This window comes from Arctopsyche grandis, chromosome 1 (genome assembly GCF_051622035.1).
Source record: "Arctopsyche grandis isolate Sample6627 chromosome 1, ASM5162203v2, whole genome shotgun sequence".
NCBI lineage: Eukaryota > Metazoa > Arthropoda > Insecta > Trichoptera > Hydropsychidae > Arctopsyche > Arctopsyche grandis.
The window spans coordinates 20,196,311-20,259,589 of record NC_135355.1 but is presented as its reverse complement, the minus strand read 5'-3'; the positions used below and the strand labels follow the sequence as shown (position 1 = coordinate 20,259,589).

Here is a 63,279-nt window from a genome sequence, read left to right as displayed (position 1 = left end):
GGCAAAAGTATGTCGTTCAGCGGTCTCTGGATATGGTAGAGTGTCGCTGGCTCGGCATTCAGCTATGTTCAGAAGGTCTCTGGATGCGGCAGTGTGTTGCTGGCTCGTTGTTCGGCTATGTTCGGAAGGTCTCTGGATACGGCAGTGTGTTGCTGGCTCGTCCGGCTGGTTGATCTTCCAAGTCCGCGTAGTGTAGTGGTGGCTGGTCAGGAGCTGTATGTTGACTGGTCTGCTGCTGTGTGTCGACGCTTGCTGCTGTGGGTCGACTGGCGTTGTTTGGGTTGTACCTCCTTTTATAGTTTACTAGCTGTATTACCCGGCTTCGCTCAGTGTTTATAATATAAACCGCTTAAACATGACTAAGCTAATTTAATTAAAAAAAAAAAAAAATTAAAAAAAAATTTAAAAATTTAAAAAAAAAAATAAAAAAAAAATAAAAAAAAAATAAAAAAAAAAATAAAAAAAAATAAAAAAAAAATCAAAAAAAAAATAAAAAAAAAATAAAAAAAAAATCAAAAAAAAATTTTTAAAAAATCAAAATTTTTTTTTGCCTTCTAGGGCTTCGCCCTCGGCGCCCCCCTGAGCCTTTGCCTTCTAGGGCTTCGCCCCTCCACGCCCCATGAGCAATTGCCGTTTAGGGCTTCGCCCCCATGATCAGTTGCCTTTTAGGGCTTCGCCCCTCCGCGCCCCCATGATTAAAAGCCGTCTAGGGCTTCGCCCCCCTAAGTTAATGCCTTTTAGGGCTTCGCCCCCCGCGCCCCAAAGATTAATTGCCGTTTAGGGCTTCGCCCCCCTTAGTTAATGCCTTTTAGGGCTTCGCCCCTCCGCACCCCCATGATTAAATGCCGTCTAGGGCTTCGCCCCCCTTAGTTAATGCCTTTTAGGGCTTCGCCCCCCGCGCCCCCAAGATTAATTGCCGTTTAGGGCTTCGCCCCCCTTAGTTAATGCCTTTTAGGGCTTCGCCCCTCCGCGCCCCCATGATTAAATGCCGTCTAAGGCTTCGCCCCCATGATCAGTTGCCTTTTAGGGCTTCGCCCCCCGCGCCCCCAAGATTAATTGCCGTTTAGGGCTTCGCCCCCCTTAGTTAATGCCTTTTAGGGCTTCGCCCCTCCGCGCCCCCATGATTAAATGCCGTCTAAGGCTTCGCCCCCATGATCAGTTGCCTTTTAGGGCTTCGCCCCTCCGCGCCCCCATGATTAATTGCCGTCTAGGGCTTCGCCCCCCTTAGTTAATGCCTATTAGGGCTTGCGCCCCATGAGGCTGGGCCCCCCGGGGCCCCACGGGGCTGCGCCCCTTGTGGCGCCCCCTTTTGAGCCTCATGGGGCTGCGCCCCATGAGGCTGGGCCCCCCGGGCCCCCTTCGGGGCCCCACGGGGCTGCGCCCCTTGTGGCGCCCCCTTTTGAGCCCCATGGGGCTGCGCCCCATGAGGCTGGGCCCCCCGCGCCCCCTTCGGGGCTTCACGGGGCTGCGCCCCTTGTGGCACCCCCTTTTGAGCCCCATGGGGCTGCGCCCCATGAGGCTAGGCCCCCCGGGCCCCCACGGGGCTGCGCCCCTTGTGGCGCCCCCTTTTGAGCCCCATGGGGCTGCGCCCCATGAGGCTGGGCCCCCCGGGCCCCCTTCGGGGCCCCACGGGGCTGCGCCCCTTGTGGCGCCCCCTTTTGAGCCTCATGGGGCTGCGCCCCATGAGGCTGGGCCCCCCGGGCCCCCTTCGGGGCCCCACGGGGCTGCGCCCCTTGTGGCGCCCCCTTTTGAGCCCCATGGGGCTGCGCCCCTTGTGGCACCCCCTTTTGAGCCCCATGGGGCTGCGCCCCATGAGGCTGGGCCCCACGGGGCTGCGCCCCTTGTGGCACCCCCTTTTGAGCCCCATGGGGCTGCGCCCCATGAGGCTGGGCCCCACGGGGCTGCGCCCCTTGTGGCGCCCCCTTTTGATCCCCATGGGGCTGCGCCCCATGAGGCTGGGGCCCCACGGGGCTGCGCCCCTTGTGGCGCCCCTGGCGGGGCCCCATTAAACTACTCGCCTTGCGCCCCCGCGGGGGTGAATCCATTGAATCGAAAAAAACAAATCGGCGCCCATGGATCGAAAAAAAAAAAATCGAATCACGTGTTCGATGACGTCACCGATCTACGGACGACGACGACGAAAACGAAGGATACATACATATATAAAAAGTCTCTTTCCAAATTATAGATTAGACTCTTTCCAAATTATAGATTAGATAGTGTAAGTACTCGACAATACGACGTAAGCAATATTGCGCCGTATCGTCATCGCTTGTAATGTATAAGTAAGCCGATTTTGCCTTGCACTCGGCCAAAGTGATGTAAGCGTGACGTGACCGCGACGTGTAGGTAGATATGAATAGAAATGTAATAAAATGACATATTTTAAACGGAGTCGTGCAGTGCTGAAGCCGTGCAGTGCTGTTAAGTATGAACAGACCTTAAAGGTCTGTTCATACCTATCCAGCACGACCCGTATCCTGCAGGTATCCTGCAAGTGCGGATAGTATTCTTGGTTTGGTGATTACTAGTCAAATGTGAACCGGTCGCTCTAGATCGGTCACACGTGATCACCCGTCACACTAAAACTGGTCACGAGAAAACTGGTCACACCCGAAAATTGGTCACGAAAAAACTGGTTAACCGATTTTAGGGTGTGACCAGTTTTCTTGTGACCAGTTTTAGTGTGACGGGTGATCACGTGTGACCGATCTAGAGCGACCGGTTGTCCTGTGACCGGTTCACATTTGACTAGTAATCACCGAACCATTTTTTTTGTATGTTTGAAACTATCTAAAAAATATATCCCACGTACAGCAAACCGCATCCCTCGCTGTGTGCTCGCGCCCTAAGAGTCGTAAACAATGTGTGCCGCGAATATCCAAAGGTTACGATGCTCTGGTGTACAGTAGGGTCTACGTGACGAGACAGAATGTTAAATGACAGAAAACGCAAATATCGGAAGACAAAGATCGAAAGATCAACAAAAAAAAAGTGTATGGTAAACGGTACATACTCACTTAATTTGCGCGAGCAGGATACAACAGGAACAAGAGGAATATGCCTTTCCTCCCGTATTCTGCGCGCGCACATTAATAATGGAGGAAAAGCCTGTTCCTCTTGTTCCTGTTTTATCCTGCTCGCGCAAATTAAGTGAGTATGTACCGTTTACCATGCACCATTTTTTTTTTTTGATCTTTCGACTTAAGATCTTTCGATTTTCGATCTTTGCCTTCCGATATTTGCGTTTTCTGTCATTTAACATTCCGGTACAGTATACATTATTATTAACGGTTGTTTATTATTATCGTAATTTCAGCGATTGGATTTATCACTTAAATATAAATGGCTACATTTATTCAATGGGGGCGGTTTACTGCAGCCTCTTAGAAATGTTATGTTGCCCCTAGGGCGGAGGGGCTCACACGGACTCCAGTTGAGAGGCACTGTTTAACATGCGCACTGGAGCGCGTGTATTGCCTTTAGAGTAGACCTGTCATATTCGGTTGCAAAAGCGCACGTGTTGCGCCAGAATTGTATGTGAATAGTGCACGATTTAGTAATCCCCCGTTGGCAAGGGCGTCGACCGAAACATGAAAGGCAAGTGCAAGTGGCAAGTGGCAATTGGCCCTCGAGCTGTGTGCTCATAATTCGGTATGTTTCCCACACTGTTCATTTGGCGCCAATCGCTGCTGCCATCGTCGCTGTCGCTGTCGCTGTCGTTCTCGCAGCTCCTAGCCGGCGGTCTTGCTTCGCTCGCACTGAGAGTCATTTCATATCCGATATCCAAGCCTCGTTTGGTCTTTGGTCTTCGTCAATCCTGAACCGGTTAACAGGTTTCTATTGCAAATTACTCCACTCAACAGAGAACCCTAGCTAACCTCTCCTCCTATTGGTTATTTGTGGGTGTCACTTTTCCCGCCAAATCTTACCAGAAAATGCCAACGCCCCAATTTACTTCAATCGAACCTAGAATAGAATAGAAATCAGTAATCCTATTATAATATACATTCAATGCCTTTATTGTGTATATTGAATGAGTGCCCTACTTTCCAACGGAGCTTCAGTTTAAGGTGACCGTTCTTACTAATTTTACCAGTACAATACTAGATTTTTTGGTACTTGTCCTGGTAAGTCGTGACATGAAACCAGTTCACTTTTTATCTAATAGATGGATAGAAATATTGCCAAATTAGTCAAAAACTATCTCTGTTAACCAAGAACAAATAAACCTGCCGAACAAATTTTTTCTTTGATAAACAAGTAAAGCGAAACTTAATGTTGATACTTTAAAATGTTTGCTAATCACCAAGTATAATATAATACATTTTCCCCCAAAAATGTATATACACAAGTAAACCTTTTTATTTTTTATATATAAACTAGCTGAACCCTGCATGCGTTGCAATGCCACAATAACGCATGCAATTCCCGTTCACATTTTTCGGAACAACGCAGCAAACACCCTGGTCGTGACGCGAAAACATTTGAAATTATAGCGAATGACACTCATTCCCGTTTGTTCCCGAATTTTTTTTCACAGTAATCTTCCCGGACATGCATACAACAAATCCTGAAAGTTCCGTCGTAATCGGCTGAGTGGTTTAGGAGCCCATTCGAGACACACAGACATTCATTTTTATATATATAGATGTGTCCATGATAATCTAATGTTCGTTATTATTATTTTTAAATATTCTGTTGAAAATGTTCTGGTCTTGAATTTGGAAAAATTTGTCGGCTTTAGTTTCGAGTGGAAATTGTTAATTTTGAGCTATTTCTGTTCAATTCAGCGTTATTTCTTATTGTATCGTATGCTTGCAGGACTTTCGTTAAAAACAATGGCACATTCTCTCATATCAGCAACAAGAAGTAGACCATTCACAGTCTTGGTCGAAGGTAATATTGGAAGCGGTAAAACGACGTATTTAGAACATTTTCGGCAATTTGAGGACATCACTTTGTTGACAGAACCCGTCGAAGCTTGGAGAAATCTCTCTGGATGGAATTTATTAGTATGCATAACTTTTAACTTAACATATAATGCTTAAAAAAGCAGAATGTGTTTGTACAAGTGAAATCGGCGATAGTACAACTCATTTTAAAAGCTTTTGATTTCGTATTAGCTTTAAATTTGCTTAAAAATAAAACCATAAAACTTTACCGATAAGAAATTTTAGGTGCACCTAACCATACGTTAAAACAAGTGGAATTTATGTATGTAGCATTAATTGCTTCAGCAATACTAATATTTACCAAAGCTATTTTTATTTGTTATAATGTTTAATTTTGGTTCAGCCAAATTACTTTTCCCGATTCAGTTTAAAACGGCTGCGGAGTCGTCTCCAATCTAAACTCTCACCTCAATTTTAAACATCAAACATTTTTTCAATGTGTAAGACCATTTCCGGTATAAGGTTACGGTCAATATTAGTGTCAGGGGTTTTCTGATGTTTACGACTCCAACTTTGCTATCAATATCAAAACTCCACAGTGACTTCGCAGTCCTAGTTTAAAACCAGTTCTTGTGTCTGAATTCTAAAAACTATCAATTTGAAGTACCACTGCAACAAAAATTTTTGTATTCAAATTTAATTTACTGTTTTAGGATTTAATGTATAAGAATCCCGAAAAATGGGCAATGCCATTTCAATCCTACGTTTCACTCACCATGCTTCTAATGCACACCAAAGAAATACCAACAAAAATTAAATTAATGGAAAGGTCCATATTCAGCGCAAGATATTGCTTTGTAGAAAATATGATCCAAAATAAAACCATGCATCCTGCTATGTCTTCAGTTTTGGACCAATGGTTTAACTATATTTTAACAGCCACAGACATACCAGTTGATCTTATAGGTAACTTTAAATATTCTTATTTTTAATAGTATTAATTAAATGTTAATTTTGTCATTTACAAATTTTCTTATTATTTAGTGTATTTAAAAACAACTCCTTCAATTGTTCACGAGAGAATAAGAAAGAGAGCTAGATCTGAAGAGCAGTGTGTTCCTCTTGCATATATCGAACAGTTGCATGAATTGCACGAAGATTGGCTGGTTCGTGGCAAAAGCTTCAGACGTCCTGCTCCAGTCAGTACTATAATTATTTTCACAATGTAATATTTATGTTTACTTTGTATATACATATTATGAATCAAAATTATTGAAATGTTTCCAGGTCTTAATATTAGATGCCGACCTGGATCTTACGCATATCAGTGAAGAATATAAAAGGTCTGAACATAAAATATTGCAAAATGCTGTAGAAGTTGTTATTAATTCGCCTACAAAGAGCCCAAAGCGATCTAACTCTGCTACGATTTCTACTCCAACTAAATCTGCCAAAGTAAAATTTAATTTGTAAGAATTTGAGTATAATTTTAAGTTATAATGTGTGTTAATAAATATATATTTTATACATGATAAATGAATGTAATATATCCATAATATATAGTAGACATTAATGCGTAACTAGATACATATTTTCTATGATTTAATTGTCAAAAATATCGAAAACAAATTTTTGTTACAATTCAAGATGATGTTAATCATGTGTTGTTGTTTGTACTAAAATTAAGAACACAGTGCAGTTTTTTTACAAACACAAACATAAAAATTGTCCTAGAATGAATTTCAGATTATTTGATTTATGGCTCAACATAAATCGATATGTATGTACATAGATCCTTTAAAAATGTCCAGGTTCAAGGAATTGTTTTCAACAATTTTACCTATGTACGTAGTAACGGTAGATGAAGTTTTGTGATCATGCGAAAATTTAACCTTTATATTTTTAGTTTAGTCACTGGCAAAACAAAATCACAAATTCATTTCAGGTCATTTTTAGTGTATATTTGTAAAAAGCTGCAGAACATTTTAAGACTAAATTCTTATCAATAATTTTTAGACTTGCATTTATACTTTATGCTAATCTACAATTAAATATATTAAGTGCATTATTCATATATATGAGACTAGATTTATTTTTTAAATTTAACATGAATTTTTATACTACTATGGGATCGAAGATGTTGATAATCTTCACTAAGTTTATGTAAATAATATAATATTTTTGTATGAAAGAATAATGACAAATAAAAGTATTTGCTGAGCATGGTTTTATAATTTCACTTGCATGGGTCTACCTCACGGCACCGAAAGTCAAAAGATCGAAAAAGCAAATATTGGAAGGCAAAGATCAAAAAAAAGGTTGCATGGTAAGCGGTACTATGAATATACATATAATATATATCAGTGGCATGCGGTGAAATTATCTCTTTTGTCATACAGCCTTGTTTAATGTGCGCGCGCAGATACGGGAGGAAAAGCCTGAAAATGGTCCTTAGGATCGTTTTGGTATATTTTATTTAAAAAAAATCAATACCACAGAGACTTGACAGGTTGCCCCAAAGCGTCAATGTGATTATAATACAAATAATAAAAATTATAAAAAAAAACATAAAAAATAATAAAAAAAAAACAAAAAAATAATAAAAATCAAGTAAAAAATATGTACACAAAATAAAAACAAAGAAATAAGATTGAAAAATTTATATCGTGCTATTTAGGATGTGTTCCACCAACTCAACATAACTGGCATCGAATATGTCCAAGTAATGTGCTAGTAAGTTAAGGAGTCGAACAGCTCTCGAGAGGGGGGAGTTCATGAGCACGTTTGATTTAGCCCTAATTGGCAAAAATATATCATGTTTTCTTAAAACTCTATGATTTTCCGGGGCCCAGAATTTTAGTTTCTCCAGGATAGCGGGATTGTGAATCTCCTCTAAGTAATTTTACGAAATGTTTCCCAAGAAATAAATCTCTTCTCTTTGCCAGGGAGTTGAAACCCAAAGATCCTGTGGCAACCCCAAAGGCTGGCCGTAAACGGAGGTGTTTTCGCCCCGAGGGCGGTCAGCGCGTCACGGGAAGCTATCTCTTCCCTTCGGACCTCGCAACCGACAACACCTCTCTCGTCTCCCACACTCGCTGTACCTGAACCAATAAACATTGTTTCCCGAAGCCGAACACCGCGTTTCAATCAATCGCCTGCTCTCCATAATCCCAAGACAAAGGCACTAGGGAACAGATATGGATAAAATCCAAATGTCTTCAGATATAAAAATCTAAGGAATTTCCTTTGGACTCGTTCCAACATTAGAGAGTAACGAAGTTGATAGGGAGACCATATAATGGAGCCAAACTCGAGCACACTGCGAACTAATGTACAATATAAGAGACGAATTGCAGTGAGCCCTAGTTCGGACGAATTACGGATTACGAATCCAAGGATTTTTGTTGCCCTATCACAGATATTCTCAATGTGAATGTTGAAACTCCAACTATTTTCGAAGACTATTCCCAGATCAGATATAAATAATTCTCTCTGAAGAAGAGAATCATGAAATTTATACGGATATTTAATAGGAGAACGAGAACGAGAGTAAGAAATGATCCGACACTTTAGGATATTGAAGGGAAGTTTATTAACATTAGCCCATTCATAAATAGAATTCAAATCCTCTTGTAAATAAAGAGCGTCAGGTAAATCAATTATTCTCTTATAGATTTTCAAGTCATCCGCATATAATAAAAATTTAGAATGGTGAATAGAAGATTGAATGTCGTTGATAAATATTAGGAATAATAAAGGGCCAAGATTTGATCCTTGGGGAATCCCAGTAGTGGCAACATACTCATAAGAAAAGCAACTCCCAAATTTAACGAATTGACGTCGATCCTGTAAATAAGAAATAAAAAGACTAACAAGATTATTAGTAAATCCAATAAAACTTAATTTACTAACTAAAATTTTATGATCAACTTTATCAAGCGCCTTCTCAAAATCAGTATATATTACATCCATTTGATAATTACAATCCAAAGTGCTGGTTATGTCACTAGAGAAACATAGCAAATTGGTAATAGCTGATCTGGCCGGACGAAAGCCATGCTGCTGATATATAATATCACTGTCAAGAAAGGATAAACACTACTACACATTTCAACGAAACTTATTTTTAGAACCTCTATTAAGGTCTGTTCATACCTAGTCAGCGCGTACCGACTTCAGCAGGTATCCGGCCGTACGAAAAGTATTCTTTGGTACATTTTGTATGGGTATATTCATATCAACCGTCACGTTTACGCTATGGCAGGCTTACAGCAGTACCCGACATTTCCTGTTCATACCTTACAGCAACATCCGTCAACGTATCGTATCCGTTTTTTTGGCCATCGTGGAAATATACACGCGAATTACGTGCCATGAGTCTGCCGCTTTACTGTTTTGGACCAATTATCGATAGTGACAGTTGACAGCTGTTCAATATTTCGACATGGTTTTGGCGCAAATATTTTAAAAAATTTTAATTTTTTTACGGAAATATTTAAAAAAAATTTGTCCATCATCCACAAGCTCCTTATACAGTGTCCAAAACTCTCCTTCCGTTTTTCTATTTTTTAACATGGGATGCACATCAAAACGCCTCCGTGCTTTTTTATTGCCTTCTTGAGCTTCTTCTTCCAACAACAACGCGGTTATACATAATTTTTTGTTCGATAAACGCCGAAACATTTTTGCTGACTTGTATTCTGACGCGTAGCTACGAATGCACGTGTATGCATTCATATTGCAAGTACTCGACAATACGACGTAAGCAATATTGTGCCGTATCGTCATGGTCTGTAATGTATAAGTAAGCCGATTTTGCCTTGCACTCGGCCAAAGTGTTGTGAACGTGACGTGCTGCGACGTGTAGGTAGATATGAATAGAAATGTAAAAAATTACATATTTGAAACGGATTCGTGCAGTGCTGAAGCCGTGCAGTGCTGTTAAGTATGAACAGACCTTTACTCGTTCTTTCTCCATTTTTAAACGGTACAGGTATGTAAATCTGATATATTTTCAATTTTATAGCAAAGAAAATAATTTCACACAAAGTAATGTAGGCGGGGTACATGTGTGTTGACCGTATCCCGGCCTAACGAAACACTGTTGTGCTAGTTTTATAAAGTTTTATTGTTTGCCTATGGTTGTACAAAGGTATGGTATTTGTGGGCAAAAGTATGTCGTTCAGCGGTCTCTGGATATGGTAGAGTGTCGCTGGCTCGGCATTCAGCTATGTTCAGAAGGTCTCTGGATGCGGCAGTGTGTTGCTGGCTCGTTGTTCGGCTATGTTCGGAAGGTCTCTGGATACGGCAGTGTGTTGCTGGCTCGTCCGGCTGGTTGATCTTCCAAGTCCGCGTAGTGTAGTGGTGGCTGGTCAGGAGCTGTATGTTGACTGGTCTGCTGCTGTGTGTCGACGCTTGCTGCTGTGGGTCGACTGGCGTTGTTTGGGTTGTACCTCCTTTTATAGTGTTTCTGGAATCACCTGATCGATGGTGGTGGTTTGTTGATGCGTAAGAGAGGAATTTGCTTTTGTCGAGGCGTAGAATTTTCTGGAACGATTGGCGCCGTTCCGCTCGATGTATTTTAATGGTGGCGGCGTGTTTCGACCGTTTTGGTTCCACTCGACTGGTAGGGGCGTTCCGCTTGAGTTTAATATAATGACTGCAGGTGTGTGTCGTCTGGGTTTCGTTCCGCTCGAGTATGAAGGGTGGATCATTCTCGAAGGATTTTGGCATCGTTCCGCTTGAGTTGGATTTGGTGCCGTTCCGCCTGAGTTTAATATAATGACTGCAGGTGTATGTCGTCTGGGTTTCGTTCCGCTCGAGTATGAAGGGTGGATCATTCTCGAAGGATTTTGGCATCGTTCCGCTTGAGTTGGATTTGGCGCCGTTCCGCCTGAGTTTAATATAATGACTGCAGGTGTATGTCGTCTGGGTTTCGTTCCGCTCGATGTAGTTTGTTGTTGCGGAATATTCTCGAATGTTTCGATGACGATGACGATGACGAGATTCCTACAGTAATTGAAAATAATTAATTAAACGGTTCGGTGATTACTAGTCAAATGTGAACCGGTCACAGGACAACCGGTCGCTCTTGATCGGTCACACATGATCACCTGTCACACCCTAAAATCGGACAACCAGTTTTCTCGTGACCGATTTTAGGGTGTGACCAGTTTTAGTGTGACGGGTGATCACGTGTGACCGATCTAGAGCGACCGGTTGTCCTGTGACTGGTTCCTTTACTATATAATTAATTAAAATTATAATGTGGCGGCTCGCTTATACGACATGGTCGAGTTTGGTTGCCTTCCTGCGAGTGGGGACCAACCCGGCTGGGTTCGGAGAGCCACTACTCACTCTGTCTTCAGCTGTCATATAATAAACACGTGCATTAACATGCCAGTCGTCTCATTCGTTCATCCCCATAATAAATTAATTATACAGTAAAGGAAAATACTATATAATTAATTTAAATTATTTGATAATTTTCTATTCATTTAGAGATGTCAACAGTAGTGTTTCAATTATTTAAGTTTGGGTTTTTTAAATTTAAATTTTTGTGTATTGAATAGAAAATATTTTTTTTGCTGAGTGGTAATACTAAATATGAAGGTGAAAATGACTTTATTATGGCAATACTGGGCTGTCAAATCAATTTTGACAGAAATAGTTTGGACTGGTCATGTAATTTTAGTGCAATCATATATTTAATTATATAATTATTTTCATAATGTTGAGTTTGAAAATATTACGGGGCGGTTTTTCTAAAATAAAAAAGAATGACTTATTGGAAAATTGTTTTTGCAATGCCAAAATACTTCATTATTCACAAAGTCAAACAGATTTTCCAACACAAGCCCGCGTGGTTATAGCGGGAGCCGGAATTGTCTCCAATTCAGTAGCATATCATTTAACAAAGCATGGGTTGAAAGATATTGTAGTTCTTGAACAAAACAAGATCGGTAGTGGCACATCAGATTTCGACGCCGGTGTTATAGGCGTGTTTAAACCTATAATTATGAGGAATATAATTCTTTACAGTATAGAACTATACAAACATTTGGATTCTTTGGGTTTCGACATTGAATTAAAGCAACCAGGTTGCATATATCTAGCACAAACAAGAGATAGAATAATTGCATTAAAAAGAAGAATGGCATATAATATACCGAACGGCCAACGGTGCGAATATATCACTCCCAGTGAAGTTAAGAACATCCATCCATATCTCCGTACAAATGATTTGGAAGGTGCAGTGTGGGTGCCGGATGATGCTGTTGCCAGTCCTAGAGCGATATGTTTTGCTCTGTGTCAACTTGCAAAAAACGAGGGCGTACAATACATCGAAAATTGTTCAATTAAAGAAGTGTGCACCAAAAATGATCAAGTCTATGGAGTGAAATCTGAAAAAGGATTCATCAATTGTGAGATATTTGTGAATTGCACTGGAATGTGGGCTCGAGATTTAGGTCTTCGTTGTAATCCTCAAGTATTGTACTATTATATTAAACGTATAATTTTAACATGCTCATATCTTAAATTTGCTTAAATGTACGCATATCTAACATCTTTCTTAGATTAGGTTTGTCTTAGTCAATATCTAATTAATTCTGTTCTTATAAGCATGCATAAGTATTTCATTATGTATTAAGTCCCTTGCTTACGCGATTAATTCATTCTGAAAGTTTTTGTGTAAGTGAAACTTTCATATAACAAATAACGACGTTTTAGAAATATTCTTTGAAACATTTACGTTTTTGCTGTAGTAGTAATTTGAATTTATAATCCCAAACATTCTCACCAAATAAGAGCATCGGCCTATCCTTTGAAACTATAAAACTTTGCATAGATATGTATGGAATTTGGATTTTTTTTCAATGTGACCCAGTTGCGTCCACATTGAAAATCTGTTTTGGAAAGTACATTTGTAATTATAGTTTTCTTTCTGCTAGACTATTGTTGTAATTCACCATGTTTACGCTTTAATTTTTTAAAAATAGAGTGATCAAATAGGGCACCATTTTTAAAGCTGCATACGTACGAATCCGGGTAAGTCAGGGACTTGGTATATTATGGTTCTTCTTCACAATGTTGTATTGTAAAATTATAATAAAGAAAACATAGTCTACATTGAAAAACTATAATAAATAAAATTACATGTTTATAGGTGAGGATACCTGCTTACCCCGCTGAACATTTTTGTGCATCTACCGATCAAATAGTTGATGAAAATCTACCTTATGTAAAAGATTACGATAGTCATACTTATGCTATTGAATGGAAACAAAGATTAAGAATTGGCTGGTTTGAAAAAGAAGCAAAACCTGCCTTTGGAAATGTGCGCGTACCTAGAGATTGGAAGAAACATTTGCAAGACGATTTTAAACATCTAAGTTGGTATTGAAGTTTACAAGTTTTTAAAGGGAAACTATTTAGATACATTTACCATTTAACAAGAACTTAATTACAGGACCACTATGGGAAAAAGCTGTACACCGAATACCAATGTTAAAAGATGCTTTATATACAAATGTTACTAACACTGCAGATAATTTCACTCCCGATGGCCGTTGGATTCTCGGAGAATCACCCGAGGTGAAAAATTATTTTGTCGCTTGCGGCATGAATGGAAATTCACTTCAAGGAAGTGGAGGAATTGGAAAAACCATAGCAGAATGGATAATAGACGGTAGACCTACTACTGATCTCATCCCTTTCAATATTGCCAGATTTTTAGATCTACATAATAACAGACAGTACTTACATCAGAGAACCAAAGAAATTGTTGGAAGGTAATATTAATGAGGTATCAATTAAAATAGGAAAATTTACAAGAAAAAAAATTAATTTTTATATGGTTTTTATTCCAGACATTATTCTATATTGTATCCCCATCAATGTGAATATAGATATGCTAGAAAGTTACGCTGTTCCCCTCTTTACAGTGTTTTAGAGAAAAGAGGAGCCGTATTTGGAATTAAAATGGGTTACGAAAGAGCGTTATATTTTGATACTGCCAATATCAGTAAGCATTATATTACTCACTTTATATGTACATATGTATTATTTTTTTATATCAATCTTGATTATTTAATTTAATTAAGATGATAAAAAACCACGTCAAATGCCCACGGGAAGTTTCTTCAAACCAAAATTTTTCAAATTCATGCTTAAAGAATACCACGCTTGTCGTTCTGGCGTTGGAATCATTGACATGTCCTCATTTTCCAAAATCAAAATTACGGTAAGTTCAAAATTATACATATATTGCTGATTGTTTTTACGATGCCGTTATATAAAACTATGTCATATTTAGTCCGTCAACGATGAAGCAACTGAATATTTGCAATATTTGTGTTCAAACGATATCGACATACCTGTCGGAGGTTTAGTACATACAGGAATGCAAAATGAAATTGGTGGTTATGAAAACGATTGTATGTTAGTCAGATTAGACACAAATTCCTATTTCATGGTATCTCCAACTAGTCAACAAACCAGGATATACGATTGGATGTCAAGAAATATCCCCAAAGATCGCTCTATTATGTTGAAAGATGTCACATCAATGTATACCGTCATAAACGTAGTTGGCCCAAAATCGCACAACTTAATATCGGAATTGTCCAGATCTGACGTGAAAATTTCTCATTTCACTTACACATCATTGAACATCGGATATGCGTCGGATATTATGGTCATGGGTTTCACGCACACTGGAGAACCAGGATATTGCTTGTATGTGCCTTCAGAATATGCATTACACGTTTATGATAGATTAATGACGGTGAGTTGAGCTTACATACATGTTGGAAAAATTAAACTACGCCATATGTAGATTTCATTACATAAAATAATGCTACAGGTTGGTAGGGACTATGGAGCACGTGACGTTGGAACACTGACTCAAAGATTTATGAGAATCGAAAGATTTATACCTTTCTGGGCTGAAGAATTATCTAGCGAGGTGACACCGTACGAATCTGGTAACGGGTTTAGAGTTAAACTGAATGTAAGTCCTAATGATGCATATTGTACAAGATTTATGCAGTGTTACTGAAGTGTTTTTTAATTTTCAGAAAGGTAATTTTATAGGCAGAAGTGCGCTTCAAATACAAAAAGCAAGAGGTGTAACTAAAAAGTTAGTTATGTTTCGTTTATTCGATTTCGATGCAAATGGTGAAATTTGGCCATGGGGTGGTGAACCCATCTACAGAAATAACGAATATGTTGGATCGGTGACTTCCACGGGGTTAATTTTATTTTTTCGTCTATTTATTGTATTTATTTTCTTTCATTTCATTTTCAATTGGATCTTTGATTTTAGTTTCGGATTTACAACCAACAGTATAGTGTGTCTTGGTTTCATCAAAAAACGACACAATGGAATTAATCATATTGTAACTGAAGAATTCATAGTGGATAGCAACGCAAACTACGAGATTGATATTGCAGGAAAGAGATTTCCAATCTTGCCCTTCATACATCCACCCTATTTCCCGAGTCAACAGGATGGGATGACTAATGACTCACTTTCTTCTATTAGCATTACGAAAAAAATCGTTGATAAAATATAAAAATGTATGTCATAGTGAAAGTGTATTGCCAGTGAAGTTATAATTTTATTGACGTTTTAATGAAATCCTATCCGAAAACATTTTATCTGTTGAATCTACATACATACACATGTTGTAGCAAACATCTACTTACCTATGTATTATATATGTACTGGATCATCTGTTTGTGAAACAGTATCATTTTGTTAATAAAATTATATTTATACTAGTCAAAATATAACTTTACTAGGCAATACACATTTTGTTATGCTTGAACCGGATAGACTGAGTTGCTCTGTTCATAAAACTTCTCACCTTTATGTGTAGCAGTCCCAAATCTTTGAGATAGATGAGAATGTATCTTTTGTATTGAATTTACTTATCAATGTTCTTGACTAAACACATGAAATTTTTGAAACCTTCGTAAACTAGGGTTTTGTTATTTATAATTATTTCTGAACATATGCTATTCATATTGTGCCAGACAATAAAGATCTGAATTGTTTTTGTTGCTTGATGAAATATATTTTTATATGATTTTTGTTGTTGTGCCAATGAAATGTACATGTTACTATAAAATATACAAATGTTTTTTTATTATTATCTTAAGTCCCAACTTAACCATTCACTTCAACATATGGAAGCAACTATGTTTAAAGCCATAAATGCATTAGCATTTTTTTATGCCTCATTAGTCGGTCTCAAAATGATCTCTACGATACTATTTGCAGTCAATAAGAACTATAGACTATGGTCCGAAAATTCTGCATTTTTCGGAATCTTAATATTCCAGGGTACTTCCCTGTTCGTAATGCAACCAAACTACAGAATAATTGAAAAATTTCATTTACATGCGTGTTGAAAATCAACATGCTGAAACACCTTGTCTGTCAAGAGGGTTAATTCTAAAATTTAATAAGACAAATGCCTGAAGACTGACAAGTTATGATGTATGCACATATTGTTGAACATAAGAAAATAAATTTGTGTAAAATAATAAAGTTGGCACAATTAGTTCAGACATAAATGGCATATGTATTTTATTTCCCACATAATCGTTTAATATCCCAGTAATTTGCCATCAGAATGATCGTTCAGTGGAACACATCCATTTTAAATGTTTAACTTAATGAAATGTTCTACTTTGTATTTATTTAATTTAACAAAATAATGCATGATTTCTTGTTATTGTAAGATTCTGAATAGGAAAATGATAAATTAAAAGAAAAATATTCTTCAGGTTTCATATTTTTATATATCAATCATTATATATACGTTTTAACAAATCACTTCTTCTTTTTATCTTTAGGTGCTTTTGGTGCCTTTGTCGCTTTGTTAAGATCATCGGCGTTCTCAGCAGCTTCTTTTAGTTTCTTGGCCCGAATTCCAACAGTTTCAGCTTCGATACGAGACTATAAAATAAATTTAAATTAAGAAAATAAATGGCAAACTCGTATATATTTGTAAACAATCACAGGAAAAACTTAGTCAAATTCAATTATAACGAACTATTTCCAGAATCGAGGAAAATTACTTAAAAAAAACATTGATATCCAGTCTCATTAAATGAAACAAACTAATCTAATGGATCTAAAAGTTTATTATAACAAAATTTGACTGTATTTGGCTTCACACTTACCCGTTTGATGAATGCGTAAGCTTGGAATTTCTTTTCCTGTTCGGAAATTTCCCTAATCTTCTGGCGAGACTGAGGTTGAGTTACAGGCATGACGGTGCCCTTCAACTGGGTGGCGAGTTTGCACTCATCTTTAGTGGCTTCACCCCTGCGTACCTTCTTGCTACCCCTAGGGAATAGAATCTGTCTGCCACGGTATTCCTTGAGCCGTTGAACATTAACCTGTCGCGATTCCACAGATTTGTTACGACGGCGAGGATCAACCGCGATGCCGATGGCTCTGGCGAACGCGGGATACATGCTAGCCGACTGGAGTGAGAGAAAAATCAATTAGAATAATTTAGCAACATTTTCATTCGTTTCATTCATGATATTAACCTTAATTTCATCCAGAGTGAAACCTCGTCCGGCGCGCACTTTTTTGTGGTATTTGACAGAAGGGCACCTGACGATGGGCCTCAAAGGTCCAGCAGCTGGCCGAGGGAACACTGCGCGCGCTTTCTTGATTCTGTTCTGCTTCCGTCTATGTTTACGGGCAGGTTGGTTGAACCATGTTTTCACAAAGCGTTGCCAATCTTTGTGGAAATGCCCGTTAGGGATCATATTGTTTCCCTTCCCCATCTTGAACTAAAAATGACAAAAATCGACTTGGCATGACACATGTGCAATCAAATAATATTGTATTTATGTTTTTCAAGAAATTTCAAAAGGAATATTGGAATCGGGGTCGAATGGGATGACTCAGTACAGGAACAGGGATTTGAAGAATCGCCTCGACGACCGAAGACAGGAATCATACGAATGGTAGAATGGTAGTGTGTATCTGGAATTGTTATGAAGGAAGAGGCGAGGCGAGGCGAGGCGAGGAAGAGGTTGGGAAACGTGTGTTCGACGAGACGGGGGGGCGGGGGGCGGCGGGGCGGCGAGGCGACGGGGGCGCCGGGGGCGCCGGGGGCGGATTCTCACTTGGTGGCGCGGAGACCGGCGACTCGAAGGCAGATGTCAACGGATTCACGGAGACACGGCAGCGCCGGCAGACTCTCGCCACCGAAAGGCGGCTGCACTGGTCGCCACTACCAACCCACCCACCCGCCACACGACTACCTACAAAACAATACCAAATTGTAAATATTCATTTTAAATTGTATCACCCAGGGCTACGTTTAAATTTCAGTTCATCGTTAGACTGACCTACAAAAATTCGTCTTTCTGTTCAATTATTTTATTCAATACTAGTGGCCTGCGTGCACACACTTGTGCACTGGGTAAAAGCTTGCAATTCGAATCAACGGAAGCCGTCATTTGATCGGCCGACACAAACAAAAGAGTTATTATATACGATACCCACTGCCTGAATCGACGGAGCTTCGCGAATACTCAAAGCCCCCTCTTATGCTCACACTATGCCGCGTCTCTTTCCACGATATACGATTCCAAGGAGAAAAAAGAGACGGAGCAGGGTTAACGGACAGCACTTCACACACACGCATTGGACGATTATTAATAATCTTATGTACAAACGTAGGCAGGCTCGGCGAGAGGGGGGTACCAGCCGATGATAGTAACCAGAGCCCGGGTCATACTTTGAAAATTAAATTATGGCGAATGTTTATTACAAAAAAGTTAATAAACACGGAAAAATTTAAACAACTTCCACTTATAGAAAACAAAAAATAAAATTTCTTACGTATGTGCAATAAAAAAATTAAAAAAAAAAAACAGGGTCTGTAATTACTAGAGACCGGACCCATTTTGCTCCGTTCATTGTTATATTGTTCGCCGTGCATGGTTAATTTTTATGGTGAACATTTTTTTTTTTAATGAACAATGAACGGTGCAAAGTGGGTCCGGTCTCTAGTAATTACGATACTACATCAGGGCTCGGATTTACTCTTGGTGGCCAGTGGTGTCACCCCAATTTAGGAACAACCGGTTTAATAAAATAGTTTCTATTCCATAAAAATACATTGTTAGCATCTTACAAAGTTTCTTCTAGAATTGCGGTTATCCTGTTAGCGATTCACATTTAGGATGTTAGGATCACCAAGCTGATAATACAGTTGGAAGGAGAAACATTAAAAAAACTATTTGTTTTATTTTATGAAATAAAGATTTATTTAAAGAAATAAAGTGATTCGTTGATTACTGGTCACAAAATACTCGTCACAAAGTGATTAAAATCTCTATAACGGAACATCTGGCAGCCGAAAAGTCCATCCTATGATATGCACGAGAACTTGAGTGCCAAATATTGTGTACTAGTGTTGGGCCCGTTGATTTCAACGGCTGGTTTCGAAAAGGAATTGAAACTCGAATAAAAATAAAGTTAAAGATATTGAATCGACTGGTTTCGGAAAGAAATTGATGCACGTATTAAAAATTACAAATTACGTTTTGTGCATCGCCGACCCCCTGACACCTTTACCCCCAGCGCCCCAAATGTCTCCGGCACCCCAGAGCCTTTCCCCCTAGCGCCCCCGATGCCTCCGACACCCCGGTGATGAAACGAAAAAAATGAAGAAAAATTGTATGTGACGGACGATCAACCATCAACCAGTATGGGGAACCAATTTTTTTTTTCATATTTTTAATTTTTTCAGTTTTTTAATTTTTTTCATATTTTTCGGGGCTGGGGGCGAAGGCCTCGGGGTGTCGGAGGCGATGGGAGTAAAGGCGTCGGGGCGTCGGCGATGCACAAAACGTAATTCGTAATCACTTCGTAATTTGTAATTCGTGCAACAATTTCTTTCCGAAATCAGTCGATTCAATATCTTTAACTTTATTTTGATTCGAGTTTCAATTCCTTTTCGAAACCATCCGTTGAAATCAAATATATTTATCGACAGTTGGTTTTTATATATACATAGTACAGTATTCATGATTTTCATGGCAAAAATTGTCTTTGTGACCACGGCAATGTGACGAATAGTCCAATTACCTGGGGGGGGGCACCAAGATTAGATTTCTTCAAAAGGGAGGCCTGATAGCAATAAGTATGGAAATCACCGTAGTAACGAGATCTGGAGTGTCAGATATTTCGTATTCGCAATTTTCGTGGCAACGATTGTCGTTAACACTGTGGCGGCTCGCTTATACGACATGGTCGAGTTTGGTTGCCTTCCTGCGAGTGGGGACCAACCCGGCTGGGTTCGGAGAGCTACTACTCACTCTGTCTTCAGCTGTCATACAATAAACACGTGCATTAACATGCCAGTCGTCTCATTCGTTCATCCTCCATAACACTAGCGATATCTATGAAATTTTTCATATCCATTTTGCAACCTGTGGTTGCAATGTGAGAACTGAATATGGAAAATTTCGTACATATCGGTGTAGATTCGCTAGTGTTAAGAGGACTGAACAGCAGCGCCTTGTCCATATAAACGTACTTTACTTCTCCCTTCCCCAATTATGGCACTAGAGAAATTATTTTTTAATATTCTATGAATATTTACCATTGGGGTGCATCTATCGTTTTATTTTTTTGATTAATTATTTTTTATAGGAGCTAGGAGCCTAACCAAACATCTATAAAATCGCCTCTTTTTTACACCCACGAAACGAGTCCAGCGTGCTTATTTAACGGTCGATTTAAAGTCGATCAGTTTTGGAAAAGAAAATAGGAAAATACGAAACCTCGATTTTGTCAATTTAAAATACGTTTTATCTGGTCGAAGCGCAACTGTCGCATTCACTCAATATATATATTGATATATATATTATCGCATTCACTCAATATATATATCGAAGAAAGGAACGGTAACAAAATTAAGGTTTCGGGTGTACAGCCCTCTTAACGGTGCCATTGAGCAAAGAGCAAAGAGCCGATGGTCGTCAACGAGGGTGTTTCGGGCGACGGTGTGATGATAGCGCAGTAGAGCGCTGCCGTACCGACTGCGGGTGGCGGTGCCCCTGGCGACGGCGCGTGCTGACCGCCGGTGTCACTTTCGGCCGTAGATATCACCTCGTCACTGTCACCAGCAGCACCAGTCATGCGGGAGTCGCCGGCCGAGGCGGCCGAGTCGGTCGACCCGGCGGAGGGTGTCAGCGGTGTCGGAAGTGTCGGAAGTGGCGAGCCGGTCGCCGCGCCCATCAAGCCGCCCAAGAAGCGCAACAAAAAGCGCAAGAAGGGGGCGACAGCGGGCATGTTGGATGCGGCCACGTTCGCGGCCAACGGCCCCGCCGCCGCCGCCGTCGCCGAACACCTCAACATCAGCAAACTGCTCAACTTCGACCTGCGCTTGGCCATGGAGATGATGACGATGCAGCAGAATCGCAGCGGCGGCGGTAGTGGTGGTGGTGGTGGCGGTGGTGGTGGTGGCGGGGGTGGGGGTGGGGGTGGGGGGGCGGGCAAGAGGGAGAGCGCGTCGGCAGCGAAAAAGTACCAGTTCTGGTCGACGCAGCCGGTGCCGCGCATGGACGAGCTGGTGTCGGTGAGCGAGGCGATCGAGCCGGAGAAGAGCGTGGCGGAGATCCGCAGCGAGCCGTACAGCCTGCCCGAGGGCTTCCACTGGGAGACGCTGGAGCTGGAGCGGAGCGAAGTGCTGCGCGAGGTGTACACGCTGCTGAACGAGAACTACGTGGAGGACGACGACTGCATGTTCCGGTTCGACTACCAGCCGGCGTTCCTGGAGTGGGCGCTGCGGCCGCCGGGCTGGCGACGCGCGTGGCTCTGCGGCGTGCGCGTCTCCAAGTCCAACCGACTGGTGGGGTTCATCTCGGCGGTGCCGGCCGACCTGCGCATCTACGACCGCGTGCAGAAAGTCGTGGAGATCAACTTCCTGTGCGTGCACAAGAAGCTGCGGTCGAAGCGCGTGGCGCCCGTGCTGATCCGCGAGATCACGCGGCGCGTCAACCTGACGGGCGTGTTCCAGGGCGTGTACACGGCGGGCAAGGTGCTGCCCAAGCCCATCGCCACCTGCCGCTACTGGCACCGCTCGCTCAACCCCAAGAAGCTGATCGAGATCGAGTTCTCGCGCCTCTCCAAGAACATGACGATGCAGCGCACGCTCAAGCTGTACCGGCTGGCCGAGACGCCCAAGACGCCGGGCTTCCGGGCGATGCGCGCCGCCGACGTGGCCGCCGTCGTCCGGCTGCTCAACGACTACCTGAGCAAGTTCGACTTGGCGCCCGTCTTCTCCGAGCGCGACTTCCAGCACTGGTTCCTGCCCAAGACCGGCATCATAGACAGCTTCGTGGTGGCCGACGAGGACGGCGCCATCACCGACTTCGTCAGTTACTATTCGCTGCCGTCTACCATCATGAATCATCCCGTACACAAGACGCTGAAGGCCGCGTATTCTTTCTACAACGTCGCCACCGCGACGTCGTGGGTCGACCTGATGACCGACGCGTTGATATCGGCCAAGAACGCCGGCTTCGACGTGTTCAACGCTCTGGATTTGATGGACAATCAAGAGTTTTTGAATTCGCTAAAGTTTGGCATCGGCGATGGAGATCTGCAATACTATTTGTACAATTGGAGATGTCCCAGCATGGAACCGTGGAAGATCGGACTAGTTTTACAATAGTAGATCGCATTCCGCTTCCCTCTAACGTCCCTGTAACGCCCACTCCTCACACCAAGTTTGATGAAAAGCGCCGCAAGCGAGACGCTCAATTCCTAATCGAATTGAAATATTTTAAAATAATATTATTTTCTTTTTTTATTATCTATCGTGGAGATTTGCATTATTTTAAAAATATTTATGACATATTAAAAAAGCTGTTTTGTTTGATATCTACCTTTTATTTTGATATTGTTGTAATAATTATAGAGGTCTAGTCGTGATAATTTTGCACATTTGTAAAGTTGCCTTATTGTAGACTGTTGAGGCAAAATTATTTGAAGATATTTATATATATATGTATTTGTATTACTAGTTCTTTATTGCGATGGATTTTTAATGGGTGTAGACAAATTCAAAAATATTGTGTATATAATAAAATTTATATAAACCGACACGAGCTGACACTATCCAAACTGATAAACTTCAAGCTGATAAATTTAGATTTAGATATTCGAATCTAAATTTTGACGCCTCGTTGAATCTCGACTAAGATAAAACGATTACCTGCCACCACATTAAATTACAATAAATAAAATAAGACATTTAAATTTTCCTCGACAAATATATAATTACTCAAAAAGTCGTCTCGATTCCGTTATTTTATTTTAAATTAAATATAAAATTAAAACATTTCCATTCATTCTTTTGATATAAATTTTTTTACGTAGAAATTGACTAATGTTTTTTCCCCCTAATGTTTACTAAAATACAATTTTACACAATAACCAAGTTACCATCAATTTTGAAGATGAATTTTTTTGCAAATTCACTTTGCTGTCACAGGATAATCAATTATCAAATCGAGATTTTCAAACGCGACTAGGACACGTTATGTAAAAGATACTCGCTACATATGAATGTCACTGATTATCAAAGCATTATATATAATTTGCTGTTGTTTTTTTAAAAATAAGAATTTTCTAGTAGAAAAATGTATATTGAGGATTGCCTGTTATAATAAAAGCTTTTTCGGCAAAACATTTTTTTACATTATTATATAAATGCGTATTTATAACATTTTAAGGTACGTACGTCTAAATCAAAGCTTTAACTCTCTCCTAGCCAAAATCCATTAAATTAAATTTGCAGGCCATGTACACATATAAATAAAGTATCAACTTGTCGATATAAAATACTGCATATTATTGTGTACATAATTCAAAGCCAGGGAAACCTAAATTGAAGATGAATGTTTTATTTACTAGTACTGTGATTCTCATAACTGCAAAATTCACTACAATTGTCATTAATTCTCTATTTTCTGTAATAATATTCGGCGAAATGATTAATTTGTCGGTAAATATTGCAGTTTTTTTACATTGCTCCGCTTAAGAATTTCAGTGGATTGGTAATTTGAAATCACTATTGGATTGGTAATTACTATTGGAAACAGCTAATAGATTGGTAATTTGATACCACTAGTTCAGCTAGGGGGGGGGGGTTTATTAAAATAATTGTTGAATTGTGTTGGGGGCGCGCTGTACCCTTGAATAATGTGCTACATTTTTTTTAATATAATGTGATATATAACTGAACCTTGACATAGTATTATTTTTTGAAAAATGTGAAGTAAAATAGTGATGGTGAGCAGGTCACAAGATTGGCAACAATTGAACTCTAATATGTTATGTATATGGATGTTGGACTTTGTTTGTAATTTCTTGCTGAACGCAATTTTTCACTCCCTTTTATATAATTTCTCACGCGCTTGTGGTTTTTCAATTTTACGGGTGATACATTTATCTTTGTCGTCTATGTGAAAGATTGGGAAGGTTTCTACGAACTATATTGACTTTTTAATATAATCCTATCTATATTCCTTAATTAATATTTCTTATGTGAGTTGATGTTTCAAAAACGTTTAATGATACTAGTTTAATAATCGTTTGACTGACCCTCAACGTTACTGGTTTAGTGTTGAAGGTCAATGTACCTACCATGAATTAAATAAATGATTTTAAACATGTCAATTACACGTTTATTTTATTAATGCCCATTTCATTCTCATAAAGTTGAACCGTCCTCATTGATGTTCAAATTTGCAATTGGAGTACATACATACATACATACATTTCATAAATATATTGATTTATGAATTATTTTGAATTGCAAATTTGAATTCTTCACAAATTTCGTAACAAGAAGTATCGGAATCAACAGTTATTTCTTTTTAAGTTTGTCAGACGAGTATGAGTTTTTTTTATGTATATTATTGTGCCTGTTCAGCCTTTTTCGTCATTTCAGATTTTCCAGGGGGGGGGCAAAAGTTGGCCAATTTGTGGTTGTTTTCTATGAAAACTTTTTAAGAAGCTTCTAATCGACATTCAGGATTTGTAAGTTTCTGCTGATCTAAGCTTTTAATAAAAATGAGTAATATTTCATAAAATGACATGCACATTCATGACCTGGTCAAATCTAGGAGGGGGGGAGGCAAATCCCCCTCATGCCCCCGCCAAGAGACTTTCTTGCACAAGTATCTTTTGCATTGAAAGAGTTGGCCCAATATCAAAGTAGGGATGCCAAATTATTCGACTTTTTAAGTATTCGGTTAGTACGAGTATCTGCTTGGTTAAGAATTTATTGTTTGAGTTGAAAACTAGTTTTGCAAATTTCTTGTATCCATCCTTAGCCATACATACTCTTACTACTCGGGTACTAAAAAGTCAAGTAATTTGGCTTGTAATTAAAAGATTTATAATGTAATTGAATAATTTTACGCTTGATGAAACATTTTTTGATAAAATTTTGCCTATATATGTAAGTAAAGGTCATTTGTTTAAATAAAATCCTTTCAATGATATTACTTTCTGTGTTCTCACTATATACATATGTATGTATGTATTAAAGCAGTCTGAAATTAGAAATAAGAGAATGTCTTTTAGGCAAGATGTGCTATATAGCTGTAATCTTATGATTTCTAATGCTGGAATGTAAATTATTTATTTACAGACAATAGATGAAATTTTGTGATCATGCGAAAAGTCGAACTCGAGATTTTTACTGATTCAAACTTGGCATCGGTCACTGATCACGTTTTCATGATGTAAAAGAAATTTGTGTTTGTGTATTTTGGGAATTATTTGAACACTGTTAGTTCTGTTGGTTACTGAAATGCTTATCGATAGAACGTAAATTTTGAAATTGACCAGAAGTGGTACCTTCCCTTATAGATGTCATTTTGGATTGAATTATCTGTTAAACCGCTCAACAGATCACACTGAATTTTTTTTTACATGTACACAATAGAAATTATAAATTTTATATACTAGAATATGGTTCGGTGATTACTAGTCAAATGTGAACCGGTCACACGTGATCATCCGTCACACTAAAACTGGTCACACCCTAAAATTAAAAATTGGTCGAATTTTTGGGTGTGACCAGTTTTTTCGTGACCAATTTTCGGGTGTGACCAGTTTTAGAGTGTGACGGGTGATCACGTGTGACCGATCTAGAGCAACCGGTTGTCCTGTGACCGGTTCACATATGACTAGTAGTCCGTTTACCCTAGAATATATGTGAACGATAGCTTCAGCAGCTGAATGTGTGTGTGTGTGTCGTATGTATGGGGTGACCAGCGGCTGTGTGTGTGTGTGTGTCGTCGTCTCTCGTTCAGCTCGCTCTGGAGCAAGTGCTGGAACAGGGCGGGGTGGGAAATTAGACACGGCAAGTCAAGGTATCCTTGTTTATTAAGGAGCAGATGGTGAGCCGGGTAGTTTCTCGGGGCCTCTCGCCTCTCGCCTGTGTCCCTTTATGGCGGGGGCTGTGGATTAGTACGCTGGCTGGTCAGTCAAAGTAGATCAGCCACGCCAAGACCGTCTCGGCTGGCGGATGGCGGTCGTCTCGTTTGACAGATGAGCGCGCCTCGTAAAATGAGTGCGCGCCCGTAAGAGCCCAAAACACGGCCATGTGGGTTTTTTGGCTCGGACAATATGTGCTCTTCATGAGAAAATTCAAATATGTATAATCTTTGTATCAATGTGATGAAAATTAAACAAACTCATTAAATTTAATAAACCGGAAGTGGGATTTTTTCCTCTTACATAATTAAAAAAAAGTGACCACACGATTTTTACCGTATCAAGTTGAAAATTTACATTTTTTCTTTATGTACTCACTTAGAGTTGATAAGGTTTTGGTTAAAATTCGTAAACCGGAAGTAATAATTTTTTTAAAAGAGTATTTCACTATTTTATTTTGACCTTTTAAATTATTTCTATATTTTTGATATTTTATGTTTATAATATTTATATTAAGTAATAAAAAATTAAACAAAATCCGAGAACCTTACAATTGTCTTGTGTGTTCTGCAGAAAAAGTAAATTATATTCGTTGGTCATTTGGATTTGAAAATAAAAAACCTTTGAGTTCTCCATGGTGTTTCTGTTCACCACTAATTGATAGCAATTTATCAATATACCGTCGATTATTTTTAAGTGATCAAAAACTAGTTTTTTACTAACCTCTTCTTACTTTTTTCTTATCCATCTTGTATTCAAACAAAAATTTAAATAGCTATTGGCCTGGAATTCGTTGTTTTAGACTAATGTCAAAATTGTATAGGTTTGTCCGTGGATAATTTTGAGGCTGGTTTAGGTTAAGTTCAATTCTATTGCAATGCAATCGGCGCGTCCAGTTGCACGAGGCCTTTACAAATGGGTATTATTATATTGGACTTTGACAATTACATAACATTCAGTCATAGTTTTTATAATTATGTTCATCAAAAAATAATCCCAGCAAATATATTATTTATAAATTCACTACATAATTCAGGATAACTTAAATTTTACACAATTTAATTTAGTTTTCTTGATTGTTTTTATCTATCTTTAGACATGTTGCATGAATTGGGAAAATCATTGATATCTTGTATATGTATATCTTTAATTTATTTTGTTTAGGGAGAGAAATTGAATTCTGAAACAAAGATAAACATAGAGCGTTACTGGAAAGATTATGTATTGAATGCAAACAAAATTTCAGTTGAAAATGGGAAAAAATGTTATATTTTATCAATGTTCCCATATCCCTCTGGTAATTTACACATGGGGCATGTCAGAGTGTATGCAATATCCGATAGTATCGCCCGATTCAAGAAAATGATCGGAATGAACGTAATACATCCCATGGGTTGGGATGCTTTTGGATTGCCTGCCGAAAACGCTGCAATTGAAAGGGAAGTGCAACCATGCGACTGGACAAGGCAAAACATCAACAAAATGAAAGAACAATTGCTATGTCTCGGATGCGACTTTGATTGGGATAGAGAAATCAACACATCTGACGCTTCCTATTACAAATGGACTCAGTATTTATTTTTAGAACTTTATAATGCAGGCTTGGCATATAAAAAAGAAGTTCGTCAATGGTTTCCAATTACAATATTAAGTGTTTTTGTGCATGTGAAGTACATATATAAATGTATATTTTTAGGCTTTCGTCAATTGGGATCCAGTTGACCAGACGGTTCTAGCTGAAGAGCAGGTTGATGCTAGAGGACATTCGTGGCGCTCTGGAGCCAAAGTTGAAAAGAGACTTTTAAATCAATGGTTTATAAAAACCACACGTTTCGCTAAGCAGTTGTATGATGGTCTTGGTGATCCGGGACTATTAGGTTGGAAAGATATAATTCAATTACAAAAACATTGGATTGGGGAGTGTAATGGAATATCTATTGATTTTTCGTTATGTTATGATAAACAACCACTTCAATATATAAAAGTATTAACAGGCTGGACTGATAAGCCGGAATCTCTCTTGTGTGCAAAATTTTTGGCAGTACCTCACACAAGTTTCTTGAATAAAAAAGATTTAATATCTCAGGAAAATGACAATTTTAAAAGATTGTGGGTTACAGCAACCAATCCAATAACCAATGAAAACCTTCCGATTTTCATAACAAATCAAATCATGTTTGCTGAGGGTTGTAATGCGCACATAGGTTGTCCAGAACTGAATGAGACGGATGAGTATTTTGCATCTATTGCTTCTTTGCCAAATAACAATAAATCTTTTAATATCGCATCTGAAAGCCAGCTTAAAGTAATTCGACAAAAAGTTTGCGAAACAGCACAGTTAAAAAAAGTTGGTGGTTATTTAGTTAGTTCAAAATTAAAAGACTGGCTGATATCTCGACAAAGATATTGGGGTACACCAATACCGATAATATATTGCAAATCGTGTGGACAAAAACCCGTCACTTTTGAAAATCTTCCTGTAACGTTACCCCATATAAAGTTTGCTCAATCACTTAAAAAGGGCGAAGAATGGATCAGTACTCATTGTCCAGATTGTGGGCGAGATGCAATTAGGGAAACCGACACGATGGATACGTTTGTAGATTCTTCATGGTATTACTTCAGGTATTTGGATTCCGGAAATACCTCGGCTCCATTTTGTAGTGACCTTGCTTGGAAAAATATGCCTGTGGATTTGTATATTGGTGGAAAAGAACACGCAGTCTTACATCTATATTATGCGCGTTTTATAAGTCATTTTTTACATTCTATTGGAAAAACTCCAGAAAGTGAACCATTTCGAAGGCTTTTAGTTCAGGGAATGGTAAAAGGAAAATCATATAAAATTAAACACAGTCAAAAATATATTTCTGAAAGTGAAGTAAAAATAATTGACGAAAAGAAAGGTCTTGCTGTAACATTGGATGATAATCTCCCCGTGGAAATCAATTGGGAAAAAATGAGCAAATCTAAATACAATGGAGTCAACCCATCTGAAGTGTTTAGTGAATATGGATGTGATACTACTCGGCTCTTGATGTTAGCAGATGTTGCTCCAACTTCACATAGAAATTGGTCGACTCAAAGTACGGCATATCAAATATTTGTACATGCAGTTCGCTCTCAATATATTTTTGATTTACTACAATTAACATTTTGTATTTTTTAGCGTTTCCGGGGATATTAAATTGGCAACTTAAACTTTGGCAAATGATGAATGACTTAATTAAATCACGTAACGATGTCATAAATAGTGAAAAAATATTAAGTTCAGAGGAATTTAAAAAAAGTGAAATTGAATTATGGGAACAAAGAAATTTATATGTTGCAGAGACGACTTTTAATTATAATTTCACAAACCAATTAAGTGTAGCGATATCAAGAATGCAAACACTAACAAAATATATAAAAGTATTTTTTCTTTATGATAAAAATAAAACGTTATTTTAAATATGAATATTTTCACATCAGTTTTTATATATATTTTAGAAGGTAAAAAATGATTTCATAGGATTGAGTAGTGAATATGAACTAGCTCTTGCTGCCCAATTCTTAATGTTGGCCCCAATTGCTCCTCATTTTGCTTGTGAATTGTGGGCAGGTCTCATCAGTGCTGAAAAAAGAATTAATAAAACATCTCATCTAATTGATTGGGAAAAAAATATTCTCAATCAAAAATGGCCAGTTGTCGATCCAAATTATTCACTGGATGTGTTAATAATGGTTATATAAATCATTCATATTTATGAATCTATATATATTCACACAAATGTATTGATTAAGAGAATGTTATATTTTATGATTTTAGATTGGAGGAAAAAATGTAAACATAAAGATTTTACGTGACGAATTCAACAACTTAACAGAAGAAAAAGCCTTAGAGCTTGCTTTAAATGATTGTACTGTTCAATCCATTGTGAAAAAAAAAGGAGTCAAAGAAACTATGTTTCACTTGTATCCTAATTGTAGAGCAATTTTGAAAATTAGTTCTTCAGAAAAAATCAATATTTTTAAAGGAAGTGTGGAGAGTTCACTGTAATTATGGAAAATACAAGAGTATTAGACCAATTAAAGAAAATGTATGAAAATAATGTCATCTACGAATATTTAATTTAATTTTCATGTTAAAAGTAGATTGCTGATTTTCATAGACTTTTTCGTCGGAATATATATGTATAAATAGTGAAAAAATATTGACTATACTGTTATAAATAATTGCATATGTCTGTATTTATTAAAGTATGTATCTTCTGAAATATCAGGTCTTTTCTTATCATATGTTTATTTGTCAGTAAAGCAACTTGTTGAAATATAGTTTTATTGAAGTATTCTTTAAATGAACTTTTAGTTGTTTTCGTTTAATTTCTTTATAGAAAGTGAGAAGTAAAAAAATAAGTTGTTAAAAATAGTGATTTAATCTGAACAATATTGTGATAATTGGATTAAAAAATTTACTTATATTTGTCAAATTCTTGAAATCTGGGAGATGCAATTGTAAGAGTTAAATTCATTATTATTATTATATATGGTAACTGACCTGCAAAATTTATCTTTTTGTTTATTTGTATCCTCTGAAAATCTGGAATTCATTAAAAAAATTGCGAATAGCGTGGGAATTTTTAATATTAAACTAGGTGATAATCTAAGAGAAAGAATTTAGAACATTTATTCTACAAATTATATTTTGATAACCATTATTTGTGTTTATTATTAATATACAAACTCCATATTACATCATTGTACATTGCACAGCTAATATTATACTTACCAGTGACTTATATTTTGGGTTTTTAGCCCATGGATCGCAATTCTTCAAAAGAGGTATATAAATTGATACCAAATTTTTCTCAAGAAAAATCTGAAAGTCAACTTTATGATAATTTGTGATATTCTGCGCTTACAGATTATGTTATCTAAAATTCACTTTTTGCTTTCCTAAATCTAGTAGGGATTTCCCTTACATTCTCTTAAATAATAGGTTTTCAATGCTTTCATATGACATTAAACAACCATTAAGCCTCGAATTTTGAAAGCTGATTGCCCAAATATAATAAAAAATATGTTATTCAATTTTATAGAAAAGCCAATTTTAGCGTGTTTCATTATCTTTTGCATATACATATGACAGGGGTCACATAAAACAGAATCATTTAATATATAATAGGAAAAAGGTTTAACGAATCATCGCAATATTTATATTTATATAATGATATACATATTTTATTTAAGATATAGGTAAAATTTTGAAATATCTTATTTACAAAATATACCAACATAAAATAAACGATTGCGTCGCGACATGTACATATTTACTTTCACTAAAGCATAGGTCGAAATTTGAACGGTTTGTGCCGTTTACGTTAGGTCATTTCCGAATTACTCACATGTGTGATAAAAACAAACTCAATTGAGAACGTTTTAATTAATAAAAAATATTAATGCGTATAAATTAAAATCATTTACGATTTTTAAAAAGATAAATAGTGTGATTTCAAGCTTTTTAATAAATATAAGAAATTGCTTTTAAAAAATGAAAAACCAGCTCGGGCTTTGAAAAATACTAAGCCGGATCTCTATGGGGGCGTTTGAAAAATACTAAGCCGGATCTCTATGGGGGCGTTTGAAAAGGAAACGAATTTAAAATACTGGAAAAATGAATATTGGAATTTCACGCTACGAAATAAATAAAAAAAACTATCGATCGTCGGCAAAAAAAGATTGGATGGCGATAAAAATATTCGCGTTTGTAAATTGGGTGCAAAAATAGTGAGTAAATTTGGTTTAAAATTGCGAAGGCGTCGGCGATAATGGCGGTAAAAGTGAATGTAGTCGGAGCGAATATGAAGAGAGTGTCTATTTCGACGGCGGCGTGTTCCGGGATATATAAAGCGAGTGCGCCGCCATTCCGCGCCTCTGCCTGGCATGCGTCAGGTCCGCTCGCGTAGGGTTGTGTCTCCTCATGAAGTAGGTCACACAATCCTTCACGATTCCGTGAAATAATCTTTAAAAATACAAAAAAAATAATAAAATATAATAAAAAACCCCCAAAAAAATAGTAAAATCGTAAAATCGTACGGAAAACAGTAGATCGCGCGCGACAACGTGGGCCGGACAGCGGCCATCTTGTGCAGCGGGTGAGTCGCTGAGTCGGCGGGCGCTCGCACTCGCGCCACTTTCCCAGGATTGGCGTCACATTCACACCACTAGACTGTCCCGGCAGCCCTTCTTTCGACAGTGCGTCTCCGAGCCATGAACCCTGGCCCCCCTAACTATCCGATGGCGTCTCTCTACGTCGGTGATCTCCACTATGACATCAATGAAGCCATGCTCTTCGATAAGTTCTCCACGGCCGGCCCCGTGCTCTCCATTCGCGTTTGTCGTGACGTCACCAGCCGTCGCTCTCTAGGATATGCCTACGTCAACTTCCAGCAGCCAGCCGACGGTAATTATGCTCTCTCTCTCTCTCTTTCTCTCTTTCGCACTCGCACTCCATATGGCGCACCACGTGTTCTCATTGTGTGCGCCGCACGCCACACCCACTTGTCACAATTTTTGTGGCCACGTGTCGTTCTCCTCCCCTGTGTTTCCCAGTGTTTCGTCGACAAAAGAATCGCGTCATCGGACCTATTTCATCATCTTCCATTTCCCAAATCGAACGACCATCGCTCGATTACATTCTGTTTTGTCATGATCGACTTTCGTGTAATGGATGACGAACATTTGACAAAAATGTGATTACTGTAACTGCGTGTCTTTCTTTATCTAGCGCTCGGGCGCTTTCGATAATGAACACTGCGTGCGCGGTTTTTTTTATCGAAAGTTATCGCACTACATACATTCCACATTGACTGTACTGCTCCAAGCTTGTGTTCTTATACCTACACTTTTTTTTCTTCTTTTTTCAGCTGAGCGTGCATTAGATACAATGAATTTCGACATGATGAAAGGACGTCCAATTCGTATTATGTGGTCTCAACGCGATCCCTCGCTGAGAAGATCCGGCGTAGGAAATGTTTTTATTAAAAACCTAGACAAAAACATTGACAATAAAGCCATGTACGATACGTTCTCGGCTTTCGGTAACATATTAAGTTGTAAAGTAGCTCAAGACGAGACCAGCGCGTCTAAAGGGTACGGTTTCGTTCACTTCGAGACTGAAGAGGCCGCCAACAAGTCCATAGAGAAGGTCAACGGAATGCTTTTGAACGGCAAGAAGGTGTACGTAGGTAAATTCATCCCACGTAAAGAACGCGAAAAGGAATTGGGCGAGAGAGCCAAGCTCTTCACCAACGTGTACGTCAAGAATTTCGGTGAAGATGTGACCGATGAGATGTTGCGTGAGATGTTCGAGAAGTATGGTAGAATAACTAGCCACAAAGTTATGAGCAACGGAACCGGTACATCGCTAGGCTTTGGTTTTGTGGCTTTCGAAGATCCCGACGCTGCCGGTCAAGCCGTTCTAGAACTCAACGGTAAGGAGATAGTCGAGGGCAAACCTATGTACGTTGGTCGCGCTCAAAAGAAGACTGAGCGTCAAAAGGAACTGACACGTAAATTTGAGCAACTTAAAATTGAACGTCTCAGTAGATACCAGGGTGTTAATCTTTACGTTAAAAATCTTGACGATACTATTGACGATGAGCGCCTTCGTAAGGAATTCATGAGCTTTGGCACGATTACATCTGTCAAGGTCAGTTGGTTTTTTTTTTTTAAATTATTTTAATGATTTATTTCACTGTCGGTCAGACGATGGTTGTACATATTAAGAATTATTCTTTAATTGGTGTTTTTTTTCTTCTCTAGGTCATGTTGGAAGATGGACGTAGCAAAGGCTTCGGTTTCGTTTGTTTCAATTCACCGGAAGAGGCAACTAAGGCAGTTACCGAAATGAATGGACGTATTATGGGTAGCAAACCATTGTATGTGGCGTTGGCGCAGCGCAAGGAAGAGAGAAAAGCTCATCTGGCATCACAGTACATTCAGCGTATGTCTAATGTTCGCGTGCAACAAATGAGTATGGGTCAAATCTACCAAGCTGGTGGTGGCGGTGGCTATTTTGTCCCAACGATACCCCCCGCTCAACGGTTCTATGGACCGGCTCAAATGACTCCCATGCGTGCATCTCCACGCTGGCAAGCACAGCCCCCAGTCCGTCCTAATGCTCAGGCGACAGCACCTGCATACTCTAATATGCAGGGTACTTTCCGACCCACACCTCGTGCTCCTAATCAAGCTGCACTGCGTAATTCTTTGGCTGCTAGGCCGATTACTGGCCAGCAAGGTGCTGCTGCAGGAGTCAGGGCGCCCATGTCTGTCGCGACTGGAAGACCGGCTAGCTACAAATATACCGCGAACATGCGTAATCCTCCAGCGCCCCAACAAGCAGTTCACATCCAAGGCCAGGAGCCTCTGACTGCTTCTATGTTGGCTTCTGCACCGTTACAAGAGCAAAAGCAAATGTTGGGAGAGCGCTTATTCCCTCTCATCCAAAGGATGCACGCTGAATTGGCTGGTAAAATCACTGGTATGCTCTTGGAAATTGATAATTCTGAGTTGTTGCACATGTTAGAGCATGGCGAATCTCTCAAAGCCAAGGTGGAAGAGGCCATTGCTGTGTTACAAGCTCATCAAGCTAAACAACAAGCCACTAAGAAAGAATAAATATCACACGTAAACTTTTCGATTTTCAACAGTGGTTTTTAAACTCAAAATTTCGTATCCTATACATTTAACTGTTATCTGTATGCTAAAAATTGTAAAACTAATCAAAAAAAAGTAAAATACATCTTACATTTCACATAATATTTGTGTATGTAGGACACATTTTGGGTAATTGCGTACTATTGAATAATATCCCAACAAACTTCACCCAAATCAGATCTTCGACCATTTTCATTGTAGGATCTACATATGAAGAGTATTTGGGTTACTCAATAAAGCGTATTTACTCCATTTTCAAAAAAAAAAAAGAAACATCAAATATTTTAATATGACATACTAGTTTTTTATCTGAATTTTGAAGTATTTCAAAAAATTTACTTTAAAAACATTTTTTTACATATTAAAACTTAAAAAAGAAAACATTATATAAATGTTTTACTTCCTTTATTATTCACAAGAAGTATATTTCTGGACCACTTTGAAAATTTTTTACCATTATCAGTGTATTTTCTCTTTCTCCATATTCTGTTTATAATTTTACCATCTTTACTAATGTATGGACACTTGCAAGCAGTTAATAAATATTGGTTTAAAATTACCAAATGTATTATTTTTCCTTATTCTATAATCTATTAATGTTTATCACATACATACATATCGGATATGTCATTACATGTATCAATGTTCATATTTATGTTTACTTTATTTTTGATAGTTATGTACAAGAAATACATATTGAATGAAGTGTGACAATTATTGAAAACATTTCCTCGCTGCATTGAATAAAGATTTTAAAACAACGCTACATATTTCTATTGTAGTGGGTATGATATTTGAAATAATTGTTCATCTAATCAAATCATAGTTCAACATAAATATAACACTAAATAATTGTACTCGGATACATTAATGGATAAGACAAGTTATTTCCAGCATTTACATACAAGTAAATGTATATTTCCCAGGGATGAATATGAACGCATAGGATAGATCCGCACATGTATTTGGCCACTGGTAATGTATTGTAAGTAGAAGCAAGCAAATGTATAGATTTTATATATGGTGAGTATATTCAATATCAGGCTTGTGAAAATAATTTTTTAAATACATGAATTTGATGTATGATTTTAACTTATGTAAGTATGTAGTAACAGTAAATGAAATTTTGTGATCAACAATTAGTCCTATCGAACTGAAACTTAGTATCGGTTACCGAAATGCCAATCGATACGACGTAAATATTTTTCAAAATTTTGAGTTGACCGGAAATGGTACCCTATAGGTGTCCTTTTTCAAGTTTTTGAATTCAATTATCTCGCAAACTGCTAACCGAATCTGACTGAAAGTTTTTTACATATAATAGAAATTATAAATTTTATACCTTAATATTTTTACCTGAACCGGAAGTAGTACTTTTACTATAGAGTAGACAATTGAGGTTTTTCTCGGAAACCTTTAGGCGTATTGAAATGAGATTTCATATAGAAGTTTTATTTGAGATTTTGAACGTTTGATCCGAGATTTCCTAGAAGCTTAAGCTTAATACTAAGTAATATATATAAAATTTGGTGAGCACTCGTTAACCGGAAGTGGCAGTTTACTCTTGTTCGATTTTTCTTCCACTATTTTTTTCGACCTCTTAAATATGTGTGGTCTTCACAGGAAAATTCAAGTACATATAACACTTGTGTCAATGTGATGAAAATAAATAACAAAATCGATTCTGAACTAAGAAGAGGTTGGTAAAAAATCATCAAATTTGATAAACCGGAAGTGGAATTTTTTCTTAGAAAAGTCAAAAATGTTGTGACCACGAGTTTTTCCACGTTTAATGAACGTATCCGGCTGAAAAATTATATATATATTTTTTATGTACCAAGTCAGAGTTGATACGGTTTCAGTTAAAATTCGTAAACCCTTAATAGTTTTTCATTATATTTTGACCATTTAAATGATTTTAATCGTCATGATATTTTATTCTCATAATATGCATAGTGATATTGAATCAGAAAAAAAATTTCAACAAACTTAGACCACCAGAAGTTGAATTTTTGTCATACTGAAAATAATAAAAATGTGTGATTCCCTACATTAGCGCTCAAACGAGAACGTTCTCATCGGTTGATAATCGGTCTCCGTGACGGGCCCGAATGTGAAACGCCCGAAAACGAAAATATCGGAAGGCAAAGATCGAAAATCGAAAGGTAAAAAAAGGTGCATGGTAAACGGTACATACTCACTTAATTTGCGCGAGCAGGATACAACAGGAACAAGAGGAACAGGCTTTTCCTCCCGTATTAATGTGCGCGCGCAGAATACGAGAGGAAAAGCCTGTTCCTGTTGTATCCTGCTCGCGCAAATTAAATGAGCATGTACCGTTTACCATGCACCCTTTTTTTATCTTTCGACCTAAGATCTTTCGATTTTCGATCTTTGCCTTCCGATATTTGCGTTTTCGGGCGTTTCACATTCGGGCCCGTGTGTAGACCCGTTGATAATACATACATAGATAGTCATGGTTGGTCACATCTAGTGCTTCCAATTGCACCGGGATTGCGGTGCGGGATTGTAATATTATTACAATGATTTGAATTTTATAAGCTAAAAAAAAACAGCTTGAGTTCGAATCCGATTTACCACATGTCAACATTTTAGATCAAGGAGCTATTAGAAATATTTTAATTACTAGCAGAATCAGGCCAAATCAGATTCCATATTTTTTTACATTCTAGAAATATAATTACATTTTTTAAATTTAAATTTACGATTACATAATTTTTACATTCTTTAAGATTTTTGCAATTTCAGATTTTTGAGCAATTTTGCTTGTTCCACCTAATTGTTTCGTCCGTTTTAATTCATTTGATTAAACTAGAAACCTCCCACTTTGAATAAATTTTGATATTTTCGGTGGGCACGGTTTATTATGACTATATATAATCATTTATATTACCCAATTACAAAATATTTTAATCCGAAACATTACTTAAATTACGTGTTTTCCTTTCGTGACTAGAACAAAATGATTATGTAAGATATAATTTTAAAAAAATGGGATGTGACTAAGGCTTCCAATCCCGGGATCCCGGTATTTTCTGGTACCGTGAATTCCGGTGATGAAACTAGTCTGAATACTGGGATTACGGTGCTGGCAGAAATTTCTTTAAAAATATTATTTTTACAAAAATAATATGGGAAAAAACATAAAACAACATTATATAATGAATCATAGTCCATTTGTTTGCCACCCGTTTCGACGCCGGCTTGCCGTTTCCACGAAATGGTATGAACGGCCTGTATTGTGTCGCAGATATCTCAACAGCAATGATATTTGAAGCATATTTTAACTGATTCAAACTCAAGAATCGACCACTGATCACGTTTTCATGATCTTGAAAAAATGTGTGTGTGTATGTCTGTGTTTCTGTGCGAGTGTCATTGTGGTAAACGGACTACTAGTCATATGTGAACCAGTCACAGGACAACCGGTCACACTAAAACTGGTCACGAGAAAACTGGTCACACCCTAAAATCGGTTTTAGGGTGTGACCAGTTTTCTCGTGACCAGTTTTAGGGTGTGACCAGTTTTAGTGTGACGGGTGATCACGTGTGACCGATCTAGAGCGACCGGTTGTCCTGTGACCGGTTCACATTTGACTAGTAATCACCGAACCTATGTATGTACATACATACATATGTTCAATTATCGAATTTTGTTTTTTATCCTTCTTATATTCCTCAAATACGTAGATAAAGTCGTAGGTTGGTCACATTCGAATTTTTTACATAAAGTAAATGTAATTGGAGTTTTTTTTTTACATTAGGTGGATTGTTTCGATGAATAATTACTAGAGGGTACAAACTATTTGTAAAAAACGAATCAATGAATCAAAGCGATGTTTTTTACTATATTTAGTTACATTTTTGGATGTGTTTTATTTAATCTTAGAAATGTATGGATGCAAACCGAAAATTTAAAGAATGTAGCCAAACTCTCAAAATTAGTACGCCAATATGGGAATATTTTTTGTGTGAAACATCGGGAGTGCAATTGAACGTTTTCGAAATATGAAAACATACAATTGAACTCGTTTTTCTTATACATTTGATTAGCCGGTGCTGAAGTAACCTTCCGGGATTGGCAGCTCTAGTGTGTATATAGTGGTATATGGACAGGCATAGGCTTGTTGAGGCTTGCGAGTGATAGCAAGTGTAATGAAATAAAAGCGTGCGGTTGTCGTCTTGCATTCCCGCTCTGCACTCGACTCTCCCCAGTCCCCCCCCCCGCCCCCGCCCCCACCCCCGTGCGTAGCGGCCGTCGGTTGCCGCTGGTCGATCTATGGCTCGTCGGTGAGCGGTCAACGGTCAACTGTCAACGGCAAGCGGTCAGCGGTCACTGGTCAGCGGTCAACGGTCAACGGTGAGCGGTCAAGCTTTCGGCTATTACTTTTTGGGTTCCAGTCTTCGCCGTCGCCGCTTTTCCTTCCACTTTCGTCAACGACGAACGACGAACTGTTTGATTCGCGTTGGCGCCAATATTTGATGGTTTCCAAAAGGCCCTCATACTGTTCGTTCTCTGTTTGCCGGAAATTCGTACTCGGTTTCGGTTTCGATCGGGTCGGATGTTATCAAGTAGGGTGACGCGTGGCGCCCCACATTTCGCGCGCCCCACTTCGCTTGCTTTGTGTATTTTCACTTACCCGTTTGATTACGTTTGCCCAATTTTGACAATTGATTACAATGTCGAATGTGATCATTCGATCGTATCGATCATTTAGTAATGTCGGATAGCGTTCGTTTTCTTTCAAATATAATTCCGAATTCCATAGATAATAATTTTTGGAATTGATATGATATACGAGTCATATGATAATATTAAATTTCATTGAGGCTGTTTTTCATGTTTCAGGTTTCATGTTTTGTGAAATATGTTGTAGATAAAAAATGTAAAAATGTCACTTTTTCAAATTACCAACAGGTTGGATACATAGATATACAGTGTACTCTCGATTATCCGGTTTGGGGATTATCTATGCTTGAAAAATATGAATTAATTTTTTAAATTTTGTTCTTATATGACGCATTCCTGTCATGACAGGAATTACTCCCAAAGCGACAAATTAGTTGACTATTTTCGTACATACGTATTAACAATTTTTCAAACAAAACAGGACATAGAATACAATATAAACATCATTCATATTGAAAATATCAACATGAATCGCAAGATCACTGAGAAGATCAACTGCCTTATGAAGTCAATAGTGATTGTAAATCCAATGTTGAAAATTTTCAGGACTCCCTTTTTTATAAAATAGTTTAAACCATGAGTTGGCAATCTTTCAGACCTACATTATAAAAACTCCCAAATAAACTATTGTTATTTAGTCTATAAAAACAAAGCAATATAAAAAAATATATATTTATAAGAAATTCTGCAGAGTACACATATATAAAAAAAAAGATCCAAATACAGTAAGTATTATATGCTTACAAGCTTCTGGTAAAAAAAAGAGTAGGACAAATAGAGTAATTCCTGTCATGACTGTGTCTAATAAAGTAAAATAAAATAAATAACACTTTCTTCCTGACTATGCAAAAATGTTCAATGTAGTCTATTATTGGTATAAGTCGGTCATGAGTAAAATTGTTAATATTGAATCAAATGATATTACAGAAAATATTTGCCGAGATGTCGGAAAAAGAAGAGATAATAGCTGTTTTAAAAGGATTACTCATATCGGGCCATGGATCAGTTGTTATAACATTGAGACAATGTGACCGTAAGTATTAAATTACTTTTAATAATGAAATTATGTTTTACATTTTTTTTTTAGTTTAATTATATTCTGAATATTTTATAGGTGATTATAGAGAAGTGGTAGGATCGCCCATACCATATCAAAAATTAGGGTATGGTTCCTTGATAGAAATGTTTCAATCCATTCCTGGATTTCGGTTGTCCGAAGGATCAAAAGGGGAATGGCTTATAAACATGCTACCATCACAAGCTTCAAATAATATTGCCGATTTAGTTGCTAAACAAAAATCTTCGAAAAAACGATCAAACAAATTCTTTCAGCCACCTGTATTTCATTTTGTATAATATGTATTTCACATTTTTATTTTTAAACAAACATTTTATTTAAAGCGTTTGTGATATATTTTAGCAACAGAGACGGGTGAAAAATGATTCGTGGAAACCCAGTGTATCTTCAAATATATGGAAATACTCTAATTCTCAAGGAAGAGTAAGTCAGGCATATTTTAAACCCCAATCAAACTCACCCAAAAAAGTTGCTTCTTATCCGAAAGCACCTGCACCAGCGCCTGTGTCACCAGTGTTCGTGCCACCTGCCCCTGTCAAATCAAATGTAAAATAATATAATACCTTTTTCGGTTTGGTATATTTTTAAATGGTTTGAAAATTAATATTGTGTTTTTAGTTAAAAATAAATATTGAAAATAAGGTCCAGAATAAATTACCTAAAAGGGTTGTAGTAAATGATATACCAAATACTTCCATACCGCCATCGTCTTCACTAAGTGGATTAAGACCTGGAGACATATTAGCCAAAGCATCGACGAATTTAAACTATGAGGTAATTATAAAAATTGGTTTTATGACGAAATCCTGCCAAAAAATGAAAAATCATGTTTTTATGTTAAAAAATATGCAATTTTTTCATATTTTCAATTTTCGGTGTAGGGTTTTATCTTACCACATTTAAAATTGTATAGTTTTATTTGTAAAATTTTCGCATGGATGACAATTTTAGAACCCATCAAATTTTAAAAGCACTGTTCAAGGAAAATATATTGTGCGATCATCTGCTGCTGATAGAATGAGTGCTCTGAAAATAAAATTACAGAATGAACCAGTTAGTACTACATATTTTCTTTGATTATTCTAACATTAATTTGTTTTTGTAAAGTTGTTTTAATTTTAAGGCTATTCATGTTCCTGAAAAATCTCATGTTGATGAGCTAAGAGAAGAAATAAACAATCTAAAAGTCGATACTAATTATAAAGAAAATAAATCTCGTCTATCACGGTTGTGTAGATTATTGAAATTACCAGATCCTGTTATTAAAACTCACGAAAACATAAATAAACATCAGAATCCATCGACATTTGATTGCAGTGTTAAGGTAAATTGTGACATGCTTTACATATGTATACTGCGCGTATATTTACTTTATCTATGTAGATGAAGTTTTGTGATCATGCGAAAATTAGAATTCGAGATTTTTACTGATTCGAACTCGGAATCGATCACTGATCACATTTTCACGATCTAGAAACAATGTGTGTGTGTCTTTGTATTTTGGGGATTTTTTGAACCGGAAGTAGAACTTTTGTCTTGTGCACTTTTCCATACATTTGCGCTCAATTTGTATCGAAAATGCTGTCATAGCTATTAGTATTTCATAATGCTGCCGGTATGTGTGAATGTGTCTGTATGGTTCAATATCGAATTTTGTTTTGTAGCCTTCTTATATTCCTCAAATACATAGATAAAGTCATGGGTTGGTCACATCCGAATTTTTTTTTAATTCCTATTGAAAAATTCTCCATACAAAATGTAATAAAAAACCAAAGAGTGTGAAAGGGAACACTCGTATTCATGACACACGAAACAGATATATTTTCATACAAAAAAAAGGCTAATATGATCACCGCTCCTAATTTATGATTTTTTGCAATCGGTTCTGAAGATCTCCGATTCACCAGTCGTCTCTTATTGCATTATGCTTCAGGATAAGTTATCGGTGTGAATTATTGCTATTGCAATACAGGTAGTCCTCGACTTACGACGGTTCGCACTTACGACCGAAAAAAAAAATTTTTTTTATTAATTAATTATTTTTCAAAAATTGATAAATTTCAAGCGGATGTGAGTTATGAAAACGGGGAATTATCTTTCGGAAGAAATGAAACACCGCAGTAGTTTTAAAAATTAAGTTATGACTCATTCTTTTGGGATTTGTCACCAGTTGCACGACGGTAACAAACTCATACGGTCGTTACTGTTTGTTACATAACTGTTCGTTATTGTTTTGGGATGTTTATTTTCTCAATTTCGTGTTGATTAATGCTCAAATTTTTATTTATAAGAACATTTATAATGTGTGATCAAGAAATGGGATAATGACTGATAAAGAAACTCTTGTTAAAAAAAAGAGAAAGGTAATAGACTTAGAAATGAAACTTGAAGTGATAAAACAATATGATAGTGGTAAAAAAGTAATGGACTTGGTAAATAATTTGAAATTGTCACATTCAACGGTTTCCACTATTTTAAAAGATAAAGAAAAAAATCGTAAAGCCGTTAAAGGGTCCTTGTCAATCAAATCTAAAATAATAAATAAAAAACCTAAAGGAGGTATGTAAAAAAGACTCGGACCCATTCAACAAATGGAAAAATTACTAGTGATTTGGATCGATGACAAGATTGAAAAACGAATTCCATTGCGTCTCTTAAAGCTCATTATTTAAAAATTACATTTGCGCAAGGCATTGAAGTAATAGAAGTAGGAAAAACTTTTCAAGAATTTTGGAAAAATTATAATATCCTTCATGCTATAAGAAATATAGATAAGGTATGGACCCTTTAACGGCTTAAGAACTTACTTCAGCGTGTATGTACGGAATACGGAAAAAATTCACCAATCGATTTGAACCCGTTTCTCTTTGCATATACGAAAAAGAAAAAAATGTCGAGGATAATCATTTACAATTTGACGTAGATAACGAAGATATCAACCAAATTCTTGAAAATGATTCAGAAGATCTAACCAATGCAGAATTATTAGATCTTGAAACTCAACTGGTTGCAGAAGAGGATATTGATGAAAATGAATCAATCACATCTGCGGAACCGCTGAAAAAATTTGTATTGAAAGAAATGGCTGCTGCTTTTAATTTAATTAATCCAGGAATACAAAAGTTTGAAATGATGGACCCAGACAGTGAAAGATTTTCAAATGTGAACCGCAGGATTCAAGAAAATCTCGTATGCTACCAAGAAATATATAGAGATTAAAAATAGAATACTGTTCAAATAAAATTAGACACATTTTTCAAAAAAACTCATACAACTGTATCTCAAACTGAAGATGAAGAAATGGATTGTACTTATGTGATAAGTGATGAGGATGTATAATTTATAATTAATAAGTACGGATGATGTAGATGTTTAATTTTTTTTAAATTTAAATATGAATTCATTTGAATTACTGTATTAATAAAAGTAACTAAAATCACCGAAAAAAATATATAAATATATTCCTCGACTTACGACGGATTCGACTTACGACCGAGGTTCAGGAACGTATCTCCGTTGTAAGTCGAGGAATACCTGTAATTCACACCGATAACTTATCGGTATTGCCTTTGCTTGCGAAAGGGTCGTTTATTTTTTCGTCTTTTTTTGAATTTTTTGAACTAGTGAACTCCCAATGTAATTGTTCACCAGTTGCCACTGTGTAAAAATCTCTGGTTGTATGATAATTTATTTTGTTTATACGTATTTGTATGTACATATGTATAATACAATTTCTTGATAAATGTTTCAAATAATATTTTTTGTAGGTTGGTGTAAAATATTCCCATTCTACATATCCGAATTCATTGAGCACTTGTGAGCTTGCTGTGGAAACTGCGGCAAGTAAAGTATTGGAAATGCTTCACGGTGTTGCTCTAGAAAATAATTCCACTAAACCATCATCTTCACCATCAATTGCTGTTGAACGAATAGTTAAAATTGTTGCTGAACATCCAAATGGTTTGTGGGCCAGTGGAATACCAGATATATATATGTAAGAATATTTATGTATATGTATTCATTATTTTAAATGGATTACGTGATTTCTAGGTATATTTATATTGATTTATTTTTACTTAGAAATAAATTTGAAGAGACTTTACCTACAAATTGGCTAACCATGGCTGAATCTTCTTCCCAAATTCAAATAGAAAAAGGAGCCACTAGTATGCTCATGCTTTTTCCAGCTAGCGAAACGGTTAAATTAAATTTTACACATGTACATTATAACAATGGATTGGTTCATACATTGTCGATTTTTATAACTGGGATTTCTATTTTAGACTTTATTTTCCACTTCGTCGACTCCAAGTATAAGTGATGACGATTTAGGATTGTCTGACTCTATAGAAAGTCTTCAGTACCCCGAAGATTCTCAATGGAAAGTCTTTATAATGTCAGCAAATTCTACAGTTGAAATTTGGCTTAGAATAATTGGCGAACAATACAGCGTACATAATATCAAGTATATTTTATGTTAATATTATTCGTTATATATTTTATTTAATTTGAAGTATATTTTATAGGATGCTTTTGAAAGTTTGAATGCTGATATGGAATTATATTTCAACGATATCTCTAAACCAAGTAATAATATTGCTAAAGGAGGATGGTATGCTATAAAATGTGAAGATGGTTGGTTTCGAACCCAAGTTCTAGAAATAGATTTTTTAAATTGTAGCATTGTGTGCTTCTTGGTAGATACTGGTGATGAAGAAACTCACCAATTTAGTAACCTTTACGACTTACCTCAACAGTTTCTTAAAGTGGCTCCACAAGTACTTATTTTTTTTTATATAATCTTGTTCTATTGATAAAACTTTGTCATTCCTTTATATATTTAACCATTATTACTTTAGGCTATTCTTTGCCGCCTAGCTGGGCTCGAGGAGTATTCTATGGGTAAACTCGAAAAATTTAATCTAAGCGAAAAATTAGTAGGAAAAAGTTTGATTGCTGATGTACTTCAAACTCCTGAAGAGCTAATGAGTGGAGATGATCCTACAATTACAGTTGTATTATATGATACAAGCTCGAAAGATGACATAAATTTAAATAAAGAACTGTTATATGAATTGACCCAGAAAGCAAAATCTCCCCATCTTTCACAGGTAACTATTATGCATAATATAATATATACATACTCATGTACTTGTATGGTGCTATAAATTAGAAATTTTGTCTTGACATTTTATCTACCTGGACCTGTCCTAACTACCAAGTTGCAGGTCTTTTTTTGAATTTTCCTTAAAAAATTGAATATTCATCCAAAAAAAATTTTATATTTTTTATCTTGATATGTGATATTTTTAGGGTATTGTAGAAATTTATATCTGTGATGTAACTCCACGTGGAACAGTATTTGCTCAAATACACAATGAAAATTTCAAACTATTAAAAAAGATGTTAGGACAAGTTGTCATGGGTCCTTTTCCAAAAGAGACATTACAGGCATCTAGTCATTTACTTCTTAAACCAAATACTTATTATCTTGCAAAGAGTTCGTCTGGAGAGTGGTGATTAAATTTTCTGATCCAACCATAAAAGTTATATACATATGTAGTCAAATGTCAAATCCCAATTATATATTCTTTTCCATTTATAGGAGACGAGCCGTTTTGTATGATTCCATTCGCTCTCTTGCTGATGACTCATATGTAAATGTCAAATACATTGACTATGGAACTGTCGGAAAAGTTTCTGTTAAAGATTTATTGCTCTTGGAGCGCTTGTCTGTTGCTTTAAATTCTTATCCCGTTCAGGTACTTATTGTTTATTATTATTTATTTATTATGTTAAGTTAGTTTATCAATTATAGTTTTATATTTGTAGGTATTAGAATTGAAGTTGCATAATGTGACTGATTTAAATCCTGACAATTTAAGACGATTGAACGAACTTTTACCTCGAGACGTGCCTGTTATTTGCAAGTCCGTTGATGATGGTGTGGAATTATTTGTTAGAACTCAACCACATGATCCTTTATGTTGCGTTAATAAGGCAATTGATGTTGAGATTGAGATGGCTAAAAAGTATGTATGATTCATATTAATAAATAATTAGATGTGTTTATATTTATAATATTTTTTCTAATAATGTTTAAAAAGGATTAATACAGAGGTTCCCAATTCCGATCTCTTGATTGAATTGTCTAAAAAAAAAGAGAGAATATTCTCTAATTTCCAACTCAATCAGAGCATCAAGGAATCGCCAACTACCAAAGAGCCTATTCCAAAGTTTCAACTCCCTAAAAAAGGGTCACAATTCAATATTTTTGTTTCATTAGCAGTGAATCCATCAAATTTTACGGTTTGTAGACATGTTCACAATTTTAATTTAATGATAAAATATTTTTGTATTATTTGTATATATTTTTATATAGGTGCAACCATTGCAAGATCAAGATGAATTAGCAAAAATGATGGATGAGTTGCAATCCGTTGGTAAATCTCCAGAACTCACAGTCACACCTAAAATAGGTTGTGCTTATGCTGCTTATTATGATAAAGAAGATTATTGGTATAGGTAAATTGATTTATGTGCTATGTACGTATGTACCGTGCTAAAAATAAATCTGCTAGCCACTGCTGGACTCCAGCGTGCAGCTAAAGTGTGTCCAGTGTCTATGTCCAGTTAATGTTCAGTCAAAGTTAAAATAATTCTGCGAGGATAATTATTGTAATTAACTACAAAAATCTTATAATCGTGTTTTAAACGTGAAATACTATAAAATAAGTACTAGAAATGAATAAAATAACAGCTGTAACAGTCGTCATTCCGTCATTCACACATTGAACGTTGAGCGCAGCGTACTGAATGTCCTCTCTCTCTCTCTCTCTCGCATCTGTGAGGTATGTGTACAAGAGGCTTTCCGCCAAAATAATTATTTCTGTTGATATTGATCAATAATTTTATTATTAGAATCATTGAGTTTTTGAAGAGGAATTCATAAAATATGAAAACCTCGTATATTGTAAATTAAATGAAATCCTGGTCACTTTCTATACATTTATTTATGGAGAATATTTTCGGAGGAAGAAAATACGCCCCTTTCATTAGTACAAATCGTGACAGTGATATGCCTTCATGAGAAAATCAGTAAAAATTGTGTACACATGTATTATAAATGTTTGAGTCAATTTAAAAATATACTTTTACTATAGGGTATTCGTGCAAGGAATTGTATCTCGCGACATGGCATCTATATACTTCTGCGATTATGGAGATCTTCAAATGGTTGAAATTAGCAAACTCAGAGAACTTCCTTCTAATTTCAAAAAATTGCCTGCTCAGGCTCTCAAAGCTCGACTTCATGGTTTGTGTAATTTATTTTCAACATTATCAATATTTGTTATAACACAATTTGGAATAAAACTATTAATTTTTAATATATAGGAGTGTCACCAATCAATAGGGATTGGTTTGTTGAAGACTGTCTCCGCTTTCAAGATTTAGTAGTAGAAAAGAAGTTTGTGTCCATTATAGAGAATGTTGAGCGTGATCCACTACATACTAATGAATCTTTGTTGACGCTAAATCTCATTGATACATCGACAAATGACGATGTTTATATAAATAATGTGCTATGCAAGGAAAATCGTGCGAAAATGATGTAAGATAAATTTTGATCCTTTTAATACCCTGTGAATTTGTAATACGATGGCCATAAATACCTTGGGAAATGTCTATTTTTACTAACCTTTTCTTATTTTCAAAATAGATGGAATTTTATAATAGAGATTATCAATATTTTTCACGTTTTATTAAATGACTTTCTTATTAATCCAAAACAACACCACATTACTTCAAAAAATAAATCGTTTATGGATCATTTTAAAAAGTTGATGTTATAAAAGTTATTTCAGTTCTAAGAGTACTAAATAGGGTTAAAAATACTAATGTAGAAAATTTATACATACTTTTTTTAACCATCAGTTTTTATTATTTGTAATTTTATATGTATACATATCTCTAATATATAATTTCGAAACAGACTTTTTAAGTTTTGGGTTGTAGAATCCGTGTCGTTATCGAAAAAATGTAATTTTCTTTGACGACGATATCAAATTCGGTGGCGTTTTCGGTTTCGATTTCAATCTAGATTCCGGTTCCGGATTTCTTTTTCAGTTCCGAATCCCAATTTCTTTTTCAGTATTGGATCCCGATTCCTGTTTCAATTCTGGATCACGATTCCTGTTTCAATTCCGAATTCGGATTCCTTTTTCAGTACCGGATCAGGATTCCTGTTTCAGTTCCGGTTCCGGATTGCTGTTTTAGTTCCAATTCTGATTTCAGTTTCGATTCCCGGTTCCAATTCCCTTATATATAAAAAACCATTCGTTTCTGATAGGCTGTCGTCAAATATTATTTTTTTACTAGCCTCTTTTATATGTACTTCATTTCGATTCAAATAAATTTAATAAAAAAACATGAATGCTTACTATTAGATAAAGCGGTTTATATTACAAATACCGAGCGAAGGCAGGTAAAAACACTAGTAATTAATACCCTTTACACCGAAAATTTTAAAAACAGCCCAACAACAACCCATTGAAAAAATTATAGACACTTTAAATGTTTTAATGTCAAAATCGAAATCATCTAACAAAATTTTCTGAACTGTATTATATTGCAAAAAATAATGAGCCTTACTCAGACCATTTTGATTGATATTTGAAGTTAATTAGTATTTGATTTTTTTTTTATAAATATTTGAACTACCAATATTAGGATACATATTTTTTAAGTAACAAAAAAGCGGGGAGGGGGGGGCGTCTTAAAATTAAAACCGTCCTGATACTTTTTTATTTAGCACTACACCACTGAGTTTATCTGAAATTATTAACTGTATTTACAGTCTTAAATTTTATATGATTATGATTGATTTTTGTTTTTAGATAAATCTTGGGCTTACATTACTTCCTTGTGAGAATCTACATATATTCTTCATTTATTAATGAATAGTTATATTGAAGGTATATTGTATACTTAAATGTTATGTATTAAATTTATGCCCTTCCTATATATATGTATATATATATGTACATTTCATCCAGTACTATTAATATCCATACATACACGTAACCATAAAGTTAAAAGTTTCACCTTCTGCAACAATTTTAACTAGTTTTTCAATTTGCATACAATTTTAGTACATACATACATATCAGATATATGCTTTTAAAATATCTGGTTTAAATAGTGGGACATTTAAAATATCTGGTTTAAATAGTGGGTTTTAGTTAGTGGGACATAATATAAACCTTTGTGATTCAAATAGTTTTAAATTTTTCGAAGTGGTATAAATTACATCCCACCATGCAGCAAAAGATAAAAAAATGGGCCATTTTTGATACCGCTATGCTTCAAAGTGTAAATCAAATCCCATGTGGAGCCATGATAAACCAGTTTTAATTTAATAAACATATATGGAAATCTTGTGAGGGATTATAAGTTTTTTGGTATGTTTTAGTTGATGATTGTATTATATATCTCCTTGCATGATAAGTGATATTTTGTATTCCTAGTTGTAATTTAAGTATTATGACAGTACTTTTATATATTATTTTCGACTGTCATGAGATTTACCGCTAGATTTTGGTTTACTTATAAAAAAAATATCGAAATGTTATTTTTACAGATATTTTTTTAAAGGTGCTTAAATTGAATGAAGATTTTAAGAAGTGACGAAAATTTTTCACCTTTCATTGCAAATTTTTAAAGTAGGAATAAAAAAAACTGTTTCGTAGTTGTCAAAACGCAATACTTTTTAAAAGTTTATTAATGCAACAAAAGTATGTTGCCTTTATATTGGTTCAAATCGAAAATAATGGGTGTATAACAATGTTTTTTTTTTTTTTTTTCATGTTGGTATGTATATTTTTGTATTAAATTTTTTGAAAATCGAATGGCAATTCCTTTTTTGAAATTGAAATTTTTATGACTAAGTTAAATAGTTGGATAGTTGTTAAATTTGTAACATTAAGAAATTGGACTGAGAATTTAGCATCATTATATATGTTAGTTTTATAACATATGTGGCGGGCGGGTTCATTTTTATTAAAGATTAAAATGGAAGGGTTTACTAATTCAATCATTTTTTTAATTGCACAGATTTGTCGAATGATAAACAATTTTAGCCATATGCATAGGCATTTATTATTATTTATTCAAGAATTTCGAGAAGTTATGAAAAGATTTTTCAAATTTATTCATACATTAAATGAAATTAATATTTCATATTATTTTACTATAAATTAAACTTTTACTTTCTGGTGTAGTCGGTCACTTCCCCTTTCCATAATTTGTTTTTTTTTTCATTTTAAAATTTGCAAGAAAAATGTTTTCGGCTGTTATTTTTATAATTTGTTAAAAGTGAGGAAATTTTTTATTTTACTTTCGATTCGAGAATTGTTCCATTCCAAGGTTTTATTTAGTTCATAAATTTGGGATACCACATTTCGTTTTGCCCATTATTATTACTATATGTAGTTGTACCAAATATATTAATTAAAAATATAAGCGATAGAGTTAGTCTATCAATAATATTATTAACTGCTTAGTTTTATTTTCAATATTGAAATTTTATAAACATGTTCTTTTTTATTGTTTGAGTAATAAATATTTATTTTTTTTAAACATTTATTAAATAGAAGAAAAAAAATTAAAGTACCTTTATTATTATAATATATATACAAATATTATATTGTATTTACAATTATTACATCAAGGACAGCGCAAATTATGTGATACTTTTGAATACAGCTTATTGATAATCTGTGTAAATTTTTTCATTGTTTCACATTTATTTTCATGTAATCATAATCTGTTATTGGTGACATTATGTTTCCACGATTGAGTAAAGTTTGCGCTGTCCCACCGCTGTCAGAAAGTTCCCAGGTCTCGTCCTATCTGTCGCTCTTTGGCTGTGCGTTTTAATAGTACAACACACACCACAAGAAGCACGACTAAAGCCACCACCAGCCCCAATAGTGTGTACATGGCGTGACGAATTGTATCATTACCATCTGAAAAACCAATTTATATTATTCACGTGTGTAACTAAGCATTTTCATTATGTGTATATGAATTTTAAGCACCATATCCGATTTGTGTGTCTTGGAGAGTGCTACGCCCTTCCCTATCCGAGGTAAGATTCACCAGTCGTGGCAGAAATGTATTCCAATAAGCGGCTGGCCGTCGGCATAAATCAACGTTGATTCCATCGCCGATTTGTTGAATATGAGGATCTTGCTCTGTATAAACTCGCCATGCATCGTATTGCCTCTCAGGCATCGGGTATCTATATATGTACATATTTTAAATTTGTAATGAGTTTGACATTGGATTTCCAATTCTGCATCATTGGACTTACCCGAATTTGATGAACTCTGACCACATGATCCTCATTCGTTTACTGAGACGTTCTTCTTGTTGTGTGAAGCGTCTCCTCGCCAGCTGTTGGAACAGGGTTGGACCAAATAGATACGGTAAATCGGAACCGTGTGCTGCTCCTATAAACAAATACTGTTGAATTATTTTTGCACATGCTTATATACAATAGTTTTTCGTTTTATATATGAGCAGAATACCTGAGGTATTAGATTTTTTTCCATATAAATTAATACCTCCACCTTGGTTATATCTATAAAGATATAATGGTTGTGCAGATTTCGCAAGATATGTTATTAATTTAGCATACGGGGAGTCATATTGAGCTTCTGAAAATAACAGTTGTAGTTGTTGGAGCAATTCCCATGCATCACCCTCTTTAGCTTTGTCGATATATTCCCATTTAATTATTTCTCTTATATAGTGTGCATTATATCCGACGTTTAATTTGTAGAATGCCATTATGTTTGGTATGGCAGTATAATCTACATAGTGTCGAAGCTGGTGGTATCCTTGCCTGGCCAATTCTTCCCAATGCTCTGGAATTTATATTAGAATTTTATGCGTTATTCTAAAAATTAAATGGTAGGAACTTTATCATTATTACCTTTGGAGTCAGCGGCTTCTAAACTGGTAAGACCTGTCAACAAAGGAATTTGATGGAAGTTACCCGTTGATAGTGCTTCTTTTGGACTCAGTGGGAGGTATTGGTCGTTCTGTGCAAGAAATTTATCCACTACAGGCACCATAGTATCTGACCAATTACCGCTCTATATGGAACAGTGTGTATGAATTGAAGGATTATATTGCATATATGCAGACAATTTTGAAATAGATATAGGAACATACATATTGAAATGTGTATGTACATAAATGTACATTTATAAATTATGTAGTTAGTGCTGGTATTTTATAAACAAACAATTGAATTCAAAGTTAGTGCTAATTCAAAATCAAATTAAATATTTAATTTAAAGCTTTAGGAATAGTAGTTTTTTACACTGCAGTATAAAAAAAGAAATAAAGGTCTCTTATTCACATTCTAATAATTGTATTATGGTGCCTACGGACCAAACCAACGACGTCTTCTGGGCCAACTTTTAAAACCAGTAGCGTACAAAATATCGAAATAAAAATAAAATAAAAAAATTGAAATTAAATATCAAAATTAAGCTAAAGAGCGAGATTGAGCTAAAATTAGATCATCGTTGATGTTTTGAATTACAACAATGTTTTGAATTACGACGATACGCATTTACAACCAGAGAAATATTATAATTTCTCTGCTTACGAGCGAAAAAAAATCTTGTTATTATTTCTTAAAAGTCGTCACGATATGCTACTGTATTTCACAAAAAACCGTTGGTGTTGGTTGTCAGTGTTTTGTCAAAGGGTTTTTTTTTCTTTTGTCGAAATAAAATAAATAATCACATTATCCGATAAATTTTACCTCTGAGATGGATTTAATTATTTGATTTATTTCGACGAGAGAAACAATTGAAGAATAAAAAAATCTGTTTGATGTAACTGACAATAAGCTTCCATCGTTGGATCACCCATACTAATACATGATATATTCTCAGTAACTGTGCTTTACGGTGAAGTAAAAATAATAATTCTTTGATTTTTTTTCGATCTTAGTGCACATCTTAAGTCGAGGATTACCTGTATGTGATTGTTGATGATCTAATTTTAGGTCAATCTCGAAAATTTATTTAAATTGTGCATGTCCTGTTTTAACTTTCAATATTTTATTTTAATTTTAATATAATAATTATAATTTTATTTTGATATTTGAATTTAATTTTAATATAATAATAATAGTTTTAATTTTGATATTTAATTTCAATTTTTAAATTTATTTTTTTTTTCGATATTTTGTACGCTACTGGTTTAAAAAGTTGGCCCAGAGACCGTTCGTTGGTTTGGTTCGTACGCACCATTATATGATGATGTTTGTACGTATGTACATATGTACCTACATATACATACATATGTTCATAAAATATTTAAAAATTAAGTTTTATAAGATAAACTCTGAAATTTTGATTGTGACGTATATTGTGATACTTTTAAAATACAAAAACTTGAATAAGAATTGCATTTAGTTTTCCAAGGTACTTGTGTACACAAGATACTGTATAAACCGCTGTAGCCAGGGGAGGGTTGACTATAGAGGTCCCAGGCTCCCTAAATTAAAAAATATATATAATTTTGAGAATTAGGCCCTATACGCACTTGCGAATTTTTGTCGCGCGATCACTTAGTCGCAAAAATAGAACATGTGATCAAATAATCACAGGCATTTTATTTTCTATGGTTTCGATCACGCAATCGAACATCGCAAGTGCGTATGGAGCTTTAGCTTAGTGTATGAATGTTTCATTCGTTTCCAAATATCGAATATTGCTCTGGTACTTTTCGAATTAAAATGAGTCATGCAAAATGTAAAGGATCTTCTTTCTGCTTTCAACAGTAGTACTACATCGCGTTTATCGTGGTTGTGACTTTTTGGTGTTTTCAATTTCATTTCGGTTTTTGAAAATTGCATTTTCGTAAATATCATGTAGTGAATGCAAATTTTGCTGTTACTTGAAGAGAAGTAGGGAAATAATATTTTTTGGCATAAGATTAATTAAATGGATTACTCACATGTAACATGTACATATATACATATGTATCATGATGTGGAGATATCTAATGAACACTTTTTCGCTGAATCTCATGTCTTCAGTTGATTTTTTTTAAGTAATTGATATATTTATTGCTTGCCCGAAGGGTAAATGTCGCCCTTAGGCCGGTTTGGTTTTCATTGCGCTCCCCATTTTTATAAACAATAAATTTTATAAAAGGTACATGTGGAAGAATATGTATAAAAAAAACAAGATACAAGGAGACTAGGTGACGTCATACCGAGTCCCCTTATATCCTGCTCGCACACGTAAGTAAGGCTGTGTGATGAAAACAGGGAGATTTCTACGGTGCGATGCTGGTTTCAGCCTCCCATTTAAAAAAAACCCTGTCTACGGCCGTATGTATACGTATATAGAAACTGAATTTAATATAAGGCTTACTTGATATTGAGTTTTGAATGCTTTAAGAATGTCATCTGTATTTCTTTCACGTAGACATTGAACAATTTCTTTGGGGATATCAGAAAAACAACCTAAAATGGAAGCAATTGATTTGGAAGAGTGCCCCACATTTTTTTCTGTCCACACTGGTATTAAGCTTCCAGACATCATTATGGCTCTTGTAAATAGCGCTTAAAAATACAATTAATATTAAAGTATTTATTTAATATACGTACATTATATTCAATTCCCAATTGCAAGAGTCATAGGATGTTAATATTTGATCAATACGCCAACATTCATTCAACCATTGACCGAGTTCAATTTAGATTAAGAGTGAAATATATCTCTATGACTCTTACGATCATAGAATTTGCTAGATTAAAGTCACATACATTTAGTTCTTGGTGAGACCATATGATATAGTACGCTGGTTGCTCCAGCCGAATGGCCTAATAGGGTTACCGAGCTGGGGTCTCCTCCGAATTTCACAATATTTTCCTTGATCCACAGCATTGCAAAGTATTGGTCGAGTATACCTAGATTTCCTCTTGCGTCTGCAGAATCCAAACAGAAGAATCCAAAGATGTTAAGGCGATAGTTGGCACTGACGACAACTAGCCCTTCTGCAGCCAGATCTTCGCCTGATAATTGCAAGGGGGAGTCGTCGCTGAACGATTCACTGTGTAGCACCAGCACTACCGGCAACTTGCCGAAACGTTGCGCGTTCTATAAGATTATTATTCCATAAAAAAATGCTATTTATATAATGTACATACATAAGTATATTTTATAGATGCAGTTTTGAGTGTACTTCAGGAACCCATATGTTTAAGTAGAGACAATCTTCGCTCCTCTGTTTGCCCACAGCACGTTGTACGCCTCCTAGTTGAAGACAAGGTGGTCCGAAATCTTGAGCGTCTAGTGTACGTTTCCATCCTTTATGCTTTTCAGGTGCCTGAAAAATATTGTGTTTTAGTATTCTAGTAGTTCGTTTGTTTATAGGTGATTGTTTTAAAATATTTATTTACTGAAAATCTCAATCGACCAATTGGTGGAGCTGCATACGGTATTCCGAGAAAAGCATTGATGGATATCCTCGAAGATTCAGGAAATATCTTCACCTATTATATATTATAACATCAAAAGTCGTCATACAAGTACTAATAGCTAGCGATCCAGCTGACTTGATTAATTAACAGACTAACACAGCTGGATAGGGTATTTAGGAAAGTAGGACTACAAATTAATGTAGATAAGATTAAATTAATGTATAATAAATATTGCATGCCTGATAGTATTACATTAGACAATAAGACACTAGAATTAGTTAAAAAGTCCAGTAATAAAGAAGAGGAATCATTTCGTATGAGAGACATGAAATTAGGGTGGAGTGCATTTGGACGAACGACTGCAGTTTTCGAATCAAAATGTCACTCTGCCTGAGGAAAATGATCTTCAATCAGTGTGTCCTGCCAGTGATGACGTATGGATGTGAAACTTGGGCAGTGACCGCAAAATGCTGCATAAGGTCCAGTGCACTCAAAGAAGTATGGAACGCTACATGCTAGGCATAACGAGGATATATAGAAAACGAAATACGTGGGTTAGAAATATGATTAAGGTGGTTGATGTAATGGTGAGGGTAGAGAGATTGAAATGGCAATGGGCAGGTCCCGTAGCTAGAAGAACGGACGATAATTGGACGAAAGATATGCTCTAATGGTACTCGAGAGAATGTAAAAGGTCAAGGCTGCAAGGAAGGCCCCAGGGGAGATGTGTGGATGAAGTCACAAAAATGTGTGGGATGAGATGGATGAGAGTTTCCCAAAACAGAGACGAATGGAAATATATTAGAGAGACCTTCATCCAGCAGTGGATGGTGAACAGCTGTAAATGATGATGATGATGATGTCATATAAATATATACACATATACATCAATGAAAAATATACTAAAAGAAAATTTACATTTTGTAAAGAAGCATTCGGTTTTGCGGAAAAATTTTGATTTCATTGATTTTTCAATGAGCACAAATCTCAAGAAAGTTTTTAAATCTGAAGATATATCTATACATAGTATGTAAAGTAGGGTTTCATTTATCAAAACTTTCACTCCAATGTACATATACATTATTTTTAAAACAACTAGCCAAATGTCGTTGGTGCAGGTGAAACCGCAGGTAAAAAAAAATGAACTTTTTCGAACTCGTTAAAACTGTCTACAACGTGAGTTTAAATACCATGAGATACATTTAATTCATCCGCTGTAGGAAGACACTTGGGTAAAACGTACATGCTGTCTCTTTTACTGCCTCTCGAGTAATAGCATTTTGTATAGATAGGGTGAAAAGAACAGCATGTGCGTTTTAGTGTCTTCCTACAGCCAATGGATTATAATATACAAAAATTTGATGGCGCTAAATTGAGTTTCTGCCTGATAGACGAACAAACAAAATGATATTAAGAAACTTACCCCAACGACAGCCCCCTGGTTGAGTATCACTGTTGGTTCTTGAGCACACGCACTTCTAGTGATTAAAATTAAATACACGCCGCAAAATATTCGTCTCATTTTCCTGAAAATTATTTTCAATTCAGCGGTTTAATTGTGGACGAGGTCGTTTAATCGTAGCCGAGATAATTACCGAATTTCAACGAACGTTCGATGAAAGCGACATCGTTTTGCGAGGGATGTCCTTTTTGTTTCTCACACATCCGAAATACGTCGCATACCATGAAATGGTATACGAACAAACGATTGTATTGTTTTAGAATTAGCGGTTTTTTTTATTGTGGTTGTCGTGTCGTGCTGATACGTGTGCGTTGCGTCGCGTCTCGCTCAGGAATAATGGCGTGCGCTAGTCCACTTCCTGCCGTCCATTGTCGTCCACTTCCGGTCCGATCCGCTCAGGGACGCCACGACCACCACAGCGTTACTCTTTCGGTTACGCGCAATTACCGACACCTAAAATGACTCCAAAGCCATGACAAACAAACCACCTGGACGAAGAACATGAAGATTTAATTGCATAATTCACGCCGCGTCCAGAAGATTTACGTCCAGTGAGTTTTCGTCCATCCGGATGATCTCGATTGTATACGGACAAGAGCATTAGGGTTATGGTCACGTTTTTATGTAAAACGGAAGTTAAAATTTGCTTCGGCAAAGTGCACAATATCCATATGAATCAATTGATTTGATGACATCAATTTGTTTGTAACAGTGGAAGTGTTTTTGAAAATATATTAATTTATTATTTCTCATTGTTTTTGTTTTTCGAACGATATATTATAAGAAAATGCGATTCTTAAATATATTTTCTTTTAAGTTGGATGTACATATGTATGTACATACATATTCTTTAATTAGATTTCTATTATGGTTTCATTTCAGCTCGATTGCTCATTTTTTCATTCGAAAGTTCCACGGAAAAATTATATTACTTATTTCTATGCCAGTTTCTATTTCTTAACTTAGAGGCTAATTAAAGTAAGTATATTTGATCAATATTTTCTTTCCTTTCATAAATAAAATTATAACATACTTAGAGCACAAAGCTGTATTTTTTTTGGGTTTTCACCGGATTAGTTTTCATAATTACAAAGTTTTTTACAAAGCTTATTACTTTGAAAAAAATAAGCATATTTTTACAACATACTTATATGTTGAATAATATTTATGTACGTATGAACATACATATATTGTTGGAAATAATTGATTTACCATTCCCAAACCTCTAGAAACAATAAGTTATGTATGCAATTGAAAACTAAATTATAAGAATATTAGAAGTCAATTTCTCATACAAGTATTTTCTAGATATACCTACATATGTATGTATATGTATGTACATATTCGTGAAAGTGATGTGACATGCATGGGTGGTTTAAGTGATTATGTCTTAAAATGAGTTGAGTTTTATATGGATTTTTCCGCGATTGATTTTAATGATACTTTTTTGTTAAATATTTGCTATCAAATAAAAATTATTATAGGAAAGAAAAGAAAAAACTTTCTAAACGCATTTTTTATTTGAGTCGTTTCCAACAACACAACATGATTTTTTTGTTGTTGATTGATTACATACTAAACGCCATTATGACAATATGACCAGCATGTTTGTTGTCAATATACCGCTATATCACACATGCCGGTGATGTTTATTGTAATGATTCGTTGTTTCCGCTATCAGTGCGCAAGTTTTAGCGATGTCACTTTCCCTGGTATTTGCAAATGTGCTAATAATAGTGTATAACACGTATACATATATGTATATAGGTAATAAAAAAGTTCATAAATGTAAATAGGAGAAACTTAGATAGGATGGAAACTTATATATGTAGAAGGGAGAAAAATTTTCAATATGTTGAATAGATGAACGAGCGGTCGAATTTCAAACCCCCATTAGCAAATCTTTTTACAATTTCATCATCAAATGTGGTTATGTCACACTTTATGAACATTGCAAGAGTTCAGTAACATGCAGTCAAAATGTTTTCATCCTCAATGAGTTGGTTCAACATCCAGGATGACTCTTTCGATTGTTTCAAAAGGAAACCTTTTTTTGTTCCAGTTCCACTGGTTTATCTGTAAGAATCTCTTTGTAAAATTATTGTTGACTAGTTTGCAACGTAAATTTTGGTCAAGGTCATTGGCGGATTCATATTATTTTATAAAATAGATTCATAAATTTAAAATAATAAAAAAATGTTATATATGTATAATAAATACAATGTGTACATATTGTACATGCATATGTACATAAAATAAAATAAAATTAAAATAGTTATATATTTGTACATACTTACAATGTGTATATTTATGTAACTGACTATATGTATGTAAATTAAATTTCCAAGAAGAAATGAAAAATTCGTGTATTAATTTATGAAATTTTATTATGTAGATCAGCGGCTCCCAATTTTTTTTGACTCGCGTACCACTTGGTAGTACATTACGCTCAATTTTACCACCATAGAAAAATGATTGTATTTCATGAAATTTATTATTGCAAGTGTAATTATATAGTACTGGTTGGTTTAGTCAGCTTCATTTAATATTTGTAATATAAACAGTTTAAACATGGCGAATCTTATAGTAAATATTCATTTCGTTTTTTTTTTATTAAATTACACTTCTCCCTTCCTCAATTGTGGTACTAGAGAAATTATTTTTTAATATGCTATGGATAACCACCATAGGCATGTTTTTGTGGTGCTATTTTTTTGATTAGTTATTACTTTTTTTTTATAGGAGCTAGGAGCCGCCAAACATCTATAAAATCGCCTCTTTTTTACACTCACGAAAAGAGTCCAGCGTGCTTATTTAACGGTTGATTTTTTAAAAAATACAAGCACACAAACAGAAAACATCTTTCACATACCGACGATGATTTTTTTTAAATTGGTCCAGTTTCGCAGGGGAAAACTGGAGAATACGAAACCTCGATTTTGTCGATTTAAAATACGTATTATCTGGTCAAAGCGCAACTCTCGCATTCACTCAATATATATATATATATATATATATATATATATATATATATATATATATATATATATATATATATATATATATATATATATATATATATATATATATATATATATATACACCAGCAGTCACATAAAACGGAACGCTTGTGAATTTTACGACTTCGAGGCCATTAAAGGATTATCCCTTTATGTGTAGGGTTTTTAACGACCAAATATTCTAAATATGATTGTTTTCTAAGATTTGAGTTCAGTTTAGTGTGGGTTTTCGAGGAGAAAGCATAAAATTCGAATTTTAACACGTCAACATGAAAAAACGAGCTCAGTTATCATTGCAGAAGAGCGTAAAAATCGCGACATTGGCGAGTTCAGGATTTTCCTTTCGGTCAATTTCCAAGAAAATGGGATGTTCTATATCGACTGTTTCGAGAATACTGATAAAAAAAAAGAGAATCTGGAAGTTTTGATCCTAAGGGGACCGAACTGAAAAGATGCACATCGGAGAGGCAAGACCGTGTAATAACCAGATTATCTTTACAGCAGCGATTCAAAACTGCTGTAGAAATAAGAACAGATGTATCTTCACAATTTTCCATGGAAATCAGCGACTCAACAGTAAGAAGGCGACTCAGAGAAGCTGGACTTTACGGTTGGAAAGCTGCAAAAAAACCACTACTAACCAAGAGAATGAAAAACAATCGATTGGAATAGGCGAAAGCACATGAAAATTGGAGTCCATCAGATTGGCAACGAGTGATACTTTCCGACGAATCAAAGTTTAACGTCTATAGTCCTGATGGTTTTCCGTATATCCGAAGGAAAGTTGGCGAAAGGTATAATGAAAATTGTACCCTTAAAACTGTTAAGCATCCTCCAAGTCAAAATGGTCTGGGGATGCTTTTCGTACCATAGCATTGGACAATTGGAGTTTCTACAAGGTGCCATCGATGGAAAAAAATATAAAAAAATTTTAGAAGAAAGCTTTGTCCCATCGATGGAAAACCACCTTTCATATACCGATGATATAATTTTTCAAGATGACTCTGCCCCTTGTCATCGAGCTAAATTGGTGAGTATTCATTTTATTTGATAGCATTGAATATAAATTATAAAATTTCAATCAAAAAACTGATTTTTTTTTTTTACTTTTTTTTAGGTTCGGGACTATTTACAAGAAATGGGTGTAAAGACACTACCATGGCCTGGCAATAGTCCCGATTTAAATCCAATCGAAAATTTATGGATGGGTATCAAGTACAGGATAAGGAAGAACAATGTTACTACTCTTAAATCGTTGAAAGAAATAATAGAAAAGATATGGTACGAAGACTTCCCAATCGAAAATTTAAAAACTTTAGTAGATTCCATGCCAAACCGAATAAAATAAGTTATAAAATCGAAAGGAGTCGATACAAAATATTAATTTCTTTTTTATAAGTTGTAAATAATAATATGTGACTGTAATAAAATTAAAAATGTATATGTATAGTGTTATTTTCATTTCAAATTTCATTTAACCGTGAAGTCAACGCACGGTCGTAAAATCTGCCCTCCATTAAATTTCTCCCCAACTCATTTTTGTCACCTTTTTTTTTCACGTTTGGTATTACACGAATGCACTATGGTACAACCTATCATTTAAATGACTTTCGGTTTTGTTTTTATATAAGATTACCGAAATTTCACGCAAAAACATGTTTCGCTTAAGCGTTCCGTTTTATGTGACTGCTGCTGTATATATATATATATATATATATATTGTCGCATTCAATCAATATATACATTCATTCAATATATATACCGAAGAAAGGAACGGCAACAAAATTATGGTTTCGGGTATACACCCCTCTTAACCAGTTCTCTCGGAGAAAAGCGGTATCGATTGCCGGATTTTCAATCATCGACTATACATATTGACGTCGACTATGATTAATTAAGATAATGTTTATTAATTATATAAAAAATATTTCTATTTTTATGAATGTCCGCCATTATTGATTTTTTTTCGCGTACCACCAAGTGTTACGCGTACATGGGTTGGGAGCCGCTGATGTAGATGAATATATGCATATACATACATACATATTATTTTAAAGGCGTACACGTATTTAGATTACGGAAAAGAATCTCGTCAGAAAACTTTAGATAAGTGATTTTAGAAATATATTATCTGAGAATAAAGCTCAATAGAGAGAATTACTTTCAGAGTTTTCAGGTTTGAACCTTAACAGAATTGATTATCACTTCATTAATACGAGATTAATTTAAATAAATTGTTCATTTTGTAAAACCATGCTAGATCAAAACTTCGTAAAAAACGTCCGTGTAAATTGATGAATAAAATATTCATATTTGTACATACATACATATATTTATGTAAAATTAAAATAGTTTCATTTTTATTAAAAAGATGTCTCTTTCAATTAGGTACGT

The 63,279-nt window shown here is 35.8% G+C and overlaps 8 protein-coding genes across 9 annotated transcripts; 6 read left to right on the top strand and 2 right to left on the bottom strand.

Annotated features, from left to right (window-relative positions):
- Positions 1-3,427: 3,427 nt before the first annotated feature.
- LOC143913336 (deoxynucleoside kinase-like) lies at positions 3,428-7,120 on the top strand. 2 transcript variants are annotated; one of them, XM_077433058.1, is made up of 5 exons: positions 3,428-3,600; positions 4,825-5,015; positions 5,609-5,861; positions 5,940-6,094; positions 6,183-7,120. In XM_077433058.1, exons 1-5 carry the CDS (start codon positions 3,594-3,596, stop codon positions 6,366-6,368), a joined length of 792 nt encoding a protein of 263 aa, XP_077289184.1. In that variant the 5' UTR covers positions 3,428-3,593; the 3' UTR covers positions 6,369-7,120. The 2 variants fall into 2 exon arrangements, with proteins under 2 accessions (XP_077289184.1, XP_077289192.1); XM_077433066.1 differs by having other exon boundaries at positions 3,435-3,836; positions 6,183-7,118.
- A 4,395-nt stretch (positions 7,121-11,515) lies between these two features.
- On the top strand, positions 11,516-16,475 carry LOC143919070 (pyruvate dehydrogenase phosphatase regulatory subunit, mitochondrial-like). Its single transcript, XM_077441258.1, has 9 exons — positions 11,516-12,384; positions 13,063-13,288; positions 13,366-13,687; positions 13,766-13,920; positions 14,000-14,139; positions 14,212-14,682; positions 14,761-14,907; positions 14,975-15,147; positions 15,223-16,475. The coding sequence occupies exons 1-9, from the start codon at positions 11,626-11,628 to the stop codon at positions 15,470-15,472; spliced, it is 2,643 nt and encodes an 880-aa protein (XP_077297384.1). The 5' UTR covers positions 11,516-11,625; the 3' UTR covers positions 15,473-16,475.
- RpL13 (ribosomal protein L13) lies at positions 16,469-18,200 on the bottom strand. The gene is made up of 4 exons (XM_077441269.1): positions 18,054-18,200; positions 17,466-17,714; positions 17,091-17,396; positions 16,469-16,863 (listed from the first exon to the last, which is right to left on the bottom strand). The coding sequence occupies exons 2-4, from the start codon at positions 17,706-17,708 to the stop codon at positions 16,738-16,740; spliced, it is 675 nt and encodes a 224-aa protein (XP_077297395.1). The 5' UTR covers positions 17,709-17,714; positions 18,054-18,200; the 3' UTR covers positions 16,469-16,737.
- A 2,735-nt stretch (positions 18,201-20,935) lies between these two features.
- Positions 20,936-24,623, top strand: Nmt (N-myristoyl transferase). Its single transcript, XM_077431425.1, has one exon. The coding sequence runs from the start codon at positions 21,080-21,082 to the stop codon at positions 22,616-22,618; it is 1,539 nt and encodes a 512-aa protein (XP_077287551.1). The 5' UTR covers positions 20,936-21,079; the 3' UTR covers positions 22,619-24,623.
- A 2,468-nt stretch (positions 24,624-27,091) lies between these two features.
- LeuRS-m (Leucyl-tRNA synthetase, mitochondrial) lies at positions 27,092-31,093 on the top strand. Its single transcript, XM_077429417.1, has 6 exons — positions 27,092-27,316; positions 27,562-28,017; positions 28,094-29,483; positions 29,567-29,808; positions 29,887-30,120; positions 30,206-31,093. The coding sequence occupies exons 1-6, from the start codon at positions 27,275-27,277 to the stop codon at positions 30,434-30,436; spliced, it is 2,595 nt and encodes an 864-aa protein (XP_077285543.1). The 5' UTR covers positions 27,092-27,274; the 3' UTR covers positions 30,437-31,093.
- A 1,125-nt stretch (positions 31,094-32,218) lies between these two features.
- pAbp (poly(A) binding protein) lies at positions 32,219-35,158 on the top strand. Its single transcript, XM_077431317.1, has 3 exons — positions 32,219-32,839; positions 33,303-34,087; positions 34,201-35,158. The coding sequence occupies exons 1-3, from the start codon at positions 32,647-32,649 to the stop codon at positions 35,056-35,058; spliced, it is 1,836 nt and encodes a 611-aa protein (XP_077287443.1). The 5' UTR covers positions 32,219-32,646; the 3' UTR covers positions 35,059-35,158.
- A 4,086-nt stretch (positions 35,159-39,244) lies between these two features.
- Positions 39,245-51,532, top strand: tapas (tudor domain-containing protein 7 tapas). The gene is made up of 20 exons (XM_077431156.1): positions 39,245-39,478; positions 40,736-40,841; positions 40,923-41,146; positions 41,229-41,432; positions 41,505-41,660; positions 41,838-41,939; positions 42,010-42,210; positions 44,654-44,880; positions 44,967-45,084; positions 45,170-45,337; positions 45,413-45,664; positions 45,746-45,997; positions 46,200-46,402; positions 46,492-46,648; positions 46,719-46,918; positions 46,994-47,195; positions 47,269-47,411; positions 48,050-48,201; positions 48,282-48,498; positions 49,784-51,532. The coding sequence occupies exons 2-20, from the start codon at positions 40,751-40,753 to the stop codon at positions 49,785-49,787; spliced, it is 3,273 nt and encodes a 1,090-aa protein (XP_077287282.1). The 5' UTR covers positions 39,245-39,478; positions 40,736-40,750; the 3' UTR covers positions 49,788-51,532.
- A 238-nt stretch (positions 51,533-51,770) lies between these two features.
- LOC143910600 (pyrethroid hydrolase Ces2a) lies at positions 51,771-58,466 on the bottom strand. The gene is made up of 12 exons (XM_077429140.1): positions 58,383-58,466; positions 58,221-58,318; positions 57,827-57,929; positions 56,383-56,475; positions 56,166-56,309; positions 55,747-56,080; positions 55,352-55,542; positions 52,885-53,047; positions 52,478-52,816; positions 52,261-52,399; positions 51,986-52,188; positions 51,771-51,913 (listed from the first exon to the last, which is right to left on the bottom strand). Exons 1-12 carry the CDS (start codon positions 58,464-58,466, stop codon positions 51,771-51,773), a joined length of 2,034 nt encoding a protein of 677 aa, XP_077285266.1.
- Between the last annotated feature and the right edge of the window lie 4,813 nt (positions 58,467-63,279).

Excerpts from the sequence above, each read along its gene's own strand:
- LOC143913336 (XM_077433058.1), top strand. Across the intron at positions 5,016-5,608 it reads TCTCTGGATGGAATTTATTA|GATTTAATGTATAAGAATCC; the intron begins GTATGCATAACT and ends TTACTGTTTTAG. Across the intron at positions 5,862-5,939 it reads CATACCAGTTGATCTTATAG|TGTATTTAAAAACAACTCCT; the intron begins GTAACTTTAAAT and ends CTTATTATTTAG.
- LOC143919070 (XM_077441258.1), top strand. The coding sequence starts at position 11,626 with ATGTTGAGTTTGAAAATATTACGGGGCGGTTTTTCTAAAATAAAAAAG. Across the intron at positions 14,140-14,211 it reads TTTCCAAAATCAAAATTACG|TCCGTCAACGATGAAGCAAC; the intron begins GTAAGTTCAAAA and ends TGTCATATTTAG. Across the intron at positions 14,683-14,760 it reads TTTATGATAGATTAATGACG|GTTGGTAGGGACTATGGAGC; the intron begins GTGAGTTGAGCT and ends ATAATGCTACAG.
- RpL13 (XM_077441269.1), bottom strand. The coding sequence starts at position 17,708 with ATGGGGAAGGGAAACAATATGATCCCTAACGGGCATTTCCACAAAGAT. Across the intron at positions 17,397-17,465 it reads TCACTCTGGATGAAATTAAG|TCGGCTAGCATGTATCCCGC; the intron begins GTTAATATCATG and ends CTCTCACTCCAG. Across the intron at positions 16,864-17,090 it reads CTTACGCATTCATCAAACGG|TCTCGTATCGAAGCTGAAAC; the intron begins GTAAGTGTGAAG and ends TTTATTTTATAG.
- Nmt (XM_077431425.1), top strand. The coding sequence starts at position 21,080 with ATGCGGGAGTCGCCGGCCGAGGCGGCCGAGTCGGTCGACCCGGCGGAG.
- LeuRS-m (XM_077429417.1), top strand. The coding sequence starts at position 27,275 with ATGCAATCGGCGCGTCCAGTTGCACGAGGCCTTTACAAATGG. Across the intron at positions 29,484-29,566 it reads TAGAAATTGGTCGACTCAAA|CGTTTCCGGGGATATTAAAT; the intron begins GTACGGCATATC and ends TGTATTTTTTAG. Across the intron at positions 29,809-29,886 it reads CACTAACAAAATATATAAAA|AAGGTAAAAAATGATTTCAT; the intron begins GTATTTTTTCTT and ends TATATATTTTAG.
- pAbp (XM_077431317.1), top strand. The coding sequence starts at position 32,647 with ATGAACCCTGGCCCCCCTAACTATCCGATGGCGTCTCTCTACGTCGGT. Across the intron at positions 32,840-33,302 it reads CTTCCAGCAGCCAGCCGACG|CTGAGCGTGCATTAGATACA; the intron begins GTAATTATGCTC and ends TTCTTTTTTCAG. Across the intron at positions 34,088-34,200 it reads GCACGATTACATCTGTCAAG|GTCATGTTGGAAGATGGACG; the intron begins GTCAGTTGGTTT and ends TTTCTTCTCTAG.
- tapas (XM_077431156.1), top strand. The coding sequence starts at position 40,751 with ATGTCGGAAAAAGAAGAGATAATAGCTGTTTTAAAAGGATTACTCATA. Across the intron at positions 45,338-45,412 it reads TAATTGGCGAACAATACAGC|GATGCTTTTGAAAGTTTGAA; the intron begins GTACATAATATC and ends TATATTTTATAG. Across the intron at positions 46,919-46,993 it reads GAGATTGAGATGGCTAAAAA|GATTAATACAGAGGTTCCCA; the intron begins GTATGTATGATT and ends ATGTTTAAAAAG.
- LOC143910600 (XM_077429140.1), bottom strand. The coding sequence starts at position 58,466 with ATGCTCTTGTCCGTATACAATCGAGATCATCCGGATGGACGAAAACTC. Across the intron at positions 56,310-56,382 it reads TTGGTCGATTGAGATTTTCA|GCACCTGAAAAGCATAAAGG; the intron begins GTAAATAAATAT and ends AATATTTTTCAG. Across the intron at positions 51,914-51,985 it reads AGACACACAAATCGGATATG|ATGGTAATGATACAATTCGT; the intron begins GTGCTTAAAATT and ends TTGGTTTTTCAG.